We start from the raw sequence: 72,089 nt of genomic DNA, 5'->3' as shown, positions 1-72,089 counted from the left end.
GCTCACATACGCATGACATCTACAAGCAATCAGAAGCAAAGGCATATGATAACAACGTCAGAATCAGGACTCTCGCAGTAGAGGACCTAGTGCTATGAAGGGTATTTGAAAATACCAAAAATCACAAGGCTGAAAAATTTGCTTACAATCGGAAAGGACAATGACAGGCTGAAAGCGCCAGGTAATAGGGTGTACAGATTGATGGCCATGCAAGGTCAAATCTTGTATAATCCCCGACCGTACTTTGTCTGACAAAGTGACGAAACCTTAGTGTACAGAGTACCTTTCAACAGTCCATGAAGCAAAAACCTTTTTACTAATATCTTTCGTCTTATCGAGTCCTTTTTTAGTTTCCAAATTTGTTTTTGTGTTCTTTTTATTTATTCCTCTTTATTTAAAACAAAATATTTTCTAAAAACCCAAGTGGTACGCGCTGTGGCTTCCTGGATCCAGATGTTGCTCTGGAACACCATGAGATAGCACCAGGTATTTGTACTATTTGGTTATCTTTCACGCTTCTAGGGAGAAAGGCGTTGACACTGATGCCGGTTGCTTGTCAGATAAGGGACACTTTGAGGGTCCAGCCCCTGCCATGTCAGGCTGCGAAGACGTTTATCTTAAGTCAAGCCACATGGGGAGCATACGCCGAGGTAGCGCGCAGGGTACAGCATACTAAGACCACCCATACCTTAACGTTAACTCAGTAATCCCATAGCTATGTCGTAGAGCAAAAGGTGCACGCACGGAATTTCAAACGTCTGGAACCACAAGGAACGCAACATTCCTTGTTAGTCAGAAACACTTAATGAAGGTATGCTCTAATCAGCTAATCCTAGTGATAAGATATTTTACGTCATGGGTAAAATATGTTATCAGAAACCTGTCACCAGGAACAACAGCTGTACACCCGGAAACCAGGTCAGCTTCCTGGGTATACCTATGTGGAATCACAACTCCAGAACTCAATGGCAAAAAACGCAAGTATAACAAAAGGAGGGCCTAAAACCTGGGCCCAGAACTACTTTAATTTAAGGCACCTGCTACCTGTAGCAGGCACCACCAAAGTTTGAAAACCTGCGTACCAGCAGGCACAAAACAAGCCAAAATAAAAGAGTTTTTTACAAATTTGCGCCACACAGGGCCAAGTCCCCAGATAATTTAAACTAAAATTTTAAGAGAGGTCAATCCTCTCAACAACTGCATCCTGACCAATGCTCGCTCCCGTGCTCCATCTCGCTCTCATTGCAGTACGAACAGCCTCAGGAGTTGCAGCATCATCATCACCGATCTACTTCGCCGGGATCTCCTCTCTGATCCCGAAATAGCCCCGAAATATCCATGGCGGTGAAATCGAGGCTCGGATTAGCGGCCTCGGCCGAGGAGGAACAGGCGCTCGGATCCATGCCATTGGGAAATGCACGGGCAAACTCGGACAGCTCCTCCTCCAAGTTCCAGGATGTGTGCCTCCCCTCAGTGTAAGCACGGATGCAGTCAATCCGCCCCTCAAAAGCAGTGTAGGCTCCCACGTTTTTGGCTAGCTCAGCCATCTCTTCAGCACGGGCTTCTGTCTTTGTCAGCCCAGAAGTCAGAACGCAGTTAGCTTCCTGCGTCCTCGCCAGCTGGTCTTTAGCTGCCACCATCTCCTTTTTGGCCGCATGGAGCTGCTCCCTCAGTTTGGCACAGCATCTTGCGAAGGTAGAGGGATGAATGAAGAGCCTGCAATGAAGAAAACCATCAGTCAGGGAAGCACAGGGGCAAAGAAAGAAAGAGGCCGGTAAAAAGAAGACTCACAAGGAAGCAGTGTTCAGCAGCCAGGTCAGCCTCTTTGCAAATCAAAAGTGGGAACTAAACTCCAGACAAAGGCAAACGAAATGACAGAGACAAAGCATATAGTCATGGTTGACATCGCATTCACGACATATGATAGTCTACAACAAATCTAATCATCATATAGTCTGCATTATACATTAGAGAGTCCATCCATGCACATGCATCGGACTATAACGTGTTTTTGATATGCGTGCGTGGATTGGCTATACATGAGACGGTTTAATGCACTACTCGAATATGAAAAATGATTTCAAAAGTTTTCTAACTTCATTTGCATTAAAATAACCCTATTTAGAGTTAAAACTGTCTTCGGACCCAAAACCGACACAAAAACCCGCAACCTGAGTCAACCTGAGTCAACACGAGTCAACCCAAATCTCAAATGTCAAAAATAATGCCATGAATGTTTTCATCATGTCATTTCCATTAAAATAACTCTACTTAGAGTAAAACCGTCTTCGGACCCAAAACCGACTTAGAAACCCGCAACTCGAGTCAACCTGAGTCAACCCGAGTCAACCCAAATCTAGAATGTCAAAAATAATGCCATGAATGTTTTCATCATGTCATTTCCATTAAAATGACCCTAATTAGAGTCAAAACTGACACCGAGCCAAAAACCGACTCGAAATTCAAATCCCGACTCACACGGGTCAAACCCGAGTCAAAGACACAAAATACCTACCCCAAATATCACCTAAGAGGAAGCTTACACGGCTAAGCAAACCTCAAAGACCACAAATCACAACCAACAAAACATTGGTTAGAACAAATGCAAAATCCAAATTTGCGAAAGGGAAGATCTGACCCATTGAGTCACGGGGTGGCTCGCGCCTCAATGGGGTGTCTGCTTAGCCTCTAAGCAAAAACAACCGACCTACCACCCCACATTTCTCTATAAATACCCACCATCACACACCATAATCTTCACGCGAGCGTCCGCCCCCTCCTTCTCCCTTAAACTTCTATACTCGACTTCCTAAGTCACAAAATCGACACGTGTTTACGACCTACCGATCGTAAACACAAGCCTTACACATATTGTTTGGTACCGTCGCCGTGCATTCGACCGACCCATTCGACCAACTCAACTCATTAATCAACATGTTTTAATTAACATATTTTCAACTCATTTTCAAAACCAAATCCTTTTTTAAGGCACCTTTTTATTAAACTTCTTTGATCGTGAGTAGTCGCAACGAGAAAACCGTCTCTAAAGTCGTCTACGTCGCAAACATCAATACACGTAAGTTTGAGGGTGTAAACAACTCACTTTATTTCATGTATTTACTGTTTTTATGAGTCTATAAGCATGAACAATGCATAACACGATTCAAATATAGGTTAGACGAGCCAAAACCGAGTTTTGGCACTCGAGATGCAAGCTCCTTGCTATGCAAGGGAGCTCGCGCCTCTTGTGGGTCTCAGGTCAGACTCATCCGTATTTGAGTTCGTCTTTCCTTCAACACTTTCTTTTATTTTTTACTTCTTCCTTTTACGGTTTTTACCATTTTGATTTATTTTTATGATGAACATATTTTGACCATTATAAAAATCATCCTTGGTTCTTTATACCATGACGGTTTATTCCGTGACTCGATGATATTATTGGTTAATTATATTTTAATGGGTATTTTAACACCCTTTTCTTTTATTTACCATTTTTATCATTTGTTTACATTTGTAAACATATTAGTCATAATTCATAATCATCCTTGGTTCTTTATACCATGTCGGTTTAATCCGAGTACGATGACAAACTTGACTAATTACAAATAATTGAACTTAACATAATTAGTTCAAATCAAACATTTTCCTTTTACACATTTTATTATGCTTTTCAAACATGCAAATCCGACAACGAATATTACTAACATAATAGTAATTATTCCGAGTCATGGAAATCATATTTGCAAATCTTTCATCATAAATACGGTTTTAAACAACCTTTTCAAAAACCAGGAGACGCCCCCTTGGGTCGGCTCATGGCTCGCGCCCCAAGGGACCGTCTGCTTTCATATTTCAAAACCAGGGCAGAGCCCCTTCCATCGCCAATAGGCTCGCGCCCCAATGAGGTTTGCTCGGCGCCGTTTCGCCCGTTTTTAGCACTTGTCTAGGACGATCCCGATTACGGTTAATCCGAATACATGACGGATTAGATTGACAAGCTTACGTTTTTTATACTTTGTCACTTGACACCCTTTTTCAATAAATGGATCGTGTTAAGCATCATAACCCGAATTTGGCAAATGGATGTTTAATTTCCGTTCTCACATGCAAATCAACCATAAGTCCAACTTGACATCTTATGCTTGATATTTGGATTAACAAACCGACTTAGAAAGCTCACATGTTAGGTTAACACTTTTGGATGTGCATTCATGCATTTACACCGTTTTATCAACTATTGCACTTAAACAACCACGATCGATCAGTAGAGGCCGCTAACGCGGGCGGGATTGGGTGTCCGATTAAAGGGCTTCCCAATACGTACCCTCACCCCTTACTCAGAACCTTTGGATAGTGGATGGCCTTATCCAGGGCGTACGAGAGTCATTTTAGGCATAGAATGCTAAAAGGGGGACGACTCCTTATCTTTAGTACCTATGTCAAACACCGCTTTTTGCCTTGGTTGACCTAGATATAAAGTGGATTCGAACGGGTTCCAAGCATCCCACAAATGCTTGGTGGCGACTCCGAACATCTCTACATCGTTTCGCGGCCCTTGCCGAGACGATACCGACCGATCTAAAGCGATCCGGTCGAAAGCATTTTTAGCCGCCGAGCGTGGCTTTCAAAGAGACCGCTGCATGTCCACAGATTGGCCTGCGGTGCAGGTGGCCCGTGACCGCGGACCGGTAGGCGGCCCAAATCCGCAGACCGAGACGTGGCCCATGTCCACAGTTTGGCGACTCCGCTGGGGAGAACTAGGACACTTGTGTCTTTGTGATCCTTAGAGGTGAAACTCGAACGAGGTCGTGGTTAAAGTGCATTAATTGATATTACGGTCATAAGTCGGGTTCCTTGTCCGGGCCCACAACCTAACCTTTATCGACCAATTGGCTCGTCCCGTCGGCGTGAGTTTTCTCATCCCCGCGTTTCGAATCCCGATTGAGTCAAGCATACCATTGACGTTACACATTTCTGTTTCGTCAAAGAGCTTTCATCACTTTCGAGCACGAGGCTAGGGCACCCTCCTTACACATTTTGTTTGGATTGGTATCCCTCTCGCAAATCGGAGTTTGATTGCTTGGTGTGTAACCCACCCTTTTAAGCCAAAACCCGTGTCAGCATTATGCATAATATAATGAACTGTGAGTGCTTATGTGCTACTTGATCATAAGTCCTTCCGTGTCAATTTTCAAACTTTCAAAAACACCTTTTTGCCCCGTTATAATGGCCGTTTCAAACCTCGGTCTTTTGCCGACCGTTGCACGCCTTCTTAGGCCGTCATAATGACGATTTTCGAACCCGGTTTTTACAACCATTTTAACACGCCTTTCTAGACCGTCGTAGTGACGATATTCAAACCCGGTTTTTATAACCATTTCAACACGCCTTTCTAGGCCGTCGTAATGACGATTTTAAAACTCGGTTTTTCACAACCGTTTCAAACCTCGGTCTTTCGCCGACCGTTGCACACCTTTTTGTGCCGTCGTAATTACGATTTCAAACCTCGGTTTTCACAAACCATTACAAAATACCGTTTTACGTCGTCATAATGGCCGTTTCAAACCTCGGTTCCTCGCCGACCGTTGCATTCTCAAAGCGCCCATTTACACCTTCAAAATGACGAATTCTACCCTCGAATTTTCAAATTCGAATTCAATTTTTCAAACCGTCGTAATAACGATTTCAACCCGTGCAACTTTCAAAATTTCAAATCTCGTTTCAAATTCAAATTTGGCTTTTCTAAGCCGTCGTAATGACAATTTTCAAACTCGGTTTTGTATAACCATTTCAACGCGGTTTTCTAACCCGTCGTAATGACAAATTCAATCCTCACAATTTCCAATTTCAAGTTTTGAAAATGATTTTAGCCGTTTTCAAATTCCAAATCAAAAATCAAATCATTTGAAAACGAATTTAACCGTTTTCAAATTCCAATCAAAAATCAAATCATTTGAAAGCCAATTTAGCCGTTTTCAAATTCAATTCAAAATCAAATCATTTGAAAACGAATTTAACCGTTTTCAGATTCCATTCAAAATCAAATCATTTGAAAACGAATTTAACCGTTTTCAAATTCCAATCAAAAATCAAATCATTTGAAAATGAATTTAACCGTTTTCAAATTCCAATTCAAATCAAATCATTTGAAGGCCAATTTAACCGCTTTCAAATTCAAATAAAAAATCAAATCACTTGAAAACGAATTTAACCGTTTTCAAATTCCAATTCAAATCAAATCATTTGAAGGCCAATTAAACCGTTTTCAAATTTCAAATCCAATTTCAAATATTTGAAAACAAATTTAACCGTTTTCAAATTGCAATTCAAAATCAAATCTTTGAAAACAAATTTAACCGTTTTCAAATTTCAAATTCAAAATCAATTCTTTGAAAACAAATCTAACCGTTTTCAAGTTTCAATTCAAAATCAATTTTTTTTTTGAAAACAAATTTAACCGTTTTCAAATTTCAATTCAAAATCAATTTTTTTTGAAAACAAATTTAACCTTTTTCAAATTTCAATTCAAAATCAAATTTTTGAGAACAAACTTAACCGTTTTCAAATTTCAAATCCAATTTCAAATATTTGAAAACAAATTTAACCGTTTTCAAATCGCAATTCAAAATCAAATCTTTGAAAACCAATTTAACCGTTTTCAAATTTCAATCCAATTTCAAATTATTTGAAAACAAATCTGACCATTTCCAAATTTCCAACCCAATTTTAAATCCTTTGAAAACAAACTTAACCATTTTCATGGCCATTGTGATGACGATTCCAAATTATTCGATTCTCGATTTTCTAATCCGTGATTCGGAATTTCAAAAACCGTCTTTGGAAACAAGACATTGTTTTCAGAGCCGCCGCAATCTCAACTCAAACCGTCTTTTGAAAACAAACTTAAGACAACTCTTCAACTGATCGACTTTCGGAGATCTCTACTCTTCGGAAGCTGTCCATAAAATGACAAATGAATCTTTTTGAAAATTTCTATTTTCGAAAATTTCAGTCCACCTTTCCGATTCAGCCTCGAGTCGATTAGAGTCCAGTCGATTTCAAGTCAAGTCGTCTAGATAACGTCGAGTTTCTGCCGAAGTTAGTACCTACCTTCTGGTCTAGGTCGTGTCGCCTAATTGTCGAGACATCTTCAATGGCGTTAGCAAAGTAAAAACCTCTCGGGTATTAAACCCGTCTTTCCCCTACATTACGGGTCAAAGGTCAAGTCTGTATACGTGTCTTGTCCAACGGCGTCACGCCATCAACGCACATCCAAACTAAGTCAGAAGTCGTCCGTCTAGGCATCACTATGCCAAAGTTGACACTCGAGTCTAAGTTCAATGTCATGCACCAAGAGTTCAAACATAAGAGGTCATTCACGATCTTTATGAACTCATAACCTAGTCACACCGTCGCGTCTTCACAGTAAAACTGCCTTTTGTACATATGTGTCGTACTTGCCTTTGTTTGTGCAATCCCCTGCCAAGTCAAGTTATAACGCCTATCGTTGTGTCAAATAGGAATCCCTTAGGTGCCATCGATCGCCAACCAGAAACTCAAGAAGCTGATCAACCTTCATCCGCCATGACTTCTGCTGAAACTAACAACATGGTCCTTCGACTCCTAGCTACCGTGGAAAACTTGAGCACTCGTCTCTCCCAGGTTGAGGACAAAATGGCAACGGAGAATCCTCCCTCTTCTGATATTGAGCAAAGGGTTAAGCTCCTTGAAAGCCGGCTACTGGCCAACGACCAAACCACAACCAGACGACCTCATAGGTCCTTCCCTAATCTGGGTATGCCTTATGCCACAGCCTTGGAAAGGCTAATTTCCTAAGGAAAACTTCAACCAATTGGTCCAACTCCAGACCCTCTACCAAACAAGCGAGGACGTAGATGGGACGGAAAACTGTTTTGCCAATATCACCAAGGTCGCGGACACGATACTGAAATGTGTCTCCCCCTAAAATGTGCCATCCTTGACATGATTGAAAAGGGTGAGTTACCATTACCTCCCTCAACAAACAAAAAGAACAACCTTCCACAAACAACAAAAACAACCCTCCAGAAAACCCTATTGGACACAGTTAGGAATCTTCCCTCGACTGCTCTCACCTCATCTCTCCTGACGATGAGAAAATTCATGCAATTGATGAAGATGGCATACAAAGCGCTATGATGATGCTCTCCGTCTCCATCAACAACATATTCTCAAAGTTGCAAGTGGCTATCGATGATTTGAACACTCGGGTAGCTAATTTGGAGAAGAGGTTTGATAGTACCGAAGATGAACCTGACCATCAAGGAAACCAACCCTCCATTCACCAACCAACAACTGTTGAAAATGAGGAGTCATCCGATGGTTCCCACATCCATGAACCCACAAACAAAGAACGTGAAATTGCCTCACCAAATTCCCCTTCAAAATACCAAGCAACATCCCAAAAACTTCCCACTGACAATAATCCAATCCTGCTTCCGCCCAGGATTGACAAAAACAAAAACAAAACTCACAAAAACATCCCAAAAAACACCAATGTGGGAACTATGGGAAAACATCAAAGGGTATTCACAGATCTGGGAATAACATATGGCACTGCTCTGGGGATACTTGCTTCAGAAGGAACGTTGCAACCCATTGGTCCGACTCCGGACAAACCCGAACACAAAAGAGCCCGATTCTGGGATGGTAATGCATATTGCCAATACCATCAAGGCAAGGGCCATGACACCGAAACTTGTTTCAAACTCAAGCATGCCATTCAAGATATGATTGAAGCTGGCAAAATCATAATTGCACCTCTCAATCAAGACAATCCTCCTGAATGTCTCAAGTCAAACAGCAAGGTTGAACGTTCTCAAAGGACATTCACCAACCTCAACACAACCTATGCCGCAACTCTTCAAAAGCTCATGACTGAAGGGAAGCTCCGACCAATCGGGCCCACCCCGGACCCGTCTGAATGCAAGAAAAGCCGTTTCTGGGACGGCAATTCCTATTGCCAATATCATCAAGGAAAAGGTCATGATACGGAAACATGCTTCAAACTGAAATATGTTATTCAAAATATGATCGACAACAATGAACTGGTAGCTTCATCCCTATGCCAACCAAGTGATGAAGACAACCTTAATGAACATCTCTTTCTGCATGGAGATAAAAGCCTCATCGACTATTGTCCTCATATAATCCCCAACAACGAGAGTGAAGTGCTCAAGTGGGTCAATGCTCAAGATCAAACATTCAAGCCACTGGATGTTGCGAAGGAGACCTTCGAGGAGGAAGATGATGATTAGGAGTCCGTATCTACGATTAAGTCTGAGTCCGAGTCCGAGTCTTAGGCTTTCTCATATCTATCCTAGCGTCTGTCCTTTTATTCCTAAGTGGCAAACTGGGGGCTGCCCCATGAGTCACATGTATTTATCGAGTCTGTGCTAACATCTTATTTATCTAAATAAAAGCACAATTTCCAACTATCATATATTCTCCTCTTTACCATTTCCCGTTGACAACGAGAATTGATTTGATAATTGATTTAAAACAAACAATATGTTCCAATTCAATGTGAGTACACTCGAGTGACGTTCCGTACCGAGTAAGCAGAGGACTCGAAACTCCGTGTCCATTTTCTTTACCTATTCCATGTCTGGCAATAGAAACCTTTCATTAGCACCCAATTTAGAACGAGCTTCTATCAAGGGGATCCTACGACGAACCCAGATAACAAACCAGAACATCTCCTTGTTCATGGTCAATGACGGAAGGCAAGCCCATTCCCCACAAAAATACCCAAACACAAAGAATCAACCTCTCACCAACGGGTACATCCCTATCCGCACCTTTACCGGCCTCGAACGAAGGACGACAAAAAACCAATACCCAAAGCGAAAGGCCAAAATCAAAGGCCCAAGCTAATATCCATTCATCCAAAGCCACAACAAAAGGCCAAAATCAAAGGCCCAAGGCAATATCCATTCACTCAAGGCCAAAGCCAAAGCGAAAGCCCAAGCCCAAAAGCCATTCAAGCCAATGGCCATTCATCCAAAGCCACAACGAAAGGCCAAAATCAAAGGCCCAAGGCAATATCCAAACCGAAAGCCCAAGCCCAAAAGCCATTCAAGCCAAAAGCCATTCATCCAAAGCCACAACGAAAGGCCAAAATCAAAGGCCCAAGGCAATATCCATTCAGCCAAAGCCAAAGTTCAAGGCCAAAGCAAAAACCAAAGCCGAAATCAATTCGCTCAAAGCAAAGAAAAAGCCAAAGCCAAAGGCTACTCACCCAACGTCAAGGCTAAGACTCAAGCCAAAATCAAAGCAAAACAAGATTGAAACCCTTTTCCCAAAAAAGGCCAAAATCCAAAGAAAGATCCAACACACAAAGTCCAGGACCAACAAGTCCAAAGCCCAAGACCCATGAGTCAACCACACAAAGTCCAGGACCAACAAGTCCAAAGCCCAAGACCCATGAGTCAACCACACAAAGTCCAGGACCAATAAGTCCAAAGCCTAAGTACCAACGAAGTCCAACAAACCAAAGCCCGGACAGACAAGTCCAAAACACGAAACACTAAAACCTCAACCAAAACTGCTTCACCCCTAAGTCCTTCTAGAGACTCTTACAGGGAGACCTATCTAGGATCCTGGGAGTTGCCCTCAAAGATCATGACCAACATCGCTTCACCCCTAACTCCTTCTAGAGACTGTTGCAGGGAGACCTATCTAGGCTTCTGAGGATTCCCCCTCAAGCTCGTAGTATCACACCTTAACCTTTAAGGTCCAGACATGGAAATCTGATCCCATGTTATTTACCAACCATTTCGTGCTCAGGCCACATCAAGCCGGAGACCCCATTCCGCACCACACTACAAGCCGTTACCCATCGGCCTAAACACCACAAAATTCTTGCTCCAGATTTTTATCTGTTAAGCAAACCCATTATCACCAAGCTCCACATTCCCTAATGTTGAAGCCATTTTTCACCACAATCCCCACGGAGTCCTCGAATGCTTTGCTATCGAGAACGGGACATACCCAATCTACCCTTAGGGTCCACTTTTTAGTGTGCTCACATGATAAGGAACATTTTCAAAAATTAGACCTCTTCGATTCATGATCGAGGGGAATTATCTCAAATCAATTTTTCGAGTCACCAAACGACTTACCGTCGTGACCCACACACTTTAATGTCCTAACATCTCTCTTAGGCACACGTTCAGAACTACGATCTGGTTTGATTTCACTTCACGTGAATACGTAGGCAGTCCTTCAAGGACACAACCATCCACCTCAAAATCACTTCAAGGTCCTAACATCTCGCTTAGGCACACACTCAGAACTACGATCTGGTTTGATTTCGCAAACACGCGAATACGTAGGCAGTCCTATTACAAGGGCACAACCACACCCCCACACACATTCAATTTTCAAACCTTCAATTTGCAACCCATTGCACACACACGCAGAACTACGATTTGGTTTGATTTCGCAAACACGCGAATACATAGGCAGTCCTATTACAAGGGCACAACCGCATACTCCTTTCACAACCCTTTCCAATTTTCAATCCTCAATAACCAGCTCAGAACTACGATCTGGTTTGATTTCGCAAACACGCGAATACGTAGGCAGTCCCCAACAAGGACACAACCGCACACCCATTTCAATCTCAACCATCAACATCAATCCTCAAAAGCAGCCCACCCAGCCGAAAAAAAAATTAATCTTATACCTCTTTACTGGGGGCTTCTTCCTTAAGACGTCACCCATTCCTTACTTTGTCAAAATCCCACCTTCTCACTCTGGGGGCTTCTCTTTCGAGACGCCACCCATCCTTCATCCTCAAACATCTTTTGAGTCTCAACCTCAGTCCAAAATAAAACCGCCTTTCGCCTAGCACTCGGTTCGGACAATGACAAGGTCTTGGTTCCGCTCTCCGAATCATCATACCTCGAGAAGGGATCTCAAACAAGCAAACGGAGGCGAGGATGTCTGGAGAAGATAATCAATTCATGTTCCCCAGCCGAGCGGACCTTCTACCTCAGGGATTTGATATGCGTTGTCACGCTTTCTTGGCTAAGGAGTTGCGCACATATAAACAAAGTCTGTCAGAGTCACCCCTGTGTCGTGTCGATACTGAGTTGGCATCACGTTCACGACTGCCCATTTGTCAGTCTGTCAATATGTGTCTGTGTGAGTCAATGTCGCAACGGTCACGTGTCTCTAATTTATCAAATCACAGATCTACGAGTAACAAGGCTCGTCTTCAAGCTTCCCAACATTCAAAACTTCTATCTCCCTTCACGCGAGATATTACGTGCTAATTGCTTACATGCTTATGTGATCATATGCTTATATTCTTACATGATAGTTGCTTATATGCTAACTGCTCACATGCTTAGGTGCTTATATGCTTGCGTGCTACATCCATGTCTATGCGACTGCGGATTTGTGTGGTCACTAACCATGCAGGTAATCTTGAGAAGACAAACTCGCTCCAACTGAGTACTGGGTTCTTCCCAACAAATGGTGACCCATCAAGTCCAAGAGCTTTATCCCCGCCGATTACATGGCTTACGCTACCTCTCATTGAGCAGCAACTCATATCCCCGGCGAGTCTTGAGAAGTTTCTAACTCCCCAGCGAGTGTCGATTTTTAAATGGAAGTCACACGGGTTATTTTCCACAGTCGATCATTCGACCATAGATGGCTGGCGAGCCTTACAACTTATATGGCTGGCGAGCCTTTGTCCGCAAACAAGATACAACTCAAGGACGTATCCCGAAGATGCCTCGGGTACGACTCCTTTAAACAAGCTGGCGAGCCTTTGTCCGCAAACAAGGTACAACTCAAGGACGTATCCCGAAGATGCCTCGGGTACGACTCCTCATCACAGCTGGCGAGCCTTTGCACGCACACAAGAAACAATTCAAGGACATATCCCGAAGATGCCTCAGGTATGACTCATTTCTATGGCTGGCGAGCCTTAAAACGCACCTTCAACATTGTTGGCGAGCCTTTGTCCGCAAAGAAGGTACAACTCAAGGACGTATCCCGAAGATGCCTCGGGTACGACTCATTTTCACAAACAAGCGAGCCTTTGTCCGCAAACAAGGTACAACTCAAGGACATATCCCGAAGATGCCTCAGGTATGACTCCTTCCTATGGCTGGTAAGCCTCAAAACGCACCGCCTTCAACACCGGCTGGCGAGCCTTTGCACGCAAAAGATTCAAGGATGTATCCCAAAGATTCCTCAGGTATGATTCCTTCTTATGGCTGGCGAGCCTTTATACGTAGTCTAATGGACTTTAAACGACCCGAATCGGAAGTCGACAGACTCTAAACTGTTCCCGACGGCAGGTCCTTGACTCGAATCCCCAAGTCGCCTTGACGTCGCCCTTCCCAACGGCAGGTCCTTGGCTCAAACCCTTTTGAGTCACCTCGACGTCGCAATGGTCTTCAGGTTGTAATCTTCGATTGACCTGGAGATCATACTTTGACTTTCGCCCTGTCCAAGCCTCAGTCAAAGTGGGGGCTCTGTAGATACCCAGTATCTGCACCTTTCAAAAACCACCCGATGATGATCGGACTATAACGTGTTTTTGATATGTGTGCGTGGATTGGCTATACATGAGACGGTTTAATGCACTACTCGAATATGAAAAATGAAGACTCACAAGGAAGCAGTGTTCAGCAGCCAGGTCAGCCTCTTTGCAAATCAAAAGTGGGAACTAAACTCCAGACAAAGGCAAACGAAATGACAGAGACAAAGCATATAGTCATGGTTGACATCGCATTCACGACATATGATAGTCTACAACAAATCTAATCATCATATAGTCTGCATTATACATTAGAGAGTCCATCCATGCACATGCATCGGACTATAACGTGTTTTTGATATGCGTGCGTGGATTGGCTATACATGAGACGGTTTAATGAACTACTCGAATATGAAAAATGATTTCAAAAGTTTTCTAACTTCATTTGCATTAAAATAACCCTATTTAGAGTTAAAACTGTCTTCGGACCCAAAACCGACTCAAAAACCCGCAACCCGAGTCAACCTGAGTCAACCCGAGTCAACCCAAATCTCAAATGTCAAAAATAATGCCATGAATGTTTTCATCATGTCATTTCCATTAAAATAACTCTACTTAGAGTAAAACCGTCTTCGGACCCAAAACCGGCTTAGAAACCCGCAACTCGAGTCAACCTGAGTCAACCCGAGTCAACCCAAATCTCGAATGTCAAAAATAATGCCATGAATATTTTCATCATGTCATTTCCATTAAAATGACCCTAATTAGAGTCAAAACTGACACCGAGCCAAAAACCGAATCGAAATTCAAATCCCGACTCACACGGGTCAAACCCGAGTCAAAGACACAAAATACCTACCCCAAATATCACCTAAGAGGAAGCTTACACGGCTAAGCAAACCTCAAAGACCACAAATCACAACCAACAAAACATTGGTTAGAACAAATGCAAAATCCAAATTTGCGAAAGGGACAGTACAGCCCATTGAGTCACGGGGTGGCTCGCGCCTCAATGGGGTGTTTGCTTAGCCTCTAAGCAAACACAACCGACCTACCACCCCACATTTCTCTATAAATACCCACCATCACACACCATAATCTTCACGCGAGCGTCCGCCCCCTCCTTCTCCCTTAAACTTATATACTCGACTTCCTAAGTCACAAAATCGACATGTGTTTACGACCTACCGATCGTAAACACAAGCCTTACACATATTGTTTGGTACCGTCGCCGTGCATTCGACCGACCCATTCGACCAACTCAACTCATTAATCAACATGTTTTAATTAACATATTTTCAACTCATTTTCAAAACCAAATCCTTTTTTAAGGCACCTTTTTATTAAACTTTTTTGATCGTGAGTAGTCGCAACGAGAAAACCGTATCTAAAGTCGTCTACGTCGCAAACATCAATACACGTAAGTTTGAGGGTGTAAACAACTCACTTTATTTCATGTATTTACTGTTTTTATGAGTCTATAAGCATGAACAATGCATAACACGATTCAAATATAGGTTAGACGAGCCAAAACCGAGTTTTGGCCTGAGACAGAAGCTCCTTGCTATGCAAGGGAGCTCGCGCCTCTTGTGGGTCTCAGGTCAGACTCATCCTTATTTGAGTTCGTCTTTCCTTCAACACTTTCTTTTATTTTTTACTTCTTTCCTTTTACGGTTTTTACCATTTTGATTCATTTTTATGATGAACATATTTTGACCATTATAAAAATCATCCTTGGTTCTTTATACCATGACGGTTTATTCCGTGACTCGATGATATTATTGGTTAATTATATTTTAATGGGTATTTTAACACCCTTTTCTTTTATTTACCATTTTTCTCATTTGTTTACATTTGTAAACATATTAGTCATAATTCATAATCATCCTTGGTTCTTTATACCATGTCGGTTTAATCCGAGTACGATAACAAACTTGACTAATTACAAATAATTGAACTTAACATAATTAGTTCAAATCAAACATTTTCCTTTTACACATTTTATTATGCTTTTCAAACATGCAAATCCGACAACGAATATTACTAACATAATAGTAATTATTCCGAGTCATGGAAATCATATTTGCAAATCTTTCATCATAAATACGATTTTAAACAACCTTTTCAAAAACCAGGAGACGCCCCCTTGGGTCGGCTCATGGCTCGCGCCCCAAGGGACCGTCTGCTTTCATATTTCAAAACCCGGGCAAAGCCCCTTCCATCGCCAATAGGCTCGCGCCCCAATGGGGCTGCCTGGCGCTGTTCTGCCCTGTTTTTAGCACTTGTCTAGGACGATCCCGATTACGGTTAATCCGAATACATGACGGATTAGATTGACAAGCTTACGTTTTTTATACTTTGTCACTTGACACCCTTTTTCAATAAATGGATCGTGTTAAGCATCATAACCCGAATTTGGCAAATGGATGTTTAATTTCCGTTCTCACATGCAAATCAACCATAAGTCCAACTTGACATCTTATGCTTGATATTTGGATTAACAAACCGACTTAGAAAGCTCACATGTTAGGTTAACACTTTTGGATGTGCATTCATGCATTTACACCGTTTTATCAACTATTGCACTTAAACAACCACGATCGATCAGTAGAGGGCGCTAACGCGGGCGGGATTGGGTGTCCGATTAAAGGGCTTCCCAATACGTACCCTCACCCCTTACTCAGAACCTTTGGATAGTGGATTCGAACGGGTTCCAAGCATCCCACAAATGCTTGGTGGCGACTCCGAACATCTCTACATCGTTTCGCGGCCCTTGCCGAGACGATACCGACCGATCTAAAGCGATCCGGTCGAAAGCATTTTTACGCCGCCGAGTGTGGCTTTTTAAGAGACCGCTGCATTTCCACAGATTGGCCTGGCGTGCAGGTGGCCCGTGACCGCAGATCGGCTTGCGGCCCAAATCCGCAGACCGAGACGTGGCCCATGTCCACAATATATATTGCATTTGTCCTAACCATTTTGATAGGCAACACATGAATCATCGGAGAAGACGCTTGGTAAAATTCTTCCAAACCTTTCTCCTTTATCCTTCCTTTTCTTTTTGTATATATAAGCATGGAGGAGGACGGGATATGTGATGTGGGTGTTCCCTTTGGGAACCGTTTTGGATATGGTTGTGTTGTTGGTGTGTTGTTAGGACTAGAACTTGTGTGCATTTATTAGATTAGACATGTATATATGTGTTCACTTTTGTATTCACGTAGCTTGTTCATATGTGTAGTTTGCATCCATACACGTTGCATTTCATTTGTAAAAATTTGCATAAGGAGTCTAAATGTGGAGGGCATATGTTACCAATGATGATAATTTGTCTTCCCCGTGTCATTTCCCTTTTGATAGCTTGTACCTCTTGATGACACATGTTAGGGTTTTTGCTTACAAAAACCCGGAAGTCTAGCTTAACAACCAAGTTGCGACAACCCAGTGAGACCGTATTGGACCCGAGACTTGACCTAGGACCGACATAGCTACTCTAATGTGAGGATAGAGCCTTCATATGGCCGGTCCATCAAGCCGGACCCATTAGGTATTTGAGAGTAGTTCTCCTTGCGTGGTGTGTCATGTCAAAACGCATAAGTATGGTGCTCATTCCTTACCTTAGAAGTGTCGATGTGCACGTTGAGAAAATTTTTTTCAAATAAAGTAGCCTCTCATAGCCAAATAAGCTTATTTTTCACCCATTTGATCATCTTTCCCTTTTTTTTACCCAATTTGTGCCTAAGCCTTGTCATTCTATTTGCCAATGAAATAACTACATTCTATAAACACATCACCTTTGTTGAGTAGTTCGTCTTTGTAGTTGTTTTGAGGAGTATAATTGGGTAGGAAATTTGATTTTTATTTAGGTGAACGGTCCGAAATATCACAAAAGTGAAATGAAGCTTGATGGTTGGCCAATTTTGCAATTGTTGAGGAGGTTACAAGTGAAGTAAAAGAAAGAAAAAAAATGAAGAAGAAAAACAAATAGTGTAATACTACGGTTTTATGAGTCTCTGGATACTCTATCGAGTGGGGCTTATTCTGTCGAGTAAGTGTGTTTTGATTTACGAAACAGTGTTCTGCCTGTAGGGTACTCGATCGAGTAGCCTTGGCACTCGATCGAGTAAGTGGCACTCGATCGAGTATGTTACTTACTCGGTCGTGTAAGTTGGTTATCGGGTATATTTTTGACTGGTTTTGTTAATAATGCGAATTAGTATATATAATGCTCCGTTATCTTTCCTAAACACTTTTATAAACCTAATACACACAAAAAGAGATTCCAAACTACGTTGTTCTCCACATTCGCATTATTGGCAAATCCCAGAGCTAGAGAGGCCGGATTTCATTGTTCTTGATATCGTTGTGATCCTTGCGTCAAGGGTAAGTCTTACATACCGTTTTTGTAGCGTTTGGTTGGGGTTGGTTAAACTCTAATTTTGGGATTGGGGGTTTTTATGAATATGTTGTATTAGTAGTGATTGTATGATTATGTGTATAGGAGGAGGGTTCGTAGAAGAGAGATTTTGAGACAGCTGCTAGATCGTCTACTTTTGTGTTGCGTTCGGTAGGGTTTCCTACTCGGTATTAATTACATGTTGTGGTTGGTGATTGTGTGATGATTGTAGTTAAAGTATAATGTTGGTATTGTGACGGTTGTTGAATATTATCATTGTTGTTGTGTATCTGTCTGTGATCTTCGGGGCGCGTCCCTGGCTGAGTAGAGTCACTTACGGGAGTGGCTTCACGCCCTTGATTCGCCTTCTATGGAACCTGCCACAGAAGGGATGTGCACATTAATGAACATGGGTTTATCGCTCGATGGAGATGAGCGGGGATTTGGTGGGTACGGCTGCGGTCCCCCACTGGCGGTGTGGAGTACCTGTTGCGATGGGTACTCTGGCAGGGCTACAAACTTTAGTGTGTAGTCAGTTATGAGGAGATTGGTTATGTAGTTTGGGGTTTGATGTGACGATTGAGCTGTTTGACTTCTGTCTTTTGTGATTTATGTCGTGTAATTAGTACTGACCCCGTTTATTGTTTTTAAAAACCGTGGTGATCCATTCGGGGATGGTTAGCAGTTATTGAGCAGGTTTGATTTGAGGCATTTGGGCTAGCTGGGATGAGTCACGACGAGCTGATTAGAGTCTTCCGCTGTCATACTTTAGTTTTGAGACATTTGGTTTTTGAGAATATGTATCGTATTATTTATCAGTTTTGGGTTTTGGTTATGTAATCATTTTAAACTTTATTGCTATTTAAATTATGTTTCTTTATTGTCATTTGATTATCATTGCCTCGAGTAACCGAGATGGTGACGTTTCTATACCTGAGTGGTCCTGGTAAGGCACTTGGAGTATGGGGTGTTACAAATAGAAAAAGAGAAAAAAAAATGAAAGAGAAAAGAATGTATATTTTGTGTCAAATAAAGGGTTGGTGGATTTGCAATTGATCTTGTTTTGAAAAGAATGAAATGAATGGATAGAAATGTCAATCTTTGCCAAATTTTGTGGAGGAATTGTTTTGCATTTGTTATGGTTTAGTGGATTGGTTAGATGTGGTGACTACTCGATCTTTAGCCCCACATATCCTAAAATGGTGCTAGCACCGAACCCTTTTCACCTAAACCAAGCCCCATTATAACCCGGTTGTCTCTCTTGTATGTGCATCGTTTTGACATTTCTCTTGCGGATTGGATGGAGTACCTTATTAGAATGCGGGCATGCTTCGCAAGTCGAGTTAGGGGAGTAATTTTGGTTACTTTTTGTCACAAAAATCACCCGGTTCTTCATTTGAGTGACTAGTGAAACCCGTGAGAGTCGGACTTGGGTCTCCTTTTGGTCAAGGGTTTGATATGGAGTCGAATCTTGCGTGTGTCGTGTCATTCTTGGGAGTATAGCTATGTCAACTAGAGTGGAACACATTAGTTAAAAGCACATGTTGAATAACCAATAAATGTCTCCACTTTTTGTCCTCATATCAACCTGTTAAGTACGACATAATATGTAAATGCACATGTTATTGTATATCTCATCATTGTCTTTAACTAGTGTAGGTACATACTATTTAAAGTCATGTGTTGTCTTATATCTAATGAATATCTCTATTTTTTGCGCTAATGTCACCCTGTCGACTTGTGTTGATACAGATTATTCAAAGTCACTATTAGGAAAACAACTTCTCGTAGAGCGAACGGGCCTGACACACCCGCATATATCATGTTAATGTCTGTATATTTGATTAATTTGTTCATTGTTTGCAAGGACACTCAAAGATGAAGTTTTTGGTGTTTTAATTTTGGTTTATTCCGTATCCTATTACATTTTACCTTAGTTTAATATGGTTCATTATGTTTATAGAATTGGACACTTTGTTACTACTTGTGAATATAACTTAGTTTAATTGATCATTATTAGTGAACATATAACTGAAAATGGTAACATATAAAATTAAACTCTCAACAGAGTGACCAATTTCAGGAAGTTCTTGAGTCCTATAAAATATATCTAATTATCAACGGTTTGAGACCATTTTTTAATTATGCATATGTGGTAACATATTATATCGATGTAGTGACAATTAATACTCGTGAAGTGTATTTGTGAAGTATATTCTATGACCAATTTCTTTGAAAATGTTTTTAAACTGAGATGGTTCCATATCCTGTTGTGAAGGGTACATTTGTTACTACTTCTGGATATAAATTAGTTTTATTGATAATTATTAATGAACATATTACTGAGGATGGTAACATATAAAGTTAAACTGTCATCATTGATGCCCGTCGTTGTGTGCACCAAAAATAAAATTTATAATTCCTAACTACAACTATAGATAGCGGTAGCAGGGTCGAACCACAGAGAGGCAGATGTAATTATTAGTTGTCTAATTTCAGTCCAAGGTAACAATGATGTGGGGGTTTGATTGAATTGGTCTATAACTAATGAGCAAAAAAACTAAAGAAATGTATAAAATCAAATATAAAAAGGGTACTAAGATGGTCGGTTCACTGTAGTTTCGGCAGCAGCATACTAAGTAGGTCTGAAATAAACACATGAGGCGGGAAAACAAGAGGTCCTCTCGGTCCACTCTCAACAAGTAGCGTCTTTCGATCTCGCTACGGGTCCCTAATATCACTAGTACTGACTCTCGTCCTGAAAAGTGACTAATAATCCAAACTTTACCTATCTTTCTATCTTAGCATAGTTTAGTCATTTTAATTGGTAGTCTAACAACTTTCCCTATCTTTCGATCTAATGGGTCAGTCAATTACTAAGCATTCAACTAGTCGCGTGCACTCGATTCGTCAAATATAGAATTTAAAGCAATTAAAACGAAGCAAAACCTCACGTGGCTAGTCGATCGACCAGGGTGTGCGGTCGATCGACCGTGGCGCGACTCAGGTCGTACTATTCTACTGGCGCCTAATCCTACAGATCCCCTACATCCTAGCACGGGGTATTTAGCTACTCATGGCTACGATAAGAACAACAATAAAATTGACTAATAAGGCAGAAGAATTCATGATTAAAACGACGAATTAAACAATTAACAATAAACGATAAATTTGGCTTTCGGGAGACCATTCTAGCAATTCCTATACTATGAATGAAATAAATAACGAAACTGAACAGAAGAATACCGAAAAGGATTTGCAGAGAGAGATCCAGAACCGAAAGCGAAAGGAACTTTATTAATGGAAGAACAATAATCTCGAACCCTAATTATTTGATATTCTAAAACCTAAGTAAAACTGAATGAAAACTGAATAGAAACTCGATGAATAAAGCTTAATGTCAGGTTACGTTATATAGGAATATAACGTAACATTATTCGCAAAACCTAATACACATTGGGCTTCCTTATTCTCGATCTTCTTGTTTGCGTCAGAGTAGCGACTTGGTCGATCGACCACGGTGACCGGTCGATCGACTGAGGTAAGCTGAACAGGAGTTCCTGTAAGTCGGGCTTCGGTCGATCGACCATAGTGTCCAATCGATCGACTAGAGTAGCTGATAATCCACTTTTAATTCTTCATAAAGTTGCCTTTCAAGCTTCGAAACGCGCACCAAGTTCATCTCTCGAGTCTCTACTTCATGTCAAATGCAATGCAAGGTACTCAGGGACGGATTTAGCTCAATATCTACTCATTTCCGCATAAATATGCAATATTGCATAAAAATACGAAAGTAGACGAAATGGGGCAAATAGTAGCATAAACTACACAAATGAGCTCTGAAATGTGTGCAAAATGAGGTGTAAAACATCATATAAATGACACGCATCAAACTTCCCCAAACCAACCCCTTGCTTGTCCCCAAGCAAGAACTAGACTCGATCCTAAAAACCTAATGGAACGAGTTAAATCTCAGAGCGAAATGCAAACCGATTAGCCTAAACCAATTTAATGCATTAATTAACAATCAATTATTAATGTGAATCATGCAAATGAGTTATGAAGTCGTTAAAACTGCTGAACCGTCAACTATAGAGACTTATCATCATGGACTCTCACGGGTCGCTCAAATCACTCAATAAATACAGGTGAGTATATGTAAAAGATAGAAAGAACTTACTTTGTAGTGACTCTCACCTAACTACGACCTATAAGAACATGCCTGCAATATAATATAAAAGTAATCTCTACAACCATACATATGCATTCCAACCAAACAGACGACCATGACACATGGCGAGGTAAATAAGGGATATGTGAGGTAATGGGCAAGAAGAGGCAAAACATTTATGGGAACGCGGAGGTACAGGTGATCAAGCTAGTACCCTAACAAAACCATATGACAATATCCAACTTCTTGCTCAAAATCATCGACGAAACCAGTGTTATTAGCAAGCACAAAACTCACAATCTCCGTAGTAACCAATCAAACTAACTCCCCATAAGATACAAGTGCAACATGGGAGCAAAAATCGCCATATAATAAAGACTTTGTGATATGACCATAATTAGCGCATATTTAGCCCCCGAATTAGCCTTGTTCCCATGCTTTTTAGTGCATATTTGGGTCATTTATTATCTTTAGTTCTTTGTTTTGCATATTCTTTGAGATTTTGATCCCTTGGTAGGAAAGGAGTAAGAATCTTGCATTTTCATGGCAAAACGAGACTAAATTGATCGAATCCAATGACCAAGCATCAAGGAGAGACAAGATTAGAAGGCCTTTGTACATATGATAGTAGATGAGCAATGTTGAGAAAGGATCCTTGAGTCCCCTAGGAAATCCCCAAGGAATTTGAGAAGAAAAGGGAAGAAAAGAAGAAGAAATGTTGCTGAGGCACAATCCGTGCGGATTGTCTACAATCCGGCCGTCCACCCTATGCACAATCCGTGCGGTTTCACCAGAAGACGCTCGGGTTCAGCCACCACAATCCGCCCGTCCCGACTCAAAACCGCTCGGATTCCTCTACAGCGCGATTTCCTCTTCTCCAAGCTACAAAGAAAGAAGCCCTTCCTTCGTAAAATACCGGCTCCTCCCTGCTCAATCTAAAAAGTGTAATTACTAGTTTAGCACTTAGTTAACCCTAATGCATCCCCCTAATTTCCACTATAAATACCCCATTAGTCTAATTAGAAGAGCATGTTCTTCTTATCAATAATTAGAGTAGTTAATATCAATCAAATCTCTCTTTAGTTTTGTAATCAACAATTAATCAAGTTCTAATACAAGTTTTATTTCCTTAATCTCTCTTTTGTTCATCCTTTATTTTGGGTAATTGAAGATTATTTGGGTTATTATTGGGAGATTGACAACCTCTCAATCAAGCATCAAGTACTTCTTTTATCTTTGCTTTATTATTGGAATCATTAGTAGGTATAATTCTCTTAATCCCTTTTTAATTATTGTTAATTACTTTCATTTATTCATCATGTTTCATTTTGTTGGTATGATTGACAACCTTGCTAGCATGGTCAACATGATAATGAGTGAGTAGTCTCTTAGCTAGGGTTAATGGGTGATTAGGAGAAACCAACATGGGGAATGATTCATGCTTAAATTAATATGCTTTCATGGTTTATTTGCTTGCTTGTTTTGATCTTAACTCATGCACATGTTATGTTTGATGAAATGCGAGCCTATGAATCCTTGCATTTTTTACCCATCACCTATCTTTTCAATGAGACTTGTAAGACATAAACCAACTCGAGTCTCATTAGACCATGCATGTTGTTGAGTAGGGAAGATTAAGTCGACTTGTAGGTGTTGTACAATCTAATCGATTCGGCTCCGGGACCCAAACTTTCCTAGGATTGTAAGATATAACCCAACTCAATCCATCACAACAATAATTGCTTGCTTATAATTTGAGAACATGTTTGTATGATCAATTCCCATGATTCCCCTATGATCCCGTGACACCCTAGTGCTTTTTATCAATTGTTTACAACTCTTTTAATTCACCTTGCTTGTTTATTTTCATTGCTATTTTAGTTAGTGACCTTCTACATCAACCCAAATTGTGACACCCCTAAGACACCACTAGTTTCAATAGAAATCTCATCTCAATTCCCGTCCCTTGGGATCCGACCTTTACTTGCCTCTTTACTAATTGTAGAGTTGTTTGTGAAGCTATAAATTGTGTTTTGATTCGGACGTGACCCAACGACCACACCTTTAATTGTGAACACGAAACGGACCGATCAAAAATGGCGCCGTTGCCGGGGACGGTGTTAGCTTGATTTAGATTTCTTTACATTGTTATTAGTTGTGTCTTTTCTTTGCCTTGGGGAAGTAAAACTCCTCAAGGTTTGTTCTAATTGTTTTCAAGTTGTTTGATATTTTGCATGTCTAGAAGGTCACAAGGTGATTTGTTACCTTTTGATCGTGAAATTGAAAGAACTTTAACAACCAATAGGAGACTTGCTAGGAGGAATTTGAGAGGTATTAGTGAGGTTGTTCAACCAACTATTGAGTTCGTCAACCCTTTTGCAAGAGAAGGTGAGGAGAACCCATTACACAATACCACCCAAAATCAACCTACAATGCCTAAGTTTTCGTCACATTCCGTACCCACCGAGGAGAACCTACCCAATGGTACTCCCACACCACAACATCTAACCGGAAATTTCATTGCCAAATCCGCCTTTATCCAATTAGTCGAAAGGAGCCAATTTGGGGGGATGCCTAGTGAAGACCCTCATTCTCATATGGAAACCTTTTGTGACTATTGTGATGCGATTTCTCAAACCGGTGTAACTCAAGACCAAATTCGATGGGTCTTATTTCCTTTTTCTCTAATTGGCACCGCGAAACAATGGTTGAAGGGCCTTGATAAGGCCACTCTCGGAATTGATTCTTGGAAGAAGTTGGCTCTAGCTTTCTACAAAAAATTCTACCCACCGGAAAAGACTAACATGCTAAGAGCTCAAATTACGGGTTTTAAGCAAAGGGATGAAGAATCTTTGTATGAAGCTTGGGAGCGGTTCAAGGGAATTTGTCGCTCATGTCCTCACCATGGACTTAGCGAATGGTTCTTGGTACAACAATTTTGGAACGGTTTATATGAAGATTCAAGGAACATTCTCAATATGGGATCAAATGGAATGTTCACCGAAGTTGATGACAATCAAACATGGAACAAGATTGAGGAAATGGCGGTCCATAACTCACAATATAGTAGACCTCGCAAGGCTACTAGAGGAGTAAAGCATGAAGTGGACTCCGTTACTCAATTGGGTGCTCAACTTAGTGCTCACATTGACACAATCAATTTGAAGTTTGAAAAAGCTATGGCTAGACTTGAAGAAGTCTCAAAATCACCAAAGCATCATGTTAATGCCATGACGGCGTATTCATCAATCCCAAGTGGGATATGTGAGAATTGTGGAACTTTGGGACATGACCAAAGTGAATGTAGGGGAACAAATGAACAAGTGAATGCTTTCCAAGCATACAAGAGTGGTACCCCTTATTCCAACTATTACAATGAAAACACCAAATTCCATCCAAATCTCTCATACAAAAGCCAAAATGTTCAAAACCCTCAAACAACATACACCCCACCTCCCATGAGAAACCAAAATCAAAGACCCTTTTACAGTCAAAACCAAGGTTACCAAAATCAAAATCCATACAATCACCAAAATGACCAAGGTTTTGATGTTCAAAAAGCGGTCCTCCAAATGCAAAAGAATCAACAAGAATTCTTCACTCAAATGCAAAAAGATAGTCAAGCCAAAGAAACCACCATCAACAACATCCTAGCTCACACCAAGATGTTGGAAACCCAATTGACTCAACTAGCATCTTCAAGCTCACAAAGACAAAAGAGGCAATTACCACCTCAAAGTAATCCCCCAAGATATGAAACGGTTAGTGCCATCCACTTGAGAAGTGGTACAAGGTATGAAGCACCGAAGAAGCAAGTTGAGGATGAAGTTGTGGAAGCTAGTGATAAGGAAGAAATTGTGCAAAACTCCAAAGATGGAGAATCATCAAAAGAAGAAAGTTCAAAGAAGAATGAAGACAAGGTCAAGGAGAAGGAGCCCATTGTGATTAGACTTCCTTTTCCAAGTCGTCAAGCCAAGCCCAAATTTGATGATCAACTTGGAAAGTTTATGGAAATTGTGAAAAATTTGGAAGTCTCGATTCCTTTCACGGAATTAATCAATCACGTGCCGGCTTATGCGAAATACATGAAAGATATCCTCACAAAGAAGAAGTCGATCCGGAAACTTGAGACTATCGCCTTCACTAAGGTGAGTAGTGCAATACTTCAAGGGAGTTCACCTCCAAAATTAAAGGATCCGGGAAGCTTCTCAATACCGTGTACCATTGGCGACACAACGATCAACAAAGCCTTATGTGATCTAGGGGCTAGTGTGAGTGTCATGCCGTACTCGGTGAGTAAAAGGTTGGGGATGGGAGAGCTTAAATGCACCAATATCACACTCCAAATGGCCGATAGATCGACGAAGACACCATTAGGGATATGAGAAGATGTCCCCGTGCGAATTGGGAAGTTTTTCATCCCGGTGGACTTTGTCATTGTTGATATGGAGGAAGATTCCAACATTCCAATCATTCTAGGAAGACCTTTCCTACACACCGCGGGTGCGGTGATTGATGTGAAACATGGTGAGCTCACTCTAGAAGTGGGAGATGAAAGCATAACCTTTAATCTTGACAAGACTATGAGAGCTCCTCGTTTGCATGAACCATGTTTCATGATTGATCATTATAGCCGGAAGGATGATAGGAAGAAATCGGAACTCCAATGGAAGAAGAAAATTGAAGATGCTCCATTCAAAGAGCAAGTGAATCATGACAAGGAGAGCTTGCAAAGCTCATCAAAATCAATCAAAGAAGAAGAGGATGGCCTCATTGGCCAAGAGAAGAATTTGGGAGAGTTGTCTCCATCAAATCAAGAGATTTTCAATGATCAACTTAATGAAGTTTGTGGTCTTTGGGACGACGAATTTGAAGGGATTCTTAATCCCTACATTGGTAATGCCATCAATCAAGACCGACAACAAGGGCCAAGGTCTATTGAAGAGCTTTATAACGACAATGAACAAGCTTTTGATTATTTCTTCAAGGTGTTGAGCAACATCAACAACACCTTGAACATGCCCCCTTGACATCCTCCCTAAACCACCATTTGTAAATATTTCTAACTCCCTAACTCGCATTTCAATTCTTGTATTGCATTTTTTGTCATCTTTGGATTTATTTTTATTTACTTTGATCAAGATAATTGTCATGTTTGAGAGAAGTGAGGGAGGGACTAATAATTTCAATTGATGTGTAGTACTTTAGCTTAGTGTGGGGATGACAATTGCCTAGGCTATCCATGCCTTAGTAACGCCCCCACAATGAAGAACACGAGGTATGAAGAAGAATGGAAGAATGACAAGGGAATATGCATTGTACACGGATGGAACTAAATCCGGGTACAAAGGGGCCGAATCCGAGCGGATTCAGGAGAATCCGCCCGTTTTAATGCAATCTGGCCGTATTGGGTAGAAGACGCACGTCCTGAATTGAGCTGAAGTTTTGAAATTTTTGACAGTCAAAGAATCCGGGCGTCCTGAACAGCAATCTGCCCGTCTCTGAAAATCCGTCCGTCTTGGGAAGAAGACGCCCGTCTTCTAAGCTAAGGAAAACAAGAAAAATTCCTGGACTGAAATCCGTCCGTCTTCTGAAGAATCTGCCCGTCCCGTGTCAGCGAATCCGAGCATCTTCTCTTAAAGACGCCCGTCTTTAGGCGAGTTTTTTCCAACCCAGAAAGTGCAGAATCCGCCCGTCTTGAGCAGAAACCGCACGGATTGCCCCTGCAGTTTGAATTTTTTTCGGTCTTTATAAAACCCCTCCTACCTCCATTTCTTCATTCATTCATTCATAACACTACTTCAAAACATCAAAACCCTCATCCTCCCCATCACAAAAACAAAATCCCTCAACTACATTCACCAAAATCAAATCAAACCATCCTTCCAACAACAAATCCATCACTCCTTTTTCAATAAAAATCAAAACCAAGCACAAAATCTTCAACCTTTGAGTCGATTTTTGAATTCATAAAGGCAAAGCCTTTCACCTTTGAATCGATTTGGGTACACTACAAATTGAAGATTTTTCATTCTTTTCTTGGTTAATTCATCAATGGCAAGGACTAAGGGAGCAACAAAGGCACCAAAGACACTTTCACAAAGGCAAAAGGCTCTTCAAGCAAATAAAGCATTGGCTATGGTGGTAGCAACCCCAAACTTGGAAGTGCAACAACAACAACAACCTTCTATGGGAGAAACAACATCTACTACTTCGGAAATTGATCAACTTTTGCATTATCCGAAGGTAACTTTTATTTCCAAAACCCATAGAGATACTTTTGCCAAGTTTGCTAGGAAATCATTTCAATCCACCAAGTTTATTTGTGAAGATACCTTAGATAAGTTGGGTGTCCTTGAGCAAACTAGAGCCTTCTTTAAAGCAATGGGGTTGAAGAAATTGTTTGAATCAAAAGAATTGACATACCCCTCCCTTACCTTGGAGTTTTTGAGTTCTTTGAAAGTCACCAAAGTTGAGTCTAGGGAGAACCTCGATTTTCGTCTAGCTAATGTTAGTAGATGCATTTCCTTTAGGGAATTGGGTGAAATTTTGGGTCTTAGTGATGAACCGAGTTATTTTAAGAATTATGGAAAGTATGACCCCGACCCTCTTTGGGAGGCAATTTCCGGAAGGAAATTTGAGGACTTTCATGCGAGTCGTGCTCTTTTAGTCCACCATCCGGGCATAAGAGTATGGCACAAGGTCATAGGAAACACCATTATTGCAAGGAAAGATACCAACCATTTCACCAAACTTGATTTTATTCTTCTTGAATCGGCTTTGAATATTGGAAGAGTACACACCAATCCTTTCAACTCTTTGAGGCTTTTGGTAGATAGATGGCTCAACATTGATTGTGGGAAGAAAGGCACTACCGTTATTGTGAATGGCGGCTTAGTCACTATCCTAGCCAAATACTTTGATCCTAACTTCAACAAGGATAACAAGTATGAAGCAAAGGAGGGTGGTCATCTTGTTGATATGCATACTATGATAAACAAGTACAAGTGGGTTGCCCATAACCCTCTTGACACCAAGTATGGATGGCTCACTAGTGAAGCTAAATCGTTTACTTTGCCTTCAAAGATTTGTCGTCTAAGTGTCCACCGGACCAATTATCTACTTCTCCTTTCTAAAGAGGCCGAGTATATTATCCAACAACAAAAGGGTGAACTTGAAATGCCCTCCTCTTCCATTGTCATACCACCTTACCCTTTCGAGTACGAAGAGTTCAAGCCCGATGGGGTTGAAGCAAGAAATGATTATTTGACTCTTCTCATGCAAGCAATGCACAAGCAAGCCTTTGAGGATCAGAAAAATGCTTACTTGGCTCAATATCCACCCCTCCTACACTTAGCTAGGCAAGGACTACTTGATCCATCATGTCCTTTGCCTAGTTGGGCGGATAGAGAAGTCCTATTTCCGGGTGCATCTAGGGTCGTTTCGGGTGACAATGAGGTTGTTGGTAATGAAGAAGTTGATGATAACATTGGTGAAGAAGCAAGTGAAGAAGGAGAAAAGGATGGTGAGCAAGATGATGAGCAAGGTGAAGAAGGAAGTAAAGAAGCAAATGAAGAGGGAAGTGGCAATGAGACCACTTCTAATGAGGAGAATGATGATAGTGATGATATGATGGAAGATTAGCAAGCCTTGGAGGCTCCTACCCTCTCATGGTTTGTCTATTTCTCTCTTTGTTTTAATTATTTTTCTTGATCATTGTTGGAGTAGTCCTAGCACCATAGAGGACTCACACCTCGGTACCATTGAGGTGTTCTCATTTTATTGTTCCCGCTTTTAAAATCCAAAATGACAAATTAGTTTCATGCATTGCATAGTGTGTGCATGAACTATACCCTTCCTTAGGACATTAGCAATGGTGTCTCACTCGGTTTGGGGAAGTTAATGCATACACAACGGGAGGTAATCTAAATTATCCTCTCCGTCATAACAAAAACCATGCATCATGTAGTGTAGCTTAGTATAGATTGCATTTAGTATAATCATGCATCATCTTTGCATAATTTCCATCATTTTGGCCATTGAGGACAATGCCCATATTAGTGTGGGGATGGGAATTCTAACACTTAACTCTTATTCAAAAATCCAAAAAAATTGAAAAATTTCGAAAATCATAAAAATTTGAAAAATTGAAAACCCAAAAACATGTTCATTTCCTTTTGTAGTGTAGTCTTGTATATATTGTTGTTTGTTCTATCCTTTTTCACATTGATCGACAACGCCACATCCGAGACATGAGGATATTGAAGACTGCATGGTATGATCTTTCCAATCTCCTTTTTCCTCTTTATGTTAATGACTATGTGGCTTTATTTTGATTGATGCGGTATAACAATGTGAACTTAGGACTTGCATTTAGTTTATATGCCATATTAGTTAGTAGAATCACTTGCATTAGGATGTTTATATTAGTTGCATCATAGCATGTAGTTGCATGTTAGAAAAGTTTTGAAAAGTGCCTAATTAGGAACTTTGACAAGAGCAACTAAGCCATTACAAATACTTGTTCAACATAAGACTTTGCCTACTAGAATGGTTGTAAAACATCCTAGATAGTGTCATACTAGTGTCTTTTGATCCATGACCCAAAGTCTAGTCAAGGGTTTGCATGTGAGTCACCTATCCAACTCCGTGATGCGATGTGGACTTGGTTAACTTGTCTAGGTGACCTTGATTGACCTTGTGGTAAGGCAACCCAAAAATATTTTCTATCAATAAGTTTGAAGTGCTCATTTCGAAAGTTATGTCATGTGGAAGTACTTTAATGCCAAGGAAACCTCAAGTGTTATGAATTGTTGAATGTTGAGAAATTAAATTGTTTTGATGGAGGCGTACCACTTCGATGTGCTTTGGAGCGGGATCCATTGAATTGGGCCCCCACACGATTGTGAATTCGGCCGCCCAGAGACAGAGTGACTATCACCGCGAAAAGCTATTGTCTAGAGGTTAACCGGTTGCCTAATAAGCGATTGGCGAAAGCAAAGGACACTAGCCCGGAAGGGACAAACCCCATCTTAAATTTTTGAAATGTGAAAGTAAATGAGGTCAATTTTTGAATACTAGTCATATCCACCCGTTGTGTATAAAGATTTGAGCATTTCATTCCCAAAAAGCCTTTTTGTCAAGCCACTTTGTCGAGCTTGGGACGATCCATGACCTTTATTTTTGTAGAGAATTCGAGACTTGTCATGTCATATGCTACTAGCATCATAGGGATCATCATTCCACCACCATCCGATCGCTCTTGACGAAAGCATTTGGAAATTGAGAACGAAAGTAGTCTAGTTTAACACCATTTGGAGGTGATTTAGTGTCATCCTCTTAGCCTTAGTAATTTGTTGAACTAGTATTTGTGAAGGATTACATGCTCTTAAATTTGTTCCTCTTTAATGCCTCCGCCACTTGATGAGGAAGTGGCTATTCCTTTTGTAGATGCATCCATTATGTGATTTTATGTGCTTAATGTTTGGATGTGTCGCCATTTTGGCAAGACCCACCTTGCCTTGCAAGAAGGCATCCTACCTCATGGTTGTCTTGTTGTGAGTTGAAGGGGCGGAGTGAGACCCGCTAATTGTCTCATATCAGCTATGTTATTAGGTTAGTTTAAATAATGGTCCTAGTCTTTGTCACCTCTTTACTCGGGACGAGCAAAGGTTCGGTTTTGGGATATTTGATGTGACCATAATTAGCGCATATTTAGCCCCCGAATTAGCCTTGTTCCCATGCTTTTTAGTGCATATTTGGGTCATTTATTATCTTTAGTTCTTTGTTTTGCATATTCTTTGAGATTTTGATCCCTTGGTAGGAAAGGAGTAAGAATCTTGCATTTTCATGGCAAAACGAGACTAAATTGATCGAATCCAATGACCAAGCATCAAGGAGAGACAAGATTAGAAGGCCTTTGTACATATGATAGTAGATGAGCAATGTTGAGAAAGGATCCTTGAGTCCCCAAGGAAATCCCCAAGGAATTTATGAAGAAAAGGGAAGAAAAGAAGAAGAAATGTTGCTGAGGCACAATCCGTGCGGATTGTCTACAATCCGGCCGTCCACCCTATGCACAATCCGTGCGGTTTCACCAGAAGACGCTCGGGTTCAGCCACCACAATTCGCCCGTCCCGACTCAAAACCGCTCGGATTCCTCTACAGCGCGATTTCCTCTTCTTCAAGCTACAAAGAAAGAAGCCCTTCCTTCGTAAAATACCGGCTCCTCCCTGCTCAATCTAAAAAGTGTAATTACTAGTTTAGCCCTTAGTTAACCCTAATGCATCCCGTTAATTTCCACTATAAATACCCCATTAGTCTAATTAGAAGAGCATGTTCTTCTTATCAATAATTAGAGTAGTTAATATCAATCAAATCTCTCTTTAGTTTTGTAATCAACAATTAATCAAGTTCTAATACAAGTTTTATTTCTTTAATCTCTCTTTTGTTCATCCTTTATTTTGGGTAATTGAAGATTATTTGGGTTATTATTGGGAGATTGACAACCTCTCAATCAAGCATCAAGTACTTCTTTTATCTTTGCTTTATTATTGGAATCATTAGTAGGTATAATTCTCTTAATCCCTTTTTAATTATTGTTAATTACTTTCATTTATTCATCATGTTTCATTGTGTTGGTATGATTGACAACCTTGCTAGCATGGTCAACATGATAATGAGTGAGTAGTCTCTTAGCTAGGGTTAATGGGTTATTAGGGGAAACCAACATGGGGAATGATTCATGCTTAAATTAATATGCTTTCATGGTTTATTTGCTTGCTTGTTTTGATCTTAACTCATGCACATGTTATGTTTGATGAAATGCGAGCCTATGAATCCTTGCATTTTTTACCCATCACCTATCTTTTCAATGAGACTTGTAAGACATAAACCAACTCGAGTCTCATTAGACCATGCATGTTGTTGAGTAGGGAAGATTAAGTCGACTTGTAGGTGTTGTACAATCTAATCGATTCGCCCGGACCCAAACTTTCCTAGGATTGTAAGATATAACCCAACTCAATCCATCACAACAATAATTGCTTGCTTATAATTTGAGAACATGTTTGTATGATCAATTCCCATGATTCCCCTATGATCCCGTGACACCCTAGTGCTTTTTATCAATTGTTTACAACTCTTTTAATTCACCTTGCTTGTTTATTTTCATTGCTATTTTAGTTAGTGACCTTCTACATCAACCCAAATTGTGACACCCCTAAGACACCACTAGTTTCAATAGAAATCTCATCTCAATTCCCGTCCCTTGGGATCCGACCTTTACTTGCCTCTTTACTAATTGTAGAGTTGTTTGTGAAGCTATAAATTGTGTTTTGATTCGGACGTGACCCAACGACCACACCTTTAATTGTGAACACGAAACGGACCGATCACTTTGAATATGCGAATTGATTCTTTTCTTCTTCTTCTCGGGCATCAGTCGATCGACCAGGATGGTCAGTCGATCGACCACGTCTACAGTACAGTACTCTCTCCTTTTTCTTTCTTTTTCGAATCATTTTTTTCCCTTTTTTTTCTTTTTCTTTATTTCTCTTTCTTCTTTTTTTCTAACTTCCCAACTTCATCTCAAAATGAGCAAATGCCACCAAAAACATAGTAACAATCCCAAAACTGGAGTACTAGCTTGACAAGGGCAGGCTAAATGTAGGATGTAGTAACGGGACAAAAAGGCTATTTCTGGCAGTGTGGAGCTTACGGGTAAAATGAATAAAGGGAAACCTCTACCACATGTCAACAAACCACAAACCTAATGCATACAGGTATTAAGCAGATCAAATTCATATTTATGCATATTGATGTAACATGTCTCATAAGGAGTACTACTCACAATCCTAAGTAAACTGGTCATAGATGTCACCAGTTATAGGCTCTAAAACTCAGAAAATGATGTAGTTTGCCAAAAATCAAAGTCAAGTTTCAAGTCCAGCAAATAAATTAACGAAAACTCGTAGACTATGCATATATGATTCTACTAATAACATGTCAATTGGCAAGGCTTAGGCATAAAACAGCTGAAAATGCAATGTCATCATTGAAATACTACCGTTCCGACTCGACCTACATTCTAAAATAAACGTGCATTTTGAAATTTTTGAAATTGTTTCAAAAATTGTTTTTTGATTTTTTTGTATATATGAAGGAAAATAAACAACAATGCAAGACAAAACATGTAAACGTGAATGCAAGCAAATGAAATGCAACGCAAAACCCTTCCCCAAACCAAATCGCACAATGTCCCCATTGTGCAAAATCATGTAATGAAATAAAAGTGAAACGGGAATTTTGCGTAAATTAACTACATAAGGCATGAAGTAAGAACTCGGAAACTCACAAGACTTTAAGCGCAGCAAAGAGAAACCTCCCCAAACCAGCGTGAGCTAGGAGGTTTCGTGAGCTATGATGCTACCAATAAGTACCTGAAAAGACAACAAATATCACGCGTAATCTCGAGAAAGCAAAATTGGGACGGTAAAATTATGTGCGGGAATGATAAAACAGAAGAAAACAGAAATTAAACGGAGAATAAAGTGGAGAAAAGACTCCCTGAACTCCGCAAATCGATCAAACACAGCAGGGGAATGATCGTAAACAGGTACAGCAGCGAGCAACGGTCGATCGACCACCTCACCCATCGATCGACCAGGATGTCGAACAAGAACTCCGGGCGTGCAGCCAGTCGATCGACCATACAGACCAGTCAATCGACCGGAATAGCTGCTGCAACCTTCTGATTTCTTCGAATTAGCTTACTAACTTGAGCTAATATGGTCTATATTCCTGTAAAAGCACATAATAACGCGCCCAAAATTGCGCAAAACCCAAAGTAGCCATCTAAATGTTTAAAATCCTAAGCAAACTTAAAAGAGCGAAGTCTCGCGCACACAAAAGCAATAAAAAGTCTTAAAAAGCAATAAAATGAAAGTTTGAAAAAGCAGGTGATCAACTAATATTTGATCAAGAATGGCCACGGAATGGCCCACTTGGTCGGCTTCTGGCTACAAGAGGTAGCCTCAACAGTGCTCATCTCCTCAGCTGCACTCTTCTCAACTCCAACATCTGCAGCACTCAACGGATCAACAGGTCGGACATCTCCCCACTCAATGACCTCCTTTAGCTCATCAAAGTCCAAGTCGGATTCCCTCACTTTGACTGGCTCATCTTCAAGCTCCTCATCAGTGCCATAGCTAAGACATCCTAAGCCGCCCCTTGAGACGATTGGCTTCTGCACAGCTGGAGCAACATGCGGCTCTTCCTTTCCCAAACCAGCTCCTGCAATGTCAGAAATAGACGAATCTTCCTCCAATTTGCTCCTAATCTGGGGCGGAGGGGTTACAACAGGAACAAGCGTAGAGACAGGCATATCAGGAAGCACAAAATATGATTTCTTTTCAGAAACCGTATTACAAGTTATTGGCCACATGGAGTCTTTCTTCTTAGCAGTTTGGGCAAAGACAATAGAGTGTTTTCCTACTTTAAAGGTCAAAGTCCCTGACCCAACGTCTATAACTGCACCAGCAGTGTGCAGAAATGGTCTACCCAATATGATAGGAATGTGGGCATCCTCGGGCATATCTAGTACAACGAAGTCAACAGGGAAGAAAAACTTTCCTATTTGCACAGGAATGTCCTCTAAGACTCCTATAGGCTGGACCGCAGATCGGTCAGCCATCTGTATTGCCATGTTGGTGACTGCAAACCTATTCAACTTTAACTTCCTAGCAAGACTCAACGGCATCACACTAATACTGGCTCCTAGGTCACACAAGGCTTTCTCAATAGGAAAGGTGCCAATATTACATGGGACGGAAAAGCTACCTGGGTCTTCTAGCTTATGAGGTGCACTATGGGTCAGATAAGAACAAGACTCCTCAGTTAGTGCGACAGTATGCACAGTTTCAAGTGACTTCTTCTTAGATAAAAGTTGCTTCATGAATTTCATGTAAGCAGGCACTTGATTGACTAACTCAAGAAAAGGAACTTGCACATTTAAGCTACGAACAACATTTTCAAACTTATTAAATGATACCTGTTCCTTCGTCGGCACCAATCTCTCTGGATAAGGGGCTGTAAGAAGTAACTTAGCCCTCTCCTCTAAATCTCTCATGCCGGCATCGGTGGACTTAGGCTGAAAGTCCACAGCCTTCTCCTTGTTGTAACTCGACCCTTCGTCAGACCGTCTCAAATGTGAACCATTGACCGTCATCGGGTCGTACTTCGGAACCGAAACGGACCCATCAGCATTCGGGTCTTGTCTCAATATTTTCGGGGCAGTATTACCCCCAAACAAGTGGTCCCTCAAGTTATCAGGCATTGGAGGACGAAAAGAATCACCTTCAACAGCTCTGTCAGTAGATCGACCGGGTTGGTCAGTCGATCGACCGATTTCTACTGAGGACCGATGAGTTGTCTCTTTACGCTGACTGGTCGGTCGATCGATCGGGTATGTCGATCGATCGACCGACATACCTGCTGATCGTCTTTTTCTTGTTTTTATTCGTCACTGCCTTCTTTTTGCTTGGTTCCGCCTCATCTTTTTCAGCAATGTCCTCGACCATAGCGGGCCCATCAAGGGTAGACTCACTCCTCAAAGTAATGGCATTAAGGGTCTCCTTTTGATCCGTCTGAGTCGGTAAATGTCCCGGAGCTCGAGTTGTATTCTTGCTAGCCAATTGGGCAATTTGGCTCTCCAACATCTTCATCCCGGCCTCTCTAGCTTGAGACTCCTTCAGCAACAAATTCTTCAACTCATTGAAATCAGAACTTTGGGATTGTTGATGCTGCTGTGGGACATGCGGAGGCTTTTGGAACTGTTGTTGCTTATGAGGGGGCACATAATTCTGCTGATGTTGCTGCTGTGGAGGTTGAGTTGGATTTAGGACATTTTGGCTACTCCACCTCAAGTTTGGATGGACATTCGGCTCATAGTAAGTGTTTGTCTGCCTATAATGTTGAAAGGCAGCACAAGACTCAAAGGGACTAGGACAATTGTCCAAACATGTCCCTCAGCTCCACATCTTTTACAGACGAAGGGACCGTCTGAAACAGCATTTACATGGTAAATCCCTCCTTTTGAAGCTCCTCCCAACTCGTACTTATCAAACCTCGCCGTGAGAGCTTCTAATGCAGCTACAAAAGGAGATTCAGCAGCTCTCCTTTGATTTCCCCTGGAATTTCCATACTCAGCTTTGTGGGTGGCCAAGTCATCAATGATCTTCCACCCCTTAGTTTCTCCCATATTTTCCTGAAATCTGCCACTAGCTGCCGCATCCAGGATAGCCCTCTTATCGTCATAGAGCCCATTGTAGAACTGATTGCATAGGCTCCATTTCTCAAACCCATGATGCGGAATGGTTCGCACCAGCTTCTTGAAACGGACCCACGCCTCATGAAAGTTCTCGTCAGGACCCTGTTTAATGCTTGTGATCTGAGCTCTAATGGCATTAGTCTTCGAGGCGGAGAAATACTTCTTATAAAATGCCAAGGCCAGCGAATTCCAGTCAGTGATCCCATTAGCAGCTCGATCTAGGTCTCTGTACCACTCCCTTGCAGCATCACGAAGAGAGAATATAAACATTGTCTCCTTCACCTGGTCCTGGGTCACACCGGTTGGTGGGGGTATGGAACAGCAATAGTCAATAAATATCTCCGTATGCTTGGCTGCATCTTCATTTGCAGCTCCCCCGAATTGGTTCCTCTCAACCAAGTTGATATAAGAAGGCTTCGGTTCGAATTTTCTATCAGCTCCCGGTAATTCGAATCCCTTATATAGATTCGCAGCTGTCGGCTCAGAGTGACTTGCTATAGTTTCTTCTTCAGCCATCTCCAGAAAATCTGGAGATGTGACGGTCTCAGCCGAAGAAGTGGAAACAGGAGATGAATGTGGATCCTCCTCGAACAGCTCGTTCTCGTAGTAACTAGATAGAGTACTCAGCTCTTCCTCTGTCGGCAATACCCTAGATGATCGCCTCAACTCGCGCAAAGTCTTTTCAATCTCAGGATTGAACGGTTGTAATTCACCACCCTGTGACCTGCGCATAAGAAGAAACTACAAATAGAATATAAGAATAGTTTAAGAAACAGATGTCCCTTAAACTAAGAAACGGACTAAAATAAAACAACTAAAAATTAGAGCAATTGCCTCCCCGGCAACGGCGCCAAAATTTGATGCCCGTCGTTGTGTGCACCAAAAATAAAATTTATAATTCCTAACTACAACTATAGATAGCGGTAGCAGGGTCGAACCACAGAGAGGCAGATGTAATTATTAGTTGTCTAATTTCAGTCCAAGGTAACAATGATGTGGGGGTTTGATTGAATTGGTCTATAACTAATGAGCAAAAAAACTAAAGAAATGTATAAAATCAAATATAAAAAGGGTACTAAGATGGTCGGTTCACTGTAGTTTCGGCAGCAGCATACTAAGTAAGTCTGAAATAAACACATGAGGCGGGAAAACAAGAGGTCCTCTCGGTCCACTCTCAACAAGTAGCGTCTTTCGATCTCGCTACGGGTCCCTAATATCACTAGTACTGACTCTCGTCCTGAAAAGTGACTAATAATCCAAACTTTACCTATCTTTCTATCTTAGCATAGTTTAGTCATTTTAATTGGTAGTCTAACAACTTTCCCTATCTTTCGATCTAATGGGTCAGTCAATTACTAAGCAGTCAACTAGTCGCGTGCACTCGATTCGTCAAATATAGAATTTAAAGCAATTAAAACGAAGCAAAACCTCACGTGGCCAGTCGATCGACCAGGGTGTGCGGTCGATCGACCGTGGCGCGACTCAGGTCGTACTATTCTACTGCCGCCTAATCCTACAGATCCCCTATATCCTAGCACGGGGTATTTAGCTACTCATGGCTACGATAAGAACAACAATAAAATTGACTAATAAGGTAGAAGAATTCATGATTAAAACGACGAATTAAACAATTAACAATAAACGATAAATTTGGCTTTCGGGAGACCATTCTAGCAATTCCTATACTATGAATGAAATAAATAACGAAACTGAACAGAAGAATACCGAAAAGGATTTGCAGAGAGAGATCCATAACCGAAAGCGAAAGGAACTTTATTAATGGAAGAACAATAATCTCGAACCCTAATTATTTGATATTCTAAAACCTAAGTAAAACTGAATGAAAACTGAATAGAAACTCGATGAATAAAGCTTAATGTCAGGTTACGTTATATAGGAATATAACGTAACATTATTCGCAAAACCTAATACACATTGGGCTTCCTTATTCTCGATCTTCTTGTTTGCGTCAGAGTAGCGACTTGGTCGATCGACCACGGTGACCGGTCGATCGACTGAGGTAAGCTGAACAGGAGTTCCTGTAAGTCGGGCTTCGGTCGATCGACCATAGTGTCTAGTCGATCGACTAGAGTAGCTGATAATCCGCTTTTAATTCTTCATAAAGTTGTCTTTTAAGCTTCGAAACGCGCACCAAGTTCATCTCTCGAGTCTCTACTTCATGTCAAATGCAATGCAAGGTACTCAGGGACGGATTTAGATCAATATCTACTCATTTCCGCATAAATCTGCAATATTACATAAAAATACGAAAGTAGACGAAATGGGGCAAATAGTAGCATAAACTACACAAATGAGCTCTGAAATGCGTGCAAAATGAGGTGTAAAACATCATATAAATGACACACATCAATCATGTTGAACTGTTTAGTAAAATTGTGGAGTACTATAAAATGTACCCAAATATCAAGTGTTTGCGACCATTTCTTCCAGTTGTATTATGGTAACATCGCTCTCTTGACGTGGTAAAAAAATGTATATTCAATTATTTCCTTTCCAAATGAGTCCAAAGCTGAACCTAAACCTGCCACTGAGGATCCCAAGTACAACCAACGGTACACACGTACCGATATATGAATATGTTGTCGTATATCCTAAGAATGTTTCTAGTTTTCTTCATTTTATCAGACAACAACAAAATATGACAAACAATTAAACTCAACTGTCTATTTGCTAAATTTTATGTATTTGGAACAAATGTGTTCTATTTGGTATGATCTGAAAATATGATGACATATTATAGTGATGAATTGTTGAGTTAAACTTTAACATGTTGATTTAATAGTTCAATATGTCACCACTTAACCTATGTTATTAGATTATTCTAATGTCAACAATAATCTAAAATATGATGATATTTTATACCGATGAATTGTTGAGTTAAATTTTAACATATTGAGTTAATTGTTCAATATGTCACCACTTAACCTATGTTATTAGATTATTCTAATGTCAACAATAATCCAAAATATGATGACATATTATACTGATGAACTGTTGTGTTAAATTTTTAATATGTCACCAAATGAAGAACTTAAGTAATCATTTAAATTAAATATGGAGTTATAAACATCTGAGCTCGATATGGTAACATTGTCTTCTGTCCCCAGGAAGCAGACATAGGCTATGCCAACGACCTCCTCTTCAGCCACATCAACATCTTTCTCTTGAGCCACAACATTTACTTTTCCTTTTCCTTTCCTTTTTCCGCCACAACTTTCTTCTTTCCTTGAGCCTTTGATTGCTCAATCGGCTCATTTGTCACAACTTGCTCAATATTTAACAACACAAAAAAAGAATACATCAATTTAACAACATCAAAATACAGCAGTTTAAGTTATGAAACATACATAAACTGTAACTGGTAAAATTCAGTTTGGGACCATTTCAACTATACAACAATGATATTTTAACGAACAATGTAACTTATCTACATTTTTAACAAAATTCACCACATATTGAGTTATGAAACATTCAGAAACTGGTACCATTTTCAGTTTGTGACCATTACAACTATAAAACAATGAAATTTAAAATGATTACAAATAACACACGCCCAAATACATAACAAGTACTTATTTTAACGAATGATGTTACTTACCTACATTTTCAACAAAACTCACCACATATTAACTGGTACCATTTTAAGTCAGTTTATGACCATTACAACAATAAAACAATTAACTCTAGAGTGCTTATGAATAACACTTGCCCCAATTAGTTAACCGGTTCTTAACTCAACTGATAACATGTTAGGGTAAGAAACATACACCCAATTTAACTCAATTTGTGACCATTTTATTTAGACAACTTTGAATCCTAAACTCGGGACAAATAACACATTTGCCTAATACATAAGTCGTACATATTTTAACAAACCTTGTGACCATTTCAATTATTCAACAATAAATATACAATTATTAAACCAAGAATCAGAAAAATAAACAATAAAATCGAAAAGAAGACCATTATCAGTTGCATGTACCATTATACTGAAACCAACAAAAATTAATTAAATGGTCAGAAATCATCTTGTGTTGAAATACCCAAAAAATAAACGATTAAATATACAATTATTAAACCAAAAATAAAAAACATAAACAATAAAATCGAAAAAACAACCATTATCAGTTGCATGTATCCATTATTAAACCATAAACAAAAGCATATACAAAGAGACTAAAAAACAACAACTGATCTATTATATGTCGACATGGATCACTTGCATGTGACCATTAATAAACCACAAACAAAATCATAAACAAATAAACCGAAAATAAGATCTATGAAAATGAGATTACCTCCTCCATTCCCGACATCATCTACTGGCTTTATTGCTCTTATATTTTTCTTAACCAGTTGCCGTCTTGCAACTTGTTTCGTTGACATTTTCCCACTATTTTCTTATAATGTTTTCGAATTTGGTCGATTTGAATGATGATTTTGAAAAAAGAGAGAAGGAGAGAAGGAGAAATTTTTAGAGAGAAGGAGGGAAGATGAAAAAGTGACGGTATTGTTTAGATAACTAGTATAGATCCCGCGCATGCAATGCGCAGTATATAGAGTTTTTTTTTTTACTTTTTTTAGTGTATTATTTATATTTTATAAATTTGCACCTTATTAATATTTAATATTTCACTTCATTGTATTTTGATATGATACATAAAAAATTGAAATGGAAAACTAATTCAAGAGAATTAAGTTAAATTGTGTATTTTTTGTAATGAATTTGGTTTATTGTCATGAAGCTAAAAATAAGTATGTGTCAAGTTATTCTCTACAGTAATAATTATTGCATCATTAAAAAATTTAGTAACTTAGAGTTTATAGTTTAATACCAACTTTATTTTATTTTAATGATAAAAATCATAATTGCGAATTTAATTAAGAGAATAGAGTTTGATTATAAGAATATATTAATTGAAAAGATAAAAATGTAATGAATGAAAGTTTTACTTATTATCTTGTTTAGCTAGTTGTCTTTTGGAGGGAAAACTAAAATTTTTTATTCTCTTAGTAGTAAGGGGGCAGAGCAAATCCTCTGTCCCATTTCATTTCTCATCTTGTGTCCCATTACCTCTCCTAGTGACACATTAGCACTTTGATATATAATATTGTACCATTTTATTATTTCAAGCGTGATGTGTCAAGATCTTAAGGATGGGACACAAGATGTGACATAAAAGTGGGACAGGTGATCTCTACTAGTAAGGGGGAGGGGGATTAGGTTAAAAGTGTGATTCAATTGCGTTTTTTAATAACAAAAGGTCTCATCTGTCATTAATCACTCCACAGTACCAATGCCCAGTCAAATCCCTAACCGTTGTACATTTAAATGCTACTATTCGACCCGTCGCAACCTTGTGACGCATATATCCGCCACAAACAAGACTTATTGTTAAAAAAATACTCCCTCTAATTTCATATTTCTTCCCATTGTTTGTGGGCACGGGTATTAAGGAGAATAATAAAATAAGAATAAAAGAGTTGGGTGAAGTTTGGTGATAGGAGAGATGAATGAATAATTAGGAGTTAAATAAGAAATTGTGGGCCACAAACATTAAGGGAAAGAATAAAGTAGAAGTAAAAGAGTTAGGTGAGGTTTGTTGATGAGAGAGAGCGATTAATAAAATAAGAGTAAACGTTTTTAAAATAAAGAAGGTAATAAAATCTGAATAATTCATTTTAGAAAATAGGGAAAAAATAATGAGAATACTCTAAACTATGAGGGTGCTGCTCAAAATACTCCAAACTCGGTCTTAACTACCAATAAAACCAACTTTTACAACCCTTCTCTTTGAACAGAATAAGTGTTTTTTCAACTTGTTATAGCAGGTAATTTGTAACGTGGGCCCGCCTTAATCCTTTAATCACTCTTCATCTTCCTCCTTTGTCCATTTAAGCTTTCTTGTAACTTTTTTTTCTAAAGTTTTTTCTCTCTCTTCCATTTCCACGGTTCTTTCTCCTAACTTTTATTTTTTTTTTCCTCTTTTCTTCTTCTGAAAAATGTACACAGACTAATTAATGTTGGGAATATTCTATATGGTGAGAAAACTACATTTAACAATCACAGCCCACAAGCAGTAATTATTAAAGGTAAATTAAATTTCCAAAGAACTTTTATTTCCATATTCATGAGCTTACCTTCCGTCTGATTAAATAATCTAAATTGGAACAATTGTTTTCACAAGTGATGTATTTTCTTCTTTTTCACCCTCCATCTTTTCCTCTTTTTCCATCCTTGAACCTTTTCTTCTCGCAACTATTCAACATTTTAGGTTAAATCAGGACTCTCATCTTTATACATCAGTTAAAAATCTTTCATACTTTTTTTTTAAAAATTTTCTCTCCTTAGCATCACTGCCAATGGGAGAAACTTCTGTGAAAAATATGGGCGCCTTAATCCAGATGATTGTATGCGATTTGGAGAAGATCAATGGGGCGTGTTGGAGAAGAGAGAAAGAGCAGTGTAATGACGTTGATGTAGGTAGATGGCATTAGAAAAGAAAAAGTGGGGTTAAAACCTTTTACTGGCTTAGCAGGTAGTCGGTCGACCTATTCTAATATAAGAGAATGGGTGTAATAGTTGGTTTTATTGACGGTTAAAATTAAGTTCAGAGTATTTTGAGCAGCACCCACATAGGTTAGAGTATTCTCATTAAATAACTCAAAAAAAATCCCGATTTGTAAATATCATCGACGTTTTAGTAAATATCGTCGACGTTTTCATTTCAAAAGACGATAATGCCCTTTGCATAATTACACTATTTTCTCTCTCTAAACAATTTTCTCTCAAATTCTACTAAAAACCAACTACATTTCGATCTCTCGTCGCATTAAACCAATTAAAAGATGTTAGAAATTAACGCACATCGACTAGAAAACTTAAATAAATTTAAAAAATCGGCAAATAAACGTATTAAACACGGTTTTTAAAAAAAAAATGAACTAGCTCATGGACTAAATGTTGAGATTCAACAATCGACCATGAACCAAACGTTGAAAACCAACGTTTGCCATGGTCCAAACGTGGGAAACCAATGTTGGTCGTGGTCCAAACGTGGGAAACCAACGTTGGCGTAGTGGTCAAACGTTAGAATCCCACGTTTACGGAGATTTTTTTTTTTTTTTTTTTTTTTTTTTTTTTTTTTTTTTTTGAAAAAGTTCAAAAAAAAAAAAATTCTCTCGTGGCCAAACGTGGGATTCCAACGTTTGGACCACGGCCAACGTTGGTTTCACGTTTGGACCACGACAACGCGTTGGTTTTCAACGTTTGGTCCATGGCTGAACGTTAGATCTCAAAGTTTGGTCCATGGTTCAACTTGGGGGTACAAATTTCAGATTTACGCAGAAAAATTGCAATGTTTGTTATTACTAATCAATACGTGACATAAATCAATTATCGAATGGATTTAACGGTGCGCAAAAAAAAAAATTAACCAAATAATGAAGCGATTAAGTTGTTTAAGTACCGGTGATTCGAGATCCGTCGTGTTGTTAATTGTTGTTGTTGTTGTTTTTTTTTTTTTTTTAATTTAGTTGAAGTTGAGAGGAAATTTTTTTGAGAGAGAAAGTGTTGGATGAGTGAAAGGGCAGTTATCGTCTTTTTTATGAAAAACGTCGTCGATATAAATCAGCCCTCAACAAAATATAGAATATGAGAGCCTAGAAAAAAGTGGAATGTTGGTGGGAGTAGCCAACTAGATAATTGACTCTCTGAATTTTTAAAAGCTCTATTCATCAACTCCCCCACATTCGTTATCCGACTGCCTGGTCTGCCTCCCTCTGCAGTTAAGGTAAAATAAAATGCAAGCAGTAGGAATTCACAACATCAGGAGGATCATCAATGAGCGTCCAAATTTGGTGACTAAATCCATGGCGGCAAATGATGGTCGGCGGAATAAAAGTAATTCGGCTTGGGAAGCTCGAATCTCTCTACTTTTGGCCATCGCAACTCAGACTGCGTCTCTCTCTTCACGAGTTTTGACTGATTTATATTCCGAAACCACCAAGTATGTCGTTCCCAAACAATTTGAGGCTTCTACTCTTGACCAAGCTTTTATGTCCGGTATACAACTTTATTCTGATGCTTATATTTGTAGTACAGAGTATTCACAAATTCATTTTCATTTCTGCTATTTTAACTCTATTTTATTACTCTTGTTTTTGTTTTAGTTCCGGACCTTGAAACAATCAAGTTTAAGGTGTTGAGTAGGATGCCTCAGTATGAGATTCGGCAACTTGAGGTATTCCGAGTTTTTATGGATGAATTTCTGAAATTGAATGCTTTAATTGTGGAAATGAATACTCCCTCTGTTCCCGGTCATTTGTTTACCTTTAGTTTTGGTATAAAAACCAAGGAAAGGGGAGGGGACTATTTGTGGTGATGGTTAGTGGATGACAAGTGGACCATAATGGATGTGTATGTAGAAAGGTAAACAATAATAAAATGGAATAGGAAAACAAATAACTAAGACGGAGGGAGTAATTAGAAGCTCTTTTTTATTACAAGGCTGGCCAACTTTTACATAGTCTAAGAAGCCAATGGTTCATTATGCTGGACACATTGTATTCTTTGAATGTGCACTTCTAACTAGGATTATATATACTCCATTAAACAGCCTTATTTTGTTGCGGAAGTCAACATGCCTGGGAGTAAGGGATTCGATTTCTATGGAGCTTCCCAGTCCTTCAACATGCTAGCTGAGTACTTGTTTGGTAAGGTATTCTGCTACCTTTCTCCACTTAGTCAACCTCAAATTTTGGGTATACATAATGCTCAGTCTTTAACATGGCCTGACCGATTTTCAATGTACTGTGCTCACGGCCTCATGCTGATTCTGCAACCTGATTTGCGCTATTCAGAATATAGCTAATGAGAAGATGGAGATGACCACACCTGTTAGTACTCGTAAATCGACGTCTGGTGGAGAGAAAATGGAAATGACAACCCCTGTTATCACAAGGAGGGTAAGCATTCGTTATACTCCGTAATATCTACCTTTAGTAGTCTGAGTCTCTTACTTTTTGGCTTTTGGTTCTTTAGTTCACATTTGCCTCATATTCACTACCAACATTTTTTTTTTTTTTTTTTTTTTTTTTTTTTTTTTTTGTTTATAATATATTCAGATGTGATGTTATGATACTTGCCAATGTTCTCTTGCTAAGAGCTAATCCTTTGTTTGTATGGTGGGATATAAAGGAAGGGGGAAACAATATCCATAGATTTAAGGTATAACACCAAAGCGTCATTCCCCTTCCCCTTCACCCCACCCTACGTCCCTACTCCTTTCATAAACTCTATCCACGCACTATTAGTGTACTGCTCCATTTTGTTTGATATAATTATTTTCTATTAAAAAATTGGAGCTTCCCAATTTAGGCTGGTGGGCAAGAAGCGTGGGTGATGTCCTTTGTCATGCCTTCCAAGTATGGAGCTAAATTGCCACTACCAAAGGATTCGGCTGTAAGGATCAAAGAGGTGTCAAATAAAATTGTTGCTGTTGCTGTCTTCTCAGGTATGGACTGACCTTCGATTGAGAAAGTTTATAAATGGTAATTTTCTTATGGGCACTCACAACGGACAATTGATTTCCTTGCTTCCTTATGGGCACTCACAACGGACAATTGATTTCCTTGCTTCCTTATGTATTGGTTCCTTGTAGTGGTTTTGGCAGGTCGTAAACCTGTGTTGCTGTATACTAAATACTACAGCTACGTCTTTTTCTACAGACTGCTAATTGACACAGATTATGATCATGCTGCAAAATATATAACAAATATGTTCAGATGAGTGAAGAGTAGCATGAATTACATACTGGCTTGAAATTTATTGTTAGCATAGAGAAATATTAAAAGCACAAAAATGGTGTCACTGATGTGACCTAATTCGGAGGCGGATCTTCCCAATGAAGTTAGGGTTGAACCATGTGCTGAGAGCAATGACAGAATAATGAATTCTTAAAATGTTATTAAAACATGCATTTTTTTTTACTCCTGCATGCTTCTTCTACTTATCAGTATATCTTAAATATCTTCTTTACGGGAAGCTAGGTTATGTGACTGATGAAGAAGTTAAGCAGCGAGAGTCGATGCTCCGAGATGCTCTGAAGAATGATAAGGAGTATCACGTAAAAGTTAGAGCACAAGTTGAAGTTCTCCAGGTAAGACAGTATTTATTTATGAGACATAATTTGATAGAACTTTTAGAAGCTTACCCTTTTCTTTTCAGCATTGGTAACAAACTAACAATATCATTACTACGAGTGACCTTTAGGAAATACTCCGTATATAATTTTGAAGAGGAGAAAATTTGAGCAGTATGCATCTGCATTCCTTAGTTGTCTTCTTCAGAATGGCGCTCTAACTTACAATACTCTTAAATTATTGCAGTATAATCCCCCATTCACACTCCCATTTACGCGGCGTAATGAAGTTGCTCTGGAAGTTGAAAGGAGACAAATTAGTTCCTGAACCATATCCATATTTGTCGAATATACAGAAATGGCAACATCAAAGATTGCCTGCGGTATCCTGTGTGTGTATAATACAATTCACCTCTGCCTTGAAAGGTGAAAGGGAAACAAGTTAGATCCTGAACTGTATCCGTGGCTTTTGAATATACAGAAATGGCAACGTTAAAGATTGTCTACGGTATCTTGTGTGTGTGTGTGTATAACTTATATACAGAGTAAATAATACTTATAGTTCAGCTGTTTATTGTCTATACTTCTCTTCTTCATGGATGGGTTTATTATTAGAAAAACAAATTTATCATGAAGGCATAAGTGTAAATAGCATGAGTTTGTTCTACTCCGACCTGTGTGATATTTTGACACTGCCCGAGGACCTGAAGACCAGACCTAATCTGGCCTCTGTAATGCCACGTGTTTGTTTTATTACTCTTTCCGAGAAGGCAATTTAGAGAAAGATAGGTCTAGGATTCCTCCCTCTTACTTGTGCCGAACTCTTGTCTCACTGCTAGAGTATAAAACCGATCTTGGGACTCCAACCAAAAAGCTTAAGCTTAAGCTGATGGTTGGAGTCCCAAGATCGGTTTTATACCCTACCACTCAAATTATACAATAATAATACTGCATGGCTATTACTCCCTTCATCCCGTTCATTTGTTTACCAATTCTATTTTAGGATATCTTATTTATTTGTTTACCTTTCTATATCAGGGAGGTTTTTTTTGGCTAATTTGAACATCCAGGGGCACTATTGTGCACTTGTCATTCATTAACTATAACCACAGATGGTTCCCTCGTCTCTTTTGGTCTTTGTGCCAAAAGTCGAGGTAAACAAATGACCGGGATGGAGGGAGTATTAAGTTGTGTTGGATCCTAGTGTTCCATATGTTTGCAATAAAACAGGTTATACACATCCATGCATGTATGCAACACTCCCATTAGAAAGGCAAATGGGATCATTTGCTGTAACATATTATCATGAGTTGATTTTTCTGTTATGATAATTGTCTTACAGTATTTGTTTTTTCAGTAGACATACCTCCATCTGTCTGATGGCGATGTCTGCGTTGAAAAGCTGAGTGGATACTAAGCAGAACTGTGTAGCTTAAGTTCTGTATAAAAATTACATATTAGAAGTCACCAATACTACAATTCTACTTGAGGAATACATTTCAGAGATGGTGTCCATATGTCATTGCTACAGCACTTGTCAGTTGTCTTGACTTTCTCTGTTCCAGCCGTTTGTAGCTCAGGAACGACGTCCTTCAACAAGACAACTCCTTTTTCTAATATCTCCTTCAGCTCTTGCCTGCTGATAACAACCTTTATTCTCAAACTGCTATTCTGGGTCTCTCCAACTTGGGTCGACTCGGGTTCTGAGAAATGAACCTTTTTCCCAATCTTTGGAGATGGAGTTGGAGGTGCAGGCACAAGATGGTAAAAACGACCTGCCATAAGTTGAATATCTGACTTTAGATATTGGCGAACTGGAAGCATATCTGAGAGTGCATGACCCTTGAATTCTGACAACACTTGCTCGACTTTAATTGATGCTTTGTATTCCAAAATGCTACCATCTCTTTTCTTGATTTTAACTGTCTTCGCTTGCAATCTCAAGCAGTTTCCCATGGCTACTAAAATATGCCGGTATGAAAGATCGTCTATGCAGATGAAGAAACAGGCAGATTATATTATATTATCTGGTAGTATATGTAAGGGGGGGGTGGGGGTGGGGGTGGGGGTGGGGGTGGGGCGGTTCCAAGTGCACATAATTGTTGTTGGTGTACAAGTTGGACTAAAATATATGCACACCATTCCTTTATAGTTGTACATAGGATTAACTTGTCAGAAAGCACTAGTAAAAGTGTAGTTTGCTGTGTTATAACAATGTGCTCTATTGTCATTGTCATGAAAACAACAAAGATGGAATGTTATTGGCTGCGCTATCAAGTAAATGGTGTTTTACTGTCCTTGACAAGGTCAGCCAGTTACAACTTCATTATTAACTTAGGTCATTAATATTGACCTTTTTCTTCTCCCTTTGCACTTTGCAGGTCCATTAACAGATTCAGCTACTGGTCGGCTGCGAAATTTTCATTTCATTTTGCTAACTTGTCTTCTACAACATTTAATAATTCATTTATCCCAGTCATTTATTTGCCTTTTTCGTACATTGATTTTAATCACCTTGATTTAATATTTAGCGGGTTCAGGTGAGGGTGAAATTAACATCTCTAATATATGTTGTGTTAAGCTTATGTTCTTGAGACGATTTTCAGCAAGTATATTCGAGTTCCTAACATTTTCACTTGGGTGTATGACTTGGAGGAACCTTCGAGCACAGGTCCAAGAGTCGATTGTACAGTGTTGAGATGATTTCACTCTTACGCAGTGGTTTACTGGCATGATGTAGCAACTTTTCTCTTCTCTGCTTCCGTTTTATTTGCTCTTTGGTAGTGACATATTTTCCACTATGAAGGTGAAAAATTGTATCTGCTTTTTCACCGTCCAATTACTTGGAGTTGCCTACTTGCAACTTATTGAGTACGGGTTGAAACATTAAATCAAGCTAGTTTTAAATCCGTACAAATTACAGACACGCTCTTTAAGAATTTGTTATTATAAAAAACAAAATGTGAATATTCATGACAAATTTTATATTAACTGATAGAGTCAAAAGTGTCGAGTCAATAAGGACTTCTTAGGCCTAGTTTGGTTTCATTTAAGGGTTTTTTTGTCGGAATAATGAACTAGTCTTCCCGTCCCATTAGTTGTTGTGATTAACGTGTTTTGATGCATGTGTGGAACATGGTTTTGAGAGGAGAGTTCGGAATCCCGAGCAAGTGCCTCTAACCACACCCATAAGCAAGCAATCAAGTGAACACGGTTTCTACACGAGCTAGCATAGGAGTTGTCATCCCTTGGTGAACAAGCATGGAGGCTAAATGGTGAAAGGAGCATGAAAAGAAGAAGCAATTTTTGGAGCGGAGATCAGTCCAGGACGCAGCCTGCGTTCTCCTCAGCCTTTGAGCATTGATCATCTGTCTTAAACCATTTCGTGGAAGCCCAAATCATGCTTAACCTAGAGGGGAGTGCAACCATATATATAGTTCATGGTTTGAAGACCTAGTTCATCACTTCATTATTGAATAATCAAAAACTTGTATGTTAAGAAAGAACTTGGTATTTTTGGAGAAAGTTGTAATCTTTGGTTTGATTTTGATGTCAATCTTTCCATTAACCTTAGATTCATCTATGGTTATGGAAGGCTAGACCTTTTGCTTGGTGTAATTGGGTAGACTCTACTTTTCTAAGCTTTGTAAGACTCTTTTAATCTTTCCTCAATAATTATTGCATTTTCCTTGAAATTCTTGTTTATGTTGGATGTTATTGTGTTACGAGTAGCTAACTTTGCATGTTAATCATCTTACTATTGCAATCCTTGTAGCAAGCTTAGATCTTTATGAATTTGGATTAAAGTTTGTATCTTTGTAAGTGAATTAGTATGTTGATCTTTGGGATAGTTGGATTAAGCCTCCTAAAGGATTAATCTTGACTTCTTTTGTTTGGAATTGATCTTAATGCTCTTGTGTGTAAGCCTTGTTGTGATTTTCAATTGGGTGACCATATAAGTAGGATTAACTACTCTAACTTAGGAGCAAGTAATCCCCATCTTACAAAAGTTGTTGAGTAATTATTGAGAGAACAAAAGAGAGAATCTTTGTGCTTAGGAAGTAGATGTTGAACCATATTACACCAAGTTTCTCCTTTATATTGAATCCTTCACACTAGTTGTTTGTTGAATTGTCTCAATAGGAAAGTCTACATTTTTACTCATTTTCATGATTGTTTCCAACCAAATGCTTTTTCCATTTATGTTTCCTATAAGTTGAACATTGTTAATAGCCATTGTTTGTGATTAGTTTAATTTGTTGAGCCTAAATTGTCATTAGTGTCTTAAATAGTTTACAATTCAAGTCTTAGTTAAAGGTCCATCCTTTGGGTTCGACCCTAGCTTACCATATTACTACTTTATTGTTAGTAGTTAGTAGAGTCTACTTAGGTTTATAAATTGTTAATTTGATAGTTAATTCTAGTAATAACGACAACCGGTATTTTTACTATCAAATTTTGGCGCCGTTGCCGGGGAAAACAATGTAACTAGAACTTGATTTGTGATTTATGCTTTGTTGTTCGTACTTCCTTGTTAAAAGTAAGTGGTAGTTCTAATCTATCTTGTTTAGTGTAAAGGTATATGCCTAGGTCTCAACACCAAGGTAGTGAGTTCAATTTAGAAGAAGAGGACGAATTTTGAGCATACTCTTGGTTATTCACAAATCCTTTCTATACTCGACCTCAAAGGGAAGAACGAGTTGAAGAGGAACATACCACACCCATTTCTGTTGAACCAATAGAAGTCGAGTATCCACAATAGTCTAATGATACAAGAACCATTCGAGAGCTCCAGGCTAGAAACTATGATACTCAACCCCTATGCATTGCCTACCCACCCATGGGGGCTAATACAAATTTTGAGTTGAAGGGTTACTTTATCCACAATCTACCCAAGTTTCATGGGCATGCGGGGGATGACCTCAACCGTCATCTCTCCGAGTTCCACATGATGTGTGAGAGTGCTATACCAAATGGTGTCACGGAAGACCAATTCAAATTGAGGGCTTTTCCATTCTCTTTACTAGATGCGGCAATGGATTTGCTATTCTACCTTCCACCGGGTAAAATTCGTACTTGGAAGGCCATGAAGTCGGCATTTCTTGAAAAGTTCTACCCCGATTCAAGACACAACCATGCTAAGAAGGCCATCACTTCTTCGGAACAAGATCCAAGTTAAAGCTTGTATGAGTATTGGGAAAGGTTCAAGAGGTTGGTTGCCCAATGTCCACACCACGGGCTAAGTGGTGATGACCTATTGGTGAACTTTTGTGACGGTCTTACTTAACAAGACCAAAGAATGGTGAATGCCGCTACAAGTGGAGGGGTTGACAACTACTCTGTGGCGAAAGCAAATGAAATTATAGAGAGGCTAGCCTCAAGCACAAGAAGCTATGGGAGAGGAAGTCGGGGGTCAAAAACTCTCAACTCAATTGAAACACCCTCTCCCTCCAACCAAAAACTAGAGAAGACCCTGGATGATCTCACCAAAATGGTAGCTCACTTGATGGGGAACAATCAAAGTGTAGGTGGAGCACAAGGATCCAATACGGAGTGCAATTTTTGTCAAGGTCCACACCCGGTGGAGTCTTGTCCCATCATGTAAGAACAAGGGATAGGCCATGAGAATGTGAGTGCCATGGGGCATGGTAACTATAATTCTAGAAATCCTACCGGGGATGGGTACTACAAATACGATCCAAGTGGAAACACTTACAACATCGGCTCAAGGGACAATCCAAACCTTAGTTGGGGAGGGGATACTTTAAAGAGTTTCCAAAATCGGCAATTCAACCATTTGAGGAACCAAAATTCACAAGGTCCAAACCCTAACTACCAAAGAAACCAAAATTTTCAACAAGGAAAAGGAGGATTCTTCCAATTTGGGAATCAAGAGAACCAAGGTCCTCAAGGCAACCACAAAAATTTTCAACAAGATGGAGGTCCCTCATCTCAAGGAGAAGATGACTTGTCCACTAAATAAATGTTGAAAATTCTTTTTAAAGGTCAAGCCGAAACAACAAGGAGATTTGACAAAATGGATGCCAATAAACTCTCAAGTGATGCAAGGGTGAAGAATATTGAAATCCAACTTGGCCAAATTTCGCAAGAAATTGCCAAGAGCAACCAAAAGAACTCTACTTCAATCCCTTCTACCTCATTCCCTCCAAGGGAGAATGCAAGTGCCACGACCTTGATAAAAGGGAGAACCTTAGAATCTCCCCCAAAGAAGATGAGAAAGGCAAAGTCAAATGAGAGGATTATTGACATTGAGATACAAGAGGAAGAAGAGATTGTGGTTGATAAAGAAAAAGAGTCACAATCCAAAGTTGGTAGTGAAGAATTGAAGAGTCCGTTGAACATGGACAAAGGAGAGAAAGAAAGCAACAACACCAATGATCATATTGAAGAGATTGTGAGAGAACATGTCGTGGAGGTACCTTTTCCTCATGCTCTCACACATTCTAAGAGATTTGAAAGGGATGAGGATCTCTATGAAACCTTTAGGAAGTGTGAAGTAAACATTCCCCTACTCAATCTTTTAAAAGGTGTTCGGAGGTATGCAAAGTTTCTCAAGGAACTTTGTACGCCTAGGAGAAACACAAGAAAGGGAACCCAAAAAGTAAGGGTAAGTGAACATGTCTCCGCCATATTTAAAAAATCACTTCCCAAAAAGTGTGGCGATCCGGGGATGTTCACTATAGCATGCTCAATTGGGGAGAAGAGTTTCACCCATGCTATGTTAGATCTTGGTGCATCAATTAATGTCATGCCCTATACTCTTTTTGAGACTTTGGGACTTCCACCTTTGAACAAAACCGACGTAGTGATCCAACTTGCGAATCACTCAAATATTTACCCTAAGGGGATGGTGAAGTATGTGTTGGTAGAGGTGAACCATTTAACTTTCCCGGCCGACTTCTATGTCCTTGATATGGAAGTCGACTCGAGGGCCACTCCGATCCTTTTAGGAAGGCCTTTCATGAAAACCTCTAAGACAAAGATTGATGTGTCTAATGGGAACCTCACTATGGAATTTGACGGAAAGAAACTCACATACAACATCTATGATGCTGTGAGACAACCTAACGACTCACATTCTTGCTATTTCTTGAACATAATCGAACCAATTGTCTCCCAAGTGTATAATTTGTGTCAAAGGGACCCTCTTTAGGTTGCTTTTACTAACGATTTGGACCAAGAAGGTTTGCGTGTAGTGTTGTCTCATGATGTGTAGGAGATGAGTATTCCGAAGAATTGGACAAGGAAGAAAGTCTTGAAGATGGGGAAAAAAATACTCAAAGGAGAAAATGAAGGTGCACGATCCAGCCTGGGATGCAGCCTGCGTCATACAACGCAGCCTGCATCATATGACGCAGCCTGCGCCCTTTCACGCAGCCTACGTCCTCCTCGGGTCTCAGCTGAAATGTTGGCATATCAAGAGCATAAATTCCCTACACCCTTCCTCCCCCTAGAAACCAATCTTGAGCGGCCATTACCCTCCACCATAAAACCACCTAAACATGAACCAAAACCTATTCCAAATCACCTTAAGTATATATTCTTTGGAGAAAACAACACCCTTCCATTGATTATCTCAAACCAACTCAAGAAGGAGCAAGAGGAGAGGTTAGTGACCATGTTGAAAGATCATAGAGAAGCTTTCGAGTGGAGCATCGCCGATATCAAAGGGATAAGGCCGAGTACTTGCATGCATAAGATTCGATTGGAAAAAGAGGCAAAGCCCGTGAGACAACCTCAACGAAGACTCAATCCACCCATGATGAAGGTGGTGAAAGAGGAAGTCATCAAGCTCCTTCAAATGGGAATCATTACTCCATTAGTGATTCCCAATGGGTAAGTCCTACTCAAGTTGTACCAAAAAAAGGCGGGGTGACGGTAGTCAAGAATACCCAAGGGGCATTGATTCCCACTCATTTACAAACGGGATAGTGGGTATGCATTGAATATCGTCGTCTCAACCAAGTCACTTTAAAGGACCATTTTCCCCTACCCTTTCTAGATTAAATGCTAGAAAGGTTGGGTGGAAAAAAGTACTATTGTTTTTTGGACGGGTACTCCGGATATTTTCAAATCTCTATTCATCCGGAGGACCAATCCAAAACAACTTTCACTTGCCCATTTGGAACATATGCTTACCGTCATATGCCCTTCGGATCGTGCAACGCTCCGGGAACTTTCCAACGTGCATGATGAGCATTTTCTCCGACTATGTGGGGCGCATATTGGTAGTATTCATGGATGACTTCACAATCCATGGAGACTCCTTTGAGTCGTGTCTAAACCACCTAGCTATGTTCCTAACACGGTGTATAGACTCTCACCTCATACTCAATTCCGAGAAATGTTATTTAATGGTGAGTAGTGTCATCGTGCTAGGGCACATAGTATCGAAAATAAGGATTGGGGTTGATATGGCAAAAGTGGATGTGATTAAAAGCTTGCCATATCTATCTAATACTCGAGATGTTAGGTCGTTTTTAGGACACGTCGGCTTCTATGGAAGGTTTATAAAGGACTTTTGAAAAATTGTTAAACCCCTTGTGTAAGCTCTTGCACAAAGATGCGGAGTTCTTGTTTGATGATGATTGTAGGAGAGAATTTGACTTATTGAAGGAAAGCCTTGTATCGGCTCCAATAATTCAAGCACCAAGGTAGGATCGTCCATTTGAAATCATGACGGATGCAAGTGATTTTGCTATTGGGGCCGTGTTGGGCCAAAAAGAAGACAAAGCTTCCTATGTCATCCAATATGCTTCCTCCCTTCTCAACGATGCTCAAAAGAATTATGCTACCACCGAGAAAGAATTCTTGGCGGTGATATATGCTCTTGAGAAGTTTCGATCTTACTTATTGGGAGTCAAAGTGATTGTCTACACCGACCACAAAGCCATTACTCAACTTGTAGGCAAGAAAGATACCAAACCGAGGCTTATGCGGTGGGTCCTCCTATTAAGTGAATTCGACATTGAAATAAGGGAGAAGAAAGGGTTGGCAAATGTTGTGGCCGATCACCTTAGTCGGCTACATCTTGATGATCAACAAATGCAAAGGATGGGGGTTGTTGATGGAAGTTTGCCTCATGAATCTCTTTATGCATCGAGGTTGATGGAACCTTGGTATGCCAATTTGGTAAATTACATTGTAACACCCCGTATTTTATGATAATATTTTATTATTAAAGTATTTTATTAAATTAATTATTTCGGAGTGTATGGATGTATTTTGGAAATATTTATATTTATCGTCTTCGTTCTCTATTTTATTATTTCTTTTTAAGCTACTTTTGATTGGGTTAAAATGTCCGTGCACGATTTTACTATTTTCATTTAATAGTTACTTTTCCTATTTAAGCTTTTCTAGCGTCTTAATAATATCCAGTTGGATTTGTAATCAGATAATCCATTGTATGAGTTAATGGACCCTAAGCCCACTAGTTAACCCTCTTATATTCTTATATAAATACAAAACCCTAAAGCTAGCAAGCAGGTTGCTCATTCTTTCCTTTCGTGGACACGTGTTGGAGACAAGGATTTGATGGTCGTGTCTTTCATGGAGTTTTCATTCTTATTTCGCATCATCAGTTGCTAAAAAGGTAACTACGTGTTTTCTTTTAATTGTGTTTATGACAATTGATGTAATTAATATGATTTAATGAATGTTTTTTATGATTAGTACATGTTTGATTGTTTATGATCATGTTAAATTATGTTTTCACATGTTTGTATATGTTTTAATGTATTAATTATATATCGTATGTTGGTTATGTGTTTATTATGGGTGTCATGAGCGTAATTAGGGTTTACGAATAAACCCTAGTGGCGGTATGATAGGCGGCCAAGGGTGCTCTCCAAAGTTATAGCTAAAGCTAGTATAACCTTGATGATGATTCAAGTGTTATAGCTGAAGTTAGTACAACTTTGGGTAGTTACTCTAGTTATGGCTGAAACAGGTATAACCTTGGAAATATGATTCAAGGTTATAGCCGAAGCTACTATAACATTGAAGTACGAGATAAGGTTATAGCTGGAACTAACGTACCCTGAGATTATGGCTCAAGGTTATGGTTGGAACTAGTATAACTTTGAGGTTTGTATCAAGGTTATAGTTGAGGTAAGTATAACTTCAAGTCGTATATGTTGAAGTTATAGTCGAGGTTACTATGACCTCGCATCCAGAGTTTATGTTATGGTTAGGGTTACTATAACATTGAATGGTTAATGTTAAAGTTATAGCTGAAGTTACTATAATATTTGTTGCCTATACTTGTTTCATATGTAATGTGATGTTCAGTTGTTATTATATAATGCTATGTTTCATTTGACGTTGGTTACTCTTGTTCATATGATAAGTAGGGTAGTTAGTTATGCTATTCTGTGAGTTGAGTCGTGATGTTGTTCACGCATGTTAGTACAGTCAGTTATACTGTGCATTTGTTTGTTGGCTGGTTTGAATAGATGACGGTAGTATCAGTTATATACTATCGGAACGAACAAACGCTACCCTTCGGGGACTGGTGAATGGTCTATGGTCGGAGGGGTAACAGAGGCAGTGCGTTAAACGCTCTGTTCCCCGAGTGTCGTTCGGTTTGCACCGAGAGTCTGGCCAGGTCTTAGTCATATAGGCAGTGGTTATACGCTATACATAGTACCTTAGAGGCAGTGCGTTATACGCTCCACACCGATGGAGGCAGTGCGTTATACGCTCCCTCAGCTAGAGGCAGTGCTTTATACGCTCTAGCAGTTAGAGGCAGTGTGTTATACGTTCTAACAACGTTCACTCTATTCGGCTATGCTTTGATGATAGCTTTGTGCCTTCTGTTGCTGTGGATTGTGTGTCGCCATGTTTGCTATGTTTTAATGCTAGCTTTGTGCCTTCGTTGATGTGGTCTTTTGTTGCTACTAGTCTTGTAAGTGTTCATGGTCTAGGTTTGCATGATTGCATTCGTCTAAAGTTGATAAGTCATGGTAAGCTTTGTTGGATTTTTCATGAGTATAGATGATCTCACATGTTTACTGGTTTTACATTTCATTTGTTAATGATTGTTGATTATATTCAATTGTTGTAAACATGACTCGGAGAGCATCTAGTTACTCCCGACTGATTGTCGACCCCCATTCTCAGGTTGTTCGGATGTTTGCTGTTTGGATGATGCTTGCTTCGGGAATGTGCGAAGCGAGCTTAATAATAAAATAGGAGTTTGGTTTTAAGTTTTAAGAATCTTTTGGATAATGTATTAGTTGTTTTGGATTTAGTAGCGAACCGGATTGGTCAGGTGTTTCCGCCACCTTGACCCTTTTATCAGTATCGTACTCTGATATTCATTTTATATAAGTTTTTCATTTGTTTTATAATCCGGGTTGTTACATACATGGTGACTAAGAAGTTCCCTACTTCTTTGTCATCAAGTCAAGGAACAAGATTAAAGCCGATGCCCGGTTTTACATATGGGGTGATCCCTATCTATGGAAAATGTGCCAAGACCAAGTTATCCGCCGATGTGTGCCGGATGTGGAGATACCACCTATTCTCAAACATTGTCATGAATATGCACGCGGAGGTCACTTTGGACCCCAAAGGACGACGAGGAAAATAGTTGAGTGTGGGTTCTATTGGCCAAAGGGTTGGAAACATATCAAGGAGGAATGAAATGCCTCAACAACCCATGCTCTACTTAGAGATCTTTGATGTGTGGGGGATAGATTTTATGGGGCCATTCTCTAAATCAAATGGCTATCTCTACATTTTTTTGGTGGTGGACTATGTCTTGAAACAGGTAGAAGCCATACCAACCCGGAATGATGATGCAAGAACCGTTTCAAGTTTTGCACAAAGCCACATATTCTCAATATTTTGGTATCCAAGAGCATTGATAAGTGACGGAGGCACTCACTTTTGCAATCTAATTATGGAGGGATTGCTCAAGAAGTACGAGGTCATACATAAAGTCTTCACCGCTTACCACCCCCAAACAAATGGGCAAGCGGAGGTGTCTCATCGGGAGATCAAGGAGTCCTAGAGAAAATGGTGAACCCCGATAGAAAAGATTGCAGTCAAAGGTTGAACGACGCTCTTTGGGCATATCGCACCGCTTACAAGATCCCGATTGGTATATCCCCGTACCGGCTCATCAATGGCAAGGCATGACACCTCCCCTTGGAAGTGGAGCATAAGGCCTATTGGGCAATCAAGTCTTTTAATCAAATCCTAGATGATGCGGGCCTCCATTGGAAGCTACAACTTGAAGAGATTGACGAAATCCGTTTTGATTCTTATGACAATGCCGCCATATACAAGGAGAAAGCAAGAATATGGCATGACCGGATAATAAGTCGTAAGGAGTTTAAGGAAGGTAGCAAAGTCCTTGTCTTCCAAAATCAGCTCAAATTGTTCGCCGGAAAGCTAAGATCAAGATGGTTCTGACCATACATTGTGAGGAAGGTCCATTCTCATGGAGCGGTTGAGGTTGAAAATCCAAGTTCGGGGAAGATGATAAAAGTGAATGGACAACGTCTCAAAGCTTATCTTGATGGAATGGAAACACAAATAGTGGAAGAAATCACTTTGGAAGACCCCATTTATCAAGCATGATAAAATGAAGCACTAAGTCGAGCCATCAACGTTAAAAATACGGCAACCTTTGTAAATACACTCTCTTTAGCGTAGAATTTACCGCTTTCATAGCTAGAAATTACATTCATGTCATTTTATTCCTTGTTAACAAATTAATTGCATCAAATTCTTTGAAGTTACTAATGCTCTTGTAGAGGTTTGATAGACGAGTTTTGCATGGGAAAACGTGATGAAAAGGGGCAATACAGGGTTTGTGGAGTATGAAGGACAACTCAAGTGTGGGGGGAAGCTCATTTAACTTAAGAAAAACAAGCATCAAAAACCAAGATTAAGAGCCCCTGGCAGTCTAGAACGCAGCCTGCGTTGCAAGCTGAATAGTGCCCTTCGTAATCCCTTAAACGCAAAAACTAACCCCTATCCTTCATAATCCGAAAATCATCATCAACATCCCCAATTCAATATCAACTCAAAACCTATCAAACTTCATTAAATCTCCCCAAATCATCACCATTAATCACCCTCCCTTTGCATAAATTCATCAACTTTGTGATTACCACCACCAAATACCTCCCATACAACCATTTTGACAGATTTTGCCCAATTCCATCAAGAACCCTAACTCAAGAATCGTGAAATTCAAGGCTTCAACTGGGATTGTAAGGTTCTAGACGGGTTTTGCAAGGATTATTCGAGAAGTAGTAGCAAGTTTTGTATGGAATCGGGAAGGTATAACCATAATCTCCCCTCTTAGTTTTTACACATTTGTTTGTCTCGAAATTAAGAGTTTTAGGACTCCTTGTTTCGTTTTTACTCTTGTTGTTGAGATTACCACTGTTGTGGCAAAAGTTTTTCTGGGTGAGGTAGAGGAAATCATCAAACACAAGTTTTTAAGTTGTTACTAAGAAGTGTACTCCAAGTGTTTGTTGATTTGCCTCATAGAGCAAAAAACTGTTTTGAGAGGTATTTGCCTTGTTTTTGTCTTAAATGAAAGTGTAGGATGGCTCCCAAGATAACAAAATTGTTTAGTGGGAAGGGTAATTCAAAGAAAAGAGCGGTTAAGGCATCCGATTCGGATGTTGAGGAAGTGTTTATGAGGCATGAGGGCATGACCGCCGCTCAATTGAAAATTTGGAACAAATTCTTTACCACAAAACCACAAAATGTTGTCACCACCAAATTCTTATGCCCGGCCACATTGAAAAAGCTCGGCCTCTATGACACCACTTTTTTCTTACTTGCTAAGGTGGGACTAGAGGCCTACCTTCACAAAGATACGTGGGACACCACTTACCGATCCTACACCTACGAATTCCTCACAACCTTGACCGAGCTTGATGTTGATGACAATGCCAAGCGTTGATATAAGTTTAGAATCCACAAGAAATGGTACGAGTGCACCCTTTCACAAGTAAGGGAGATCTTCAAAATAACCAAAAACCCTGAACCAATCATGTCAAGAAAACGCACCACCGAGGAATTTTGGAATGCACTCACGGATAAAACCTCTACCACCAAAGATGACAAAATTTTCGCCCTCACAAACCCTTCCCTTCGAATAATAGCTCGTCTCCTTATCACCCTTTTCACGGCCGTTGGAGAACCCACCAAGGTTAGTGAAGCAGTGAAACTTTATTTGTGGACCATGCTCCCCGAGGGAGTGGGCATTCCGAATTGGGCTAAGTTGTTCATGGATGCATGCTTGCATCACACATTGAAGCAATCGGGTGGGAATATTTATAATGGTGGACTTGTGACCTTCTTTGTCCAGCATTTCCATGGCCAAATCCCTGCCAAACCGTCAAGGAAGCTAGAGGAATTTGTTATTACAACGAATTTGCCCTTCAAGAATGCGATATGTTTTGAATTCTTCCAACGGTGGAACTTTCAGGTCATTAGTTGGGAAATAATGGTTTGTCTTATCTTCGTTTGCCTCCTCACATGCCTCTTCCTAGAGGACCCACGGCTTGCCATTTCTATTGCCCAAAGATCCAAATATTGCAAGTGAGCAAGAACAAGAGCCAATGAGTGTGTGAAGAAGGAGGGAAGTGAAGCCAAGGAGAGAGAGTGAGAGAGAAGAGGAAGAAAGGAAAATAGAAAGGATTGAGGAGCCTAATTTCCAACCACCGAGTGTGCACTCCACATTTGTGCACGATACTCCTATGCATGAAACCGGGGGTTCCACCAATCCACCTTTGGAACCTTGGCAACATCAAATGTACAAGTATTTTGAGGACACCCGGAGAACTTTACAAGCTATTAGTGTGAGGGTTAAGAGCTCACACACTTGGCAACAACAACACGAGCCAAGATTGGAGAGCTTAGAACAATGGAAAAATGCTTTTGATGATCACAAACGGTTGGGGGATGAAGCCAAAGCGGCTCAAATGAGAATGCTTGAAGGAATTGCAAAAAGACAAGAAGAATGCTTTGCTTGGCAACAACAGGAAGTCAAGCCTTATGGGAAGCTCAAAATGAATGGCGAGAGTAAGTTAGCCAACAATTTGGATTCCAAAATGAAAGGCACCACCAATACATTGAGGACTCTTACCAAGATGCTCAAACACAAAAAGATTCTTTTGGCCTCATCCGAGGCCTTTTTGGCATGACACTCCACCAAAATGATCCCAACTACCAACCCACCATTAATGAGGAACAAGTAGAAGAAGGCTATGCTAGAGCAAGAAGGGTAAGAGAAACAAGGGAGAGGAGAATAAGGAACCAAGGGACATATGAGCAAGGAGGTGGCTCGGGTCCCTTCAACAATTAAAAGTGAGACGGTGATGGTATTCCTCCACATTGAGGAGAATGTGTGATCTAAGGGTGGGGGAGTGAGATGGTTATAATATATGTACAATACTTAGTCTCTGATGCAAAAAAAAAAAAAAAAAAGAAAAAAACAAAAATCCCGGCTAGGTGAAAACCCACAAGGGTGGGCGCTTAAGGCAAGATTGGGAAGGTGGCCAAGGACGGAATGAAAACCCAAAAGGGCATTCCGGGCAAAAAGAAAAAAAAAAAGAGAACCGAGCCACCATGAGAGGAAAGGAAAGCTAAGGTGAAAACCCGAAAGGGCAGCTTAGGTAAAATGAGGAATTTTCAACAAAAAATCGAAAAATTGAGAAAATGCAACACCAAAAAGATGGAGGGATAAGAATGGAGTGATAAGGAGGGTCTTGGAAGGAGGCTAGATTAGGATTTAATTCTTTTTGAGTCACGAATACTTATTCTAAATTGGTGGTTTTTGCATTGGTTACTTGTGTTGTTGGTTCTTGTAGGTGTGTGGCCAACCAAGTAGCATGATCATACTTTACTTAAAGTGATAATGGGGTGATATAAGTGGAGTAATGTGATGATTTAGGAGGTTGTCTAGGCCACTTTGCTATCACCTTGGCATAAGGTGAGAGTGGCCATCTCTTGCTTGGTGATATAAGAAGGGTGGAGTTGGAATGAGTCGGAGTTGGAGGTATGTTGTGTCTTTGTATGAGGGAGATATAAGGCGGGAGAGTGAGGGAAGAGCGAGTGTCAAAAACTTTAAGTCTAGATTTTCATTTAATTGGTGGATTGTGTATGAGGGAGACAAAGGATGGATGTGGAAAGGGAAGAGTGATCATTCACCCCTATACTCGCCTATAGACTTGCCCAAATGCCTTCCTTAAGTTTACTCGGGACAAGCAAAAGTCTAAGTGTGGGGGAGTTGGATATAGTCAAAAGTGTCGAGTCAATAAGGCCTTCTTAGGCCTAGTTTAGTTTTATTTAAGGGTCTTTTTGTCGGAATAGTGAACTAGTCTTCCCGCCCCATTGGTTGTTGTGATTAACATGTTTTGATGCATGTGTGGAGCATGGTTTTGAGAGGAGAGTTCAGAATCTTGAGCAAGTGCCTCTAACCACACCCCTAAGTACGCAATCAAGTGAAGACGGTTTCTACATGAGCTAGCATAGGAGTTGTCATCCCTTGTAAAACAAGCATGGAGGCCAAATGGTGAAAGGAGCGTGAAAAGAAGAATCAATTTTTGGAGCGGAGATCAGTCCAGGACGCAGCCCGCGTCTGTTGACGCAACCTGCGTCTGTTGACGCAGGCCTGTGGTGGGTGACGCAGCATGCGTTCTCCTCAGCCTTTGAGCATTGATCATTCGTCTTAAACCATTTTGTGGAAGCCCAAATCATGCTTAACCTAGAGCGGAATGCAGCCATATATATGGTTCATGGTTTGAAGACCTAGTTCATCACTTCATTATTGAATTATCAAAAACTTGTATGTTAAGAAAGAACTTGGTATTTTTGGAGAAAGTTGGAACCTTTGCTTTGATTTTGATGTCAATCTTTCCATTAACCTTAGATTCATCTATGGTTATGGATGGCTAGGCCTTTTGCTTGGTGTAATTGGGTAGACTATACTTTTCTAAGCTTTCTACGACTCTTTAAATCTTTCCTCAATAATTATTGCATTTTCCTTGAAATTCTTGTTTATGTTGGATGTTATTGTGTTAGGAGTAGCTAACCTTGCATGTTAATCATCTTACTATTGCAATACTTGTAGCAAGCTTACATCTTTATGAATTTGGATTAAAGTTTGTATCTTTGTGAGTGGAATTTGTATGTTGATCTTTGGGATAGTTGGATTAAGCCTCCTAAAGGATTAATCTTGACTTCTTTTATTTGGAATTGATCTTAATGCTCTTGTGTGTAAGCCTTGTTGTGGTTTTCAATTGGGTGACCATATAAGTAGGATTAACTACTCTAGCGTAGGAGCAAGTAATCACCATCTTAGAAAAGTTGTTGAGTAATCGTTGAGGGAAGAAAAGAGAGAATCTTTGTGCTTAGTAAGTAGATGTTAAACCATATTACACCAAGTTTCTCCTTTATATTGAATCTTGCACACTAGTTTTTTGTTGAATTGTCTCAATAGGAAAGTCTCCATTTTTACTTATTTTCATGATTGTTTCCAACCAAATGCTTTTTCCATCTATGTTTCCTATAACTTGAACATTGTTAATAACCTTTGTTTGTTATTAGTTTAATTTTTTGAGCCTAAATTGTCATTAGTGTCTTAAATAGTTTACAATTCAAGTCTTAGTTAAAGGTCCTTCCCTTGGGTTCGACCCTAGCTTACCATATTGCTACTTTATTGTTTGTAGTTAGTAGAGTCTAGTGGTTCGTCGGTTTTGTTACTCGACGTCAAAAGTTACCTTGACCAAAACAATATTTATAACTTCACAAACTACTATACTCTTAGTAAAGAGGTAAGTAAAGGTCGGATCCCAAGGGACGGGTATTGATGTAGTATTTTCAATTGAAAATGGTTGTGTATAGGGGTGTCACAATTTGGGTTGAGGTAGGAGATCAACTAAACTAATCAACAATATAAATAAAGTAATGAAAATAAGCAAGATGATTAAAATGAGATGTAAACAATTGATTAAAAATACTAGGGTTTCATGGGTTCATAGGGGATTCATGGGATTTGATCATATAAACATGTTCTCTACTAGATGCAAGCACTTATTGTTATGATGGGATCGAGTTAGTGTATATCTTACAATCCCTAAGAAGGTTTGGGTCCCGGAGCCGAATCGATTAGATTGTACAACACCTACAAGTCGACTTAATCCTTCCTATCCAACTATATGCATGGTCTAATGAGACTCGAGTTGGTTTATATCTTACAAGTCTCATTGAAAAGGTAAGTGATGGGTAAAAAATGCAAGGATTCATAGGCTCGCATTTCATCAAACATAACATGTGCATAAGTTGGAATCACAACAAGCAAGCAAATTAATTATGAAAACATATTAGATTAAGCATGAATCAATCCCCATGTTGGTTTCCCCTAATTCCCCATTAACCCTAGTTAAGGAAACTACTCACTCATTATTAAGTTTAACATGCTAACAAGGTTGTCAATCATACTAGCAAGGCAAAACATGATGAACAAATGAAATTGATTAACAATAATTAAAAAGGATTAAGAGAGAATTATACCTATGAAGATGATTCCAAATAATAAAGCAAAGAATAATAGAAGTACTTGATGATTGATGGAAGGTTGTCAATCCTCCAAATAAACCCAAATAATCTTCTAATTACCCAAAATAAATGATGAACAATAGAGAAATTAAGGAAAGATTAAGGAATGAGATTTGTATTAATACTAGATTAAAAGTTGATTACAAGATTAAGACAAGATTGAGATAGGATTAAGATTGTATTGAGATGACATGCTAATCTAGGTAGTACAAAGGGGTATTTATACTAAGGATTAGGTACAAAGATTAGGGTTACTAAGGGCTTAAATGACTATTAAGACCCTTAAGAAAAGTTGAGGAAGTGCTCCTCTCCAAGGAGATGCGCATCTCCGTTTTGCGAGTCCCACGAAGATATGCTCATCCCGAGCGTCTAGGAAGCTGGCACAGTGGAGTCTGTAAGGGGATCTGAGCGGATCATAGGAGAGACGCTCGGATTGCTTTGCTTCAAGACGAGCGTCTTGGCATCGGGACGCTCAGATTTGTGGGCAGGGAGACGCTCGGATTGGCTGCAATTCGCTCGGATTGTGAGACAGGCACTTCTCTTTTCTTCTCTCCTCAACAATCCACGGGGATCTTGTTGAGGATGCAATGATCCTTTCATCATTGCCCAATCTACTTTATTATCTACATAGGCCTTCTAGTATCGTCTTCCCTTTGATGCCTGGTCATTGAATGTGATCAATTTAGGTCCATTTCGCCATGAAAATGCAAGGTTTGCACTCCTCTCCTACCAAGGAAACAAAACCTCAAAGAATATGCAAAGTGGGAAACTAAAGATAGTAAATGACCCAATTATGCACTATAAAGCATAGGAACGAGGCTAATTCGGGGACTAAATGTGCTCAAATATGAGTTACATCAAATATCCCCAAATTGAACCTTTGCTCGTCCCGAGTAAAGAGGTGACAAAGACTAGGACCCTTATTCAAACTAACCTACTAATATAACCGATGTGAGACAATTAGCGGGTCTCACTCTGCCCCTTCAACTCATAACAAGACAACCATGAGGTAGGATGCCTTCTTGCAAGGCAAGGTGGGGCTTGCCAAAATGGCGATACATCCAAGCAATAAGGCACACAAAACAAGTAATGGATGCATCTATAAAAATGAATAGCCACTTTCCTCGTCTAAGTGGCGGAAATTATCTAAAGGGAAAGCAATCTAAGGGTACACATTCCATTATAGATAAGGTTTCTTTAAACTACTAAGCCTAGAGGGATACCAATAAATCACCTCTAAGTTGTGTCAAGCTAGGGTACCTTTGTCCTCAATTGTTAAATGCTTTTGTCAAGAGTAGACTCCCTATGGTGTTAGAAACACTGGAGGATCGCGGAATTCCCCTTCTTGCCTAGACAAGAAGAAGGTTCGCCCCCTCTATACCATGCACAAAAGTGGACACGATGGAAAATAGATCAATAGAACTTGAGTTTCATATGGGAGTTTGCTTTTTGTTGTTGTTTTTCCCCCCAATTTGTGGCATTTGACATTTTGAGAACATTTCTTTGCCATTTCTTTGAACATTTTCAAAGTCACCCCATTTGTAGTGAGGGTGCTTATATTTGAAGTATAGGAATTTTCATTTTTGTTACTCCTCTTTTCTTTTGATGCAATTGCAAACTTTCTTGGCTTTTCATTTTGATTTTGAACTCAAATTTTGAACAATTTTTGTGCCCATTCCCTTTTTGATGACAAAATGTGGTAGAACATGGATGACGATTGCATGGTTTCAAGGGTCACCTTGGAATAAACGATAGCCAAGGAGTTATCACACCACAAGGTACTCTTGACTAGGCCTTAATCCATGGGTCAAACGATACTAGCATGAAACATCCCAGGGTGTTTTACAAGTATTCTAACAAGCAAAGTCTTAAGGAGAAAAAGTATCTAGAAGGGCCTATATACACTTGTCAAGCTTCCCAAATAGATGTTTTCACAAATTTTTTCCTAAATGCAACTATATGCCATGATGCAACTAACATTTATACATCCTAATGCATATGCTTCTACCAACTAGTATGCCAAATAATCTAAATGCAATCCTATAATCACATTATTTGTACCGCATCAATCAAAATAAAGCCACATAGTCATTAACATAAGGAGGAGAAATGAGATTGGAAAGATCATACCATGCGGTCTTCAATATCCTCATGTCTCGGATGTGGCGTAGTCGATCAATGTGAAAAAGGATGAACAAACACAATATATACAAGACTACACTATAAAGGAAATGAACATGTTTTTGGATTTTTGCATTTTTCAAAATTTTATGGTTTCTATGATTATGAAATAAAAAGACATGTTTTTGTATTTTTCAAAATTGTTTCGATTTTTATCATTTTTGTTTAGAGAGTCATGTTAGAATTTCCCATCCCCACACTAGTATGGGCATTGTCCTCAATGACCAATACGATAGTAAATTATGCAAGCTATATGAAATGCATGATTCCTAGACTAAATGCAAACTATATGATGTATACAAAAGTGATTGCAACTACACTATATTATATGATTCATGAGTTTTTGTTTGGTTGGAGAGCATAATTTAAATTAACTCCCAATGCATATGCATAAACTTCCCTAAACCAAAATAGACATTATTTCTAATGTCAAAAATTGGGGGAGTTCATGCATAAGGATGCTATACATGAAACTACAATTGTCATTTTGGATTTTAAATGTGGGAAAAATTAATTTAGCACCTTTAATGTTGCCAAGGTGAAATAATAGTCCTTCACTTTTACAAGGACACCACAAAGATGGAACAATAAACTATGAAACAAGTTAACAAAATATGAAATTCTTGTCATGAAAAAATAAATGAGGGGGAATAAGAGTAACTTCACTTTGGCCTTGATGGGTTCCTCGTGCCCGCTCCATCTAGCTCATGAAGTGCTCTTCAAAGGTTGTCATCATCCCCTCCCAAATCACTGTCTCAAGCTTCCCTCAATACATCACTTTCATGGAAATCCATAAACTCATCTCCTTCGCTATCTAGCTCCACCGTGTCTCCACCACTTGATTTTTCACTCCCTTCATTTCCTCGACCATGCGCCCCATCATTAGCTTTCTCCGAATTTGGGAAAAGGATATGCATCTGGGCCCAAGAGGGAAGCATTCCCTCTTCGCTAATTATTCCTTCCCGAGCCATTTGGTAAAATTATGGATACAAGGCATAATAATTATCCACATTGGCTTCAAATTGTCGGAGATGCAAGTCTTGAAGTATTCCCATCACAAAATCATCCCTAAGGAGGATTAAAGGATTCGGGTGGTTGTATGGTTGGTATTGGAATGGGTAGGGTGGGATCACAACTTTTTCTTTGCCATTCTTTTGTTTCTCATGTTGTTGATGTTGTGTTGGAGGTGGTGCTTGGTTTGCTTGATTTGTGCTTATTGGAATGAGATAGGATGGTATTGCAGAGAGAGGGCCTCGTCTTGGTGAAATTCTTGCTAATCCTTCTATTGGTAGGTAAATGGGAGTGTTCCCATTAGTAAGCCATTTGATTCTCTTTTCATACCCCTCACGAGTCATTCAATGGTGTTGCTGAAGGATTAGCTCTTCATTGATCCTTGTGTTGCCCGGAAGGGGTACATATTCATTGTTTTCATTGAATTTGGGGTTGAAAGACTTGGCAAGCCTTGTGATAAGTCCCCCATTGACAATATGTTTTACACCATCATCGTTCCCATTCGGGAATTTGGCCCATTTCTCTAGAAGAACAAGGGGGGCGTTAAAATGGTACCCGCTCCTACCTTGAATTTCGAGGTAAGACTCCATGAAGACAAGGTGAAGCTCATTCACTATTGCGGGATCTCGACGGGCAAGAAGAGTGCCGGCTAGAAATCGGTATGTGAGCCTAATGATAGGATTTTGAATGTGAAAAGCTAAGCATTCTTTGATGTAAGAAAAATCCCGACCCGTCATTGCTCTCTAAAGGGGTGCTATGCTATACTTTCTTGGTTTTGATGTTCGGTTAGGCGAAATATCAAGCCCTAGCACACTAGCGAATTCAACAAGGGTCATCATCCGGGTTTTGTTTTCCAATCTAAATTCCACACATATGGTCTTGTTCAAGGTAGTGATTTTCAAGAAGCTCAAAAACTCAAGAACTAAAGATCGATAGGTACTCTCATGCATGTGAAATAAGGTTGAAAGACCAAACAATTCAAAGAGAGCTTCGGTTTGATGAAAGATTCCAAGTTTCCTCAAAGTCTTATGGCACATAAATTTAGTGGGTAGAATGTTCTTACCAAGAAGACGATGGAAAACAATCCTTTGGACATCATTAACAAACTCTATGTTGGAAAATTCATCATGTTTTGTAAGATCAATTCTCTCTTCATGTTCCCTCCTCAAAGTATTAAGGTGAGAAGTAGATGAGCTCCCCATTACCCTTGGTCTTCCTCTCTCTCTTTGTAATGATCCTTTTGGCCTCATTCTTGAATGTAGATCTAAAATTGGATTTGTTGAATATGGAGATTTTCCTTGTGATTTAGATCTTCTTTGGAACCCTAGATTTTGGGGGTTTTTGTTTTTGAGGGATAAATGAGTGCTTGAGATATGATTTGAGTTATATGAGAGGGGGTTTTATGTTTTAGAGTGGAAGGAAGGATGAGGTGTCACGAAATGTGTGGTGGGGAAGAGTTTTAATTGGCGAGAAAATAGAAGAATAAGACGGCAGGGCGACGAGCGGCTCGAGCACGGGACGCTCGGATCGTAGCTCCTGGAGACGAGCGGATCTTCTTGGAGACCCTCGGATTCCAGGTCAGGAGAAATCTCATAATTTATATGCAACCAGGACGAGCGGATCTTTATGAAGACGAGCGTCTTGTTTGAGACGAGCGAATCCTTCTGAGGACGCTCGGATCTTCAGTCAGGGGAAAATATCATATTTCAGAGTAGACAGGACGCTCGGATGTCAGAGGAGACGAGTGTCTTACTCCAAGGAGACGAGCGTTTTATGGTCGGGACGCTAAGATTCTTTGTCAGCGCAGTTTCTTCAACTTTCAGGTACTCTAAGTCGAGCGGATTATATCCAGGATGAGCGGATACTTTCCTAGACGAGCGGCTTCTCATTTGGACGCTCGGGTTGTCTGGAATTTCTTCCTTCTTCGTCTTCTTGTTTCGTGATTGGTGAAAGTTCTTCCCCACACTTGAATTTCTAAATCCTTCATTCATCAAAAAGGGTTAGTGACCCTCCCTCACTTAATCTCATGACAAGAATCATGGTTATGATAAAAATGCAATAAAGTTAAAAATACAAGTAAGAAGAGTTAGTATATGTACAAATGGTGGTTTGGAGAGGACTCCACCAAACTCTCTCTTTGATGATCTTCTCATGGAGGAGGAGGCCCGAGGTAGGTGACCTCGACCTCTCCAATGAATGATCCTTCGTAGTACGGTTTCAGCCTTTGGCTATTGACCTTAAATTTGCTCCCATATTCCGACCTTATCTCGAAGTCTCCATAATTTCCTACCTCGGTGATCACATAGGGACCCATCCATCTAGAGTTCAATTTCCCGGGAAAGAGTCGGTATCGGGAGTTGAATAGAAGGACTTTTTCTCCCTTGTTCAAGGCCTTTTGCTTGATTCTCTTGTCATGAAGCAACTTTGTCCTCTCTTTGTAGAGTTTGGCATTTTCATAAGATTGTAGTCGGAATTCTTCCAACTCTTGGATTTGCATCATCCTCTTTTGACCACTTAGTTTGAGATCGAGGTTGAGAGCTTTGATTACCCAAAAAGTTTTGTATTTTAGCTCAATTGGCAAGTGGCAGGCTTTCCCATAGATAAGTTTGTAAGGGGAGGCTCCTATGGGAGTCTTATAGGCCGTCCTATAAGACCAAAGAGCGTCATCAAGCTTCATGCTCCAA

General features: G+C 39.8%; 3 protein-coding genes and 1 non-coding gene across 4 annotated transcripts; 2 read left to right on the top strand and 2 right to left on the bottom strand.

Annotated features, from left to right (window-relative positions):
- Nucleotides 1-24,911: 24,911 nt before the first annotated feature.
- On the bottom strand, nt 24,912-25,018 carry LOC141593486 (small nucleolar RNA R71). The gene has a single exon (XR_012521566.1). It is a non-coding gene; the product is annotated as a small nucleolar RNA R71 (small nucleolar RNA).
- Nucleotides 25,019-45,105: 20,087 nt separating this feature from the next.
- LOC141592373 (heme-binding-like protein At3g10130, chloroplastic) lies at nt 45,106-48,177 on the top strand. The gene is made up of 7 exons (XM_074413004.1): nt 45,106-45,521; nt 45,629-45,699; nt 46,075-46,176; nt 46,319-46,423; nt 46,836-46,971; nt 47,507-47,616; nt 47,846-48,177. Exons 1-7 carry the CDS (start codon nt 45,260-45,262, stop codon nt 47,924-47,926), a joined length of 867 nt encoding a protein of 288 aa, XP_074269105.1. The 5' UTR covers nt 45,106-45,259; the 3' UTR covers nt 47,927-48,177.
- An 894-nt stretch (nt 48,178-49,071) lies between these two features.
- On the bottom strand, nt 49,072-49,554 carry LOC141590371 (uncharacterized). Its single transcript, XM_074410967.1, has one exon. The coding sequence runs from the start codon at nt 49,552-49,554 to the stop codon at nt 49,072-49,074; it is 483 nt and encodes a 160-aa protein (XP_074267068.1).
- A 4,081-nt stretch (nt 49,555-53,635) lies between these two features.
- Nucleotides 53,636-54,772, top strand: LOC141590370 (uncharacterized). Its single transcript, XM_074410966.1, has one exon. It carries the CDS (start codon nt 53,636-53,638, stop codon nt 54,770-54,772), a length of 1,137 nt encoding a protein of 378 aa, XP_074267067.1.
- The last annotated feature ends 17,317 nt before the right edge of the window (nt 54,773-72,089 follow it).

The sequence above is a fragment of the Silene latifolia genome, chromosome 7 (assembly GCF_048544455.1).
Source record: "Silene latifolia isolate original U9 population chromosome 7, ASM4854445v1, whole genome shotgun sequence".
Taxonomy (NCBI): domain Eukaryota; kingdom Viridiplantae; phylum Streptophyta; class Magnoliopsida; order Caryophyllales; family Caryophyllaceae; genus Silene; species Silene latifolia.
This window is presented reverse-complemented; position numbering and strand designations above follow the sequence as displayed.

Coding starts and splice junctions, on each gene's coding strand:
- LOC141592373 (XM_074413004.1), top strand. CDS start 45,260: ATGCAAGCAGTAGGAATTCACAACATCAGGAGGATCATCAATGAGCGT. Junction 45,700..46,074: donor ATGAGATTCGGCAACTTGAG/GTATTCCGAGTT, acceptor TCCATTAAACAG/CCTTATTTTGTTGCGGAAGT. Junction 46,177..46,318: donor CTGAGTACTTGTTTGGTAAG/GTATTCTGCTAC, acceptor TGCGCTATTCAG/AATATAGCTAATGAGAAGAT.
- LOC141590371 (XM_074410967.1), bottom strand. CDS start 49,554: ATGGGAAACTGCTTGAGATTGCAAGCGAAGACAGTTAAAATCAAGAAA.
- LOC141590370 (XM_074410966.1), top strand. CDS start 53,636: ATGGATGCCAATAAACTCTCAAGTGATGCAAGGGTGAAGAATATTGAA.